Below are 72,089 nucleotides of genomic sequence, written 5' to 3' on the forward strand. Positions count from 1 at the left end.
ATTCACAAAGATTTAGTATTTATTTCAAGGACATTATCCACATGCCTGATGTTAAGTGGAAAACATACAGCAGGGACACAGAGATCAGCAACAGGAGGTGCAGGATGGATATTTATTTACATAAAGATGCTGATGGTTCTGTAATGAATTTTGTATTGTGTGCAGCACTTAATGTTCAGCCCTCATGCTGCCTGTATTAAATGTTACTTATTTTGTCAGAATAATGAACAAATAGATTTATTGTATCCTTAATCTAGTCATTTCTTTGTGATGGAGTTTAAAAAGAATTGTTTTGCTCTTCTGTGCAAAACTAAATTATGATTTTTTTTTTTTTTAAGATATATTACTCGGGTTTCATATCTTACTGTAAATCTAAAAATATGTGACACAAGGTAAAGAAATTTGAAAATCTGTGAATCTTTTCATCACAACCAGAACTTGGCCAAACTGCTGGATTCTGTTTTCTCCTCTGCTGAAAGTGGCACTACCTAACTTACACTTTCCCTCTCACCACCTTCCATAAAGCTGATACAGAAACTCTGAAAAACTGCCAAGTTCTCCCCAAAGTGGATTCCTGTCCTGTGGCCTTTATTGACTTATTTATTGTTCTTTTCAGCAAGAGCTGTTTCCAAATATTTTTCACAAAAATCATTTCCCAGCAAATCTACAATTGCTGCCAGAAATATCCACTCTACACTGAGCCTGCTCTTGTCCTTCCCTGCAGTTCCAGAGAATGTGTGAGGAAAAAGGGGGAAGCACAAGGAATAATCCCTCTTTGCACCTCTGTGCAGTGGTTATAGATTTAATTTAGTGTTGCATTAAATGTACCTGCATTACCTGGCAGGGATCTCCTTCCCCACACCTGCTCTGCTATCCAAGGAAACAGAAAGGTGTAAACACGAATTTGTGTTCAGAGCCAGCTGTGGCAGGAGCTCAGCAATGTAACCTAGAGAAAGAAATGGAATCTGCAGGTAGAAAACCAAAATTCAGTTTTTCAATAACAATTTTTAAGGCTGTATGTGTGAGTCCCAACAATTTCACAACAGACAAGGAAAATACAAAAGAACAGGCACTGCCCTAAGCACAAATCTGAGTCAATTGGTTCTTCTTTGGCTGGAGGACTGACTTTACTTTTGATTGCCCTTAATTTTTATGAAATAACACATTTTAGTGTTCAAAATCAGCATTGTACTAAAACTGAGCTAAAGGATGTTCAGTTCTATTTGCAGGGTAAGACAGAGGGTTAAGTGCCTTTCAAAAATAAACTCCCAGCAAAGCCTCTTCTATTTTTCTTTCCTACAGCATTGAGAAAGGCCATATTCTGGGCTGTGTAAGGCAGGCAGTACTTCACCCTTTTGTGTGTGAGATAGAAGAATTTCTATCCACTCTTTCCCTGAAACAGGCAAAGGCAGAGCAGAGAGTGCTGATGGATGGGATGTGGCTGGGCCAGCTCCCAGAGGTGAAACTGCAGCTCTCAGCAAAGCTCCAGCAGAGGGAAAAGGAGACAGAAACTCTGACAGCTCACTCTCCAAGGAGAGCTCCCCACAAACTTCACCAGACAGAGGGAAAAACCCACCAGGTGTGAGCTCAGCCACAGCAGCTGCAGGTTTTTCAGGCTGAGCTTTCCTGCACTTTTCCATCACGTGAAGCAGTGAGAGCAGCTCTGGTTCATTCCTGGCTTGGTGAGTGTCCCACTCTGCCAGAAATAACTGGGCTGGTTTCCCCCTCTTTGAAGGATCTCTGTGATGGAAATGTGGAATTCCTTTTCTCCCCTGAAGTTCACCTGAGGGAAACTCAGCCCCTACCTTTCCTGTAAGGAATGAAAATATACATTCTCTTTGGGGATGTTCTCAGTAAGCATTAATTCTGGATTTGGGTGATAATTTTGTCACTCCTGTAAGATTTGGAAATCTCTTTGAGGTTCTGAATGTTCAGCCTTTGGTCAATTACATAGAGTAAGACACATTCCCCAAACTCATCTCCATCTTATGAAAATAAATCTCACTCTCACGACAAATCCAGAAAAGCAGATGAAGATTTTCACTATCACTGACTTTTCAATTATGATTTCATTTTCCTATATACTTTTCTTCTAATTGATCAATTATCAGTGTCAGATTGGTGAGCTTTTATTCTATTTAAGTACTTGAATTACATTTCTACATAATAATACATCCTTCCAAATAGTGCTTCTACAAAGACAGGAAAGTAAATTACACAACTACTGCCCATCTATCATCTGGAAATATTAAATAAAAATGTTGTTTAAATTAATGTGTATCTCATGTGCTGTCTAAAGAAACTGAATCCATGAACCAGTATTCATTTAAATCTCTAGAAATTTTCCATTATAACATTTTGTGGGAGGGGAGTCAATAAAGTAAGATTTAGAAAAATGGTGCCAAAATAATATTTTTTAATTTAAAAAGAAAAAGTTTTATTTTTAAGAATCATTGCAGGATATGTGAATTTGCACTCACATAGAAAGATGAGCATTCTCTTGATTGATGAAATTTTTATTCATTTCATATATTCCAGCACACATCAGGGTGCTAATTACTGAGGATTTTCTAACCCCAAATAAGCAGGAGAGCCAAGTCACATGATCCTTGTTGTTACCAAAGAAGCAGATTTGGGTCAAACATCTACGACTTTCTAAAAATCCAGATTAACTGCACAGGCAATTTAGGACAGATAGATCTAAAAAAATCCTGCAGACAGGAGGCAGAAAGAAATCTCTGCTTCTGTGAGACAATTCAGTTCAGCTGACAAAAAGAGGCAGCAGAAACAACACAAGTGCAGCTCAAATGGGGGACCACAGAGGGAATTCCATAAACATATTCATAAACTCTATATCTTCCATTACATGAACTCTCTGCAAAGCTTGAATCACTAAAGAAACTTATTTAGATGGCCACTGGAAATGTGAAATACAGAGATTTCCTTCCTGAACAACGTGTGGGTGACATAAAACTCCACTCCTGCATTACCATCAGCCAACAAAATATTTTTCAGGGCTAGAAGAGAAGCTGGAAAAGTGTCACACATCAGGTTTGCTGGGAACAATGTTGATTCAATATTCCTCCAGCACAGCCTTTGTGTCTCACCAGGGATAGCAGAGCTCTGTCTAACACTTTTATTCCTGGCAGTTTTTCTTGCAGGTGCATATAGTCAATCTACTTCCATTTCCTCTATTGCTCTCCCCAAAGAATCCTCCTTTATTGGCTCTAAAAGCAAGTGGCAGATTTCCCCCTAGCTGAGCAGTCTCAGGCTCTTTCTTTATAAATAAGTTATTTTGGGAATGTTTCTGGATGTGATAAGCTGGGAAAGGCTGTCTAATCTGTGGCAAGGCAGGAACTCCAGTCCCCAGGAGTTTCCCTTGAGGAAGCATTTGGGAGTTTTATATTTTCCTATCAAGGGAAGAGCTGGGGGCGTGTTGGTACAAGCAGGAGCAAGATTCATGAAGGCTGGTGAAAGTTTCTGCAGAGGTGAGACATTCCCAGAAATAAACCAAAAAGAGTAAACACCAAAGGAAACAAAAAAGCCTTCCTGGTCACTGTTGAGAGCACTGATTTTCCAAACAATTCCACATATGATCTAATTTTATACAACTTAATACAACAGATACTGTATTCCCTGAATCTGGTTTCTGGAATATACTGGATGCAATAGATACTGACTCTAAAGCTCAAAATAATGCAAATTTTCTGCAGATAAAGGTATATTTCAAAAACTGAGTAAAACTTGACACAGGGAAAGTTATTCAGTTGCATCCTGAGTTTTTTGAGTGCAGAGACAGAATTACAGCACCAAAGCCTGAGCTGGGATAAATGGAGAACTAAACTGCACAGTCATAAAATGGTAAAATACAGTCAGCAAAAAAAAAAAAAATAAAGACATCCCCAGAACCAAAAGTTGTATTGTACCTGTTATAACTACTGGAACTAGGTAAAAAATATAGAGATTATCGGTCCATACTGGTAAAAAATCAAATTAACATTCCTCACTACTGCTCCTCCCCAGAACTAGCTCTGAGTTTCCTTGTAAATGCATTAGCAAAACAAGATTTCCTATAAATGTTTTACTGCTCAACAGAAAATCAGACTCTGAAACAAAGCTATCCACCTCAAAATCTTTTTAGAGAATAAATATTGTGCTAAAAAATAACAATTAAACTTCTCATTTCATTTTCCAAATGTATATGCAAAATGTGATCTAAAATGCTGTTACTGTTGGTAAGATTAAATCAAACAAGAAAAACATAACCTAGAATTCTTTGATCTGAAACATGCAGAACCATAAAATGTTTGGACATGATAAAAATTTGACATTGTGGATAAGCTTCACATCTTTTATTCTTTTTCATAAAGAAGTGTCAGACAACTATATAAAAATAATAGATCAAATAAACATAGACACTGTTGTACACAGAGCATAAAACCTTAAAAAACACTGAATAATTCAAGGGAACTCCAGCAACACTTGTAATTTACAGCCCTTGCAATTTTTCATAAAGCAATACTTTTTCTAATTCTCATCTCTTTTCTTGCTGGTGCCTCGGGAAAGGGAAAGGCAAAAATGGAAACCATAACTACAAATATTAAAGTGTTTGCTTTTAGTATCAGTGCAGTAAATATGCCATTACTCTTAGATGGTAATGCAATATGCAAACACTATTTGTCCCAGATCGCTACAGTAAACAAAATTTTCACAGACTATAATATTTTTCTCTCCTGCTATTTGCCAGATTACTTTGCAAAAAAAAAAAAAAAAAAAAAAGGTTCTAATTTTTGAATACCTTCCCTGTACAAGGTACTGGAAAAACAGCATCACACAGAGAATAAAAATTTTATCTCTCCTTGGGCAAGGTTTTCAGCAATGTCTTCAGCCTGGGTGTAGCTGGGTTAATTATTTCTGCATTAACTTGAGAATCTCCCTCTGCCATGACTTGTCCTTAGGAAATCAAAGATCTGGTGTCACTCTTACCCCTGATTCTATCCTGGCAGCTGCTCTGTCACTTTAAAATACACAATTTTTCTCTGTCTTGCCCCCTAATTAATATCCCTGTGCCCAAGAGTTTGTGCACAGGGGAAAGAGCTCACCAGGAAAACCAGAGAAACTCAGAGTGACCAAACTGAGAGTTAGATATCACAGCTTAGAGAATAAGCATCACATCCTCATCTCCTTTTACCTCCTGTACACATATTTTGTGTGATCACACTCTCACCACTCACCACTGTTTGCCTGTTTCTAAGATTATTTTGTTTTCCATTTTTCTATTTGTTAGAAGTTTTAATATGTAACAACCATAAAAGATTTCTTCAAGCTGACATTTAGCTTGAAACAGGAGCCTACATGTAGTAATCAATGTGCATTTATATAACAAATCTCATAATTTAAGATGTTTTAAATCAATTTAGAAAAAAATTCCAATGAAAAGGAAAAAAAAAAAACAAAAACCAAAAAACAAACCACTTGATTTTGGATTCAGTGCCAAAAATACCCTGCTTTTTGAAAGGATTTAAAAATTACCATGAGTTAACAAAGCAATTCTGCCATTATAAACCTGCTTAGTCACTCAACCTGAAATACAGAATACACACAATACTCATATTTTTGTTTAACTGCCCAAAATGCAGACAAGTCATGGAGCTGCAGATCTTCAAAAACCCCACACACCATTATGTCAAAAACCACCTAAAATAGTGGAAGATTCACCTGAAGTTGCTCTTCTCTTTTTTTAATCAATTTACCTCCTTTATCAAAGGAAGTATCAAATTATTTGACAGAATTTTAAGACTTTTGAAGCATTCCCAGCTGTTTTCACTCCTTCCTATGATTTGTGCAGATAAAATTAAACTCCACAAAAAAAAAAGATAGATTAATCTTTGCATGCCCAATAAATCATTTCCCTCAATAAATTCATTTCTCTCAATAAAGAAAAGTGTAATTCATGATACCAGTTTCTCCAGTATAGTTTTTCTGAAAGGGATGTGTTTTGTTTAAGATGAAATTTTAATGCTGATGAGAAATTCCTTGGAGAAATTAAAGCTGGGGAATATTTCAAAAGCTTCCACTGGAAGTGTTGCTGCTCCTGAAGTGAGCAGGGCAATCCAGTAAAACCTTTTCACCTGTCCCCATGCACACCTTGGTTTGTTTTCATAGTTGATGTGAACCCCTTCCCATCAAATTTCCAATTTTGGTGTCAGTGGATACACCTGAAGTGTGCAGGACAGCAGAGCTATCTCTGGGGTATGGATTACATATTAAAAATCCTGATTAAAAACTCTGCCTGTCCTCTCAGCCACAGCAGTTCTGACATTCATAACACATTTGGAGTCTCCACCTCCAGCCTGCAGCCCCTGGCTTTGCTGGGTTTGGTTTTCCTGCCACAGGACTGTCAGAGCTCCCCTGTCACAGACACCTGGCATCCTCTGAGGCTCTGCACAGTTTAATGGCAGAGGGGGAATTGTGTTTGTCTCCTGCTCCAGTGGGCCATGAACTGAGGAGTTCCTGAGCAAGCCTTGGCACAGAGCAGCAAAGCAGCTGCTGGGCCCTATTGTTGTGGAGAAATGTGCATTTTGACAACTACTAATCATGTATTTACTCTGAACAGTGAATAATCTTATACATTTATTACTCTCAGAATGTATTTACCCAACAAGCAATGGCAGCTCTAAATGAGTTTCTTATGTCCTGGAAAGAAAACACAAACAGCAATTAATTAGTTTATTGTTATTTAGCAGCAATTTATTTATTTAATTCCCCGAGCTATTCAGCAGATGAATCAGATGCTAGAGAATGGAAGGTAGCTTTTTGTGGCATTTATGGTTATCAGGTTTCTGGCAAAATTCCTTCTGAACTATTCTAGGGAACCTCAATTGTGTTTGAGATGAGATATCTAATTTTGTCCTGAATTGAGAACAATGAAAAAACCAAAAAATTCGATGGAGCAAGTAAAATGAACTGGTTCAAGTTGGTGGTTGTTATTCTGTGTTAAAAACAAAACCTACCAAAAAGGAAACAGATGAAACTGAGATGAGATGTATGCAAAGACAGAAAGCAAGGAGTCATTTAACTCTTTTAGACTCTTTGGGCTATAAGGACAATGACACAGGACAGGTCATCAGACAGACATTAAACAGCTCACCTGATTAACAATTATTCCTTTTGCTGCAGAAACCTCCTTTTACAGAAAGCACAAGGTTCAGTGATGGATTCTGTGAGTGACCACACAGAACCACGAAAAAATACAACTGCACTGATGACGATGGGTGATCATTAATGATTAAATTAATTAATTAGAAGCACATGGGCTGCAGCCTGGGTGCTCATTTAAATCCCAAAAGGAGCATGAGGACGTGCAGGTCATATTCCCACCTGCACAAACCCCACTGGCAGGCTCTGAGCAGGAAGGGGTATGGGGCTGCTGGAAGGGCACTGGGACGTTATTTTAACGAGCTGCTAATGGCAATTATTCCTTATTGCACCGTAGTTAAATGAGAGAAGCAATGAGGTACAAACCCTTCTGCCTTAGGGTGGCCTGAGATGGGACTAAAGGGAAGAGGGAAACCTTGAGAGCTAAGCACAGACAAAACCAAAAGGTGCGTTCAAAATGCTGCAGGCTCAGGCTGCCTTTGGAACAAAATGTTGAATTAAAACTGATGTTTATGAATGACTGCAAAAGCTACTATTCTGAAATGCTGTGATATAACATCCAAATAGTTCGTTTTGTTTGCTTATTTTTAGCCCCAAATCCTTTCAGCCACTCTGACCTCCCCTTCTGTCTGTAGCTGGAATATTGCCCTCCCCCACAATCTAAACAGAGATGCACTTAATCTTCTTTGGGACTAGCAGAAACATTCAGCTTCTGTTTTCTCGAAAAGACTATAATGATTTGTGTTTAAATAGTTGATTTAACTCATCTTCAAAACCTTTAGATTTGCAACTCAACCTAAATTTTATTTTCCATTTTGCTGCCCATAGTCTCAGGAGCAAACTGAGATAATATTGTAAGGGCAAGCTCTATGGATTCACAGTAGTTTTTTGTGGGTTTTTTTTTCTCTCTTAAAACTACCTATGATGCTTATTGTTATTTTTGCTCCTTTGCCTGCGTCTCCAACCTCCAATTAAAGGCTGGAACAATTTATTGAACTGTAAGTTCACTAATTGAATAGATATATAGACAGTTGAAAGCACCAGGATTCTCTACAGGGTTTGTTTATCAGTGTCTAAATCTTGGTTAACAGCTTGCTACCCTTCTAAATATACAACTATTTATTTAAGTATTTATGTACAGTGTTTGTTTACCATGGCAACTGCTATATCAACTTGACATACACAGGAGTAATTTTATTCAGATACATTTACCTCTTTGTTAGAATTCATCTATATTTTATGGTACTTAAAGAGAAATAACAACAAATTCTCAATATATGTTTCAACTTCTGTGTAAGAGGCACTTGGATGTGTTCTTGCATAATGAATATGACTAAAAGTGTCTGCCAACCACAGCAGTGGTCAAGCAGCCAATTAAATCAGCTGGGGGGAAAAATCATGGGAAATTTTGAATATTACTCGGCCTGTGGGGTTTCTGCTAACAGTTATTTATTTTATTTTTTGAATTTATGCCCTGATGTAGTTTTTAAAAGAACACAATTTTTAGCAATGCAAAGAAGAAAAACATCTATAGCCCTGCAAAAATACAAGGCCAGGCTGGACAGGGCTTGGATCAGCCAGGGACAGGGGTTTGGAACTAAAGGGATTTTTGAGGTCCTTTCCAACCCAAACCATCCTGTGGTCTGATGATTCTATATTCTGCACTGTGCACTCAGAGAATGGCACTGCTGGGCCGTGTCCTTGGTTACTGCAGGGACAGGAGCCACATCCCTAATCATCTCATCCATGGAAATGGCCAGAAGTGCCAATTCCCATGCTGAGTTTGCATAGATGGATCATAGAAAAATAAAAAGCAGAATTGTGCCCGTGGAGTTCACAGAAATATAAACCCCTGCTCAGAAACTCAAAAGAAATTTGGTGACCTCCTCCTGCTAGACCTGTGCCACTGAATGCCAGGACATCTGATTTACCAGGGAAATCAGGATACACAGCCCTGGAAGTGCCAAACTGAAGGCAGAGCCCAAGGGGAGTTTGCAGGGTTAAGGAGAATCATAACTACAGCACGAGTGGAAACTGGATACAGCAGGGTCTGTAATTAAAGAAAGCAAGAAATAATTCAGGACTGCAGCATCATGAGAGTGCAGAGCCAGGAGAGATTGGAGGCAGCAAGAAACAGCCTGGTCATGAAGTGTTGTACACCCTGCTGAGTTTCCAACAGGGAATAATTCACTTCTGTGGTTCAGCTCTTTCTCCCTCATCACAGCCAGAAACGCCCTGAGTTAAACAGAGGACAAAATTAAGAGATTCTGTGAATTCCTCAATATATTCTGTCCCAGCAGCCATACTCCAGTCCCTCCTGCAGTAAATGAGTAATAATGATGATAATAGTCATAATTAATATTAAACTTTTAGTGAAGGTTTATTATCTTCAAGTTCCATTAAGTAATTAATGAATTCATTAAGATTGCTAGTGTAAAAGCAAGCAAGTTACACAGAGACACACCCTGCAGGTCCAACATTTAATAATCTATTTTAACAGTAGCAAAAAATTAACATTTATTTCTTAATATAGTAATGATCCAGTACTACAGTTATGCAAAACCCAGCTGAAGAAAACTTATTTTTGGAGTTCTTATCTTTTGAGAACTTGCTGTTGGGTTGTAACATCTCAGCTGGGAAAGCCTGCACAGGAATATGGTTGTGCCTGCTTGAGATAAAAGCCTGCCCTGCAAATCCACAGTGGTAAACCCACAAATGTGGTGAGACAAAGCAGAGATGGACATGGGTCTATCTGTTAGACACAGCCCTAGTCAGCCCAACCCATTTTCTGGATTCAGCAGAGCAAATCCTGCAATTACACAGATATAAAAGCAGAGGATTCACAGCCAAGGAGGTCACAAGCAACAAGGAAAGTCACAAAAACCAACAGCACCATGTCCACATGTCCCATCTGCAGCTGCAACAGCCTCCAGGTCCTGACATTTCACATCAATATCCTCCTTCGTGTTATTAAATTCACTTTTATTTTGAAAGGGGTCCAGATGGGTCATCTTTACCCAGTAAAACAGCTGGATATATTATTGATGTTATTTGCACTCAGGCAGTTGGCCAGTAGAAAATAAAACCAAGTGGAATTTTATCTTTTCTGGGAAGACTGAAATGTGTGTGAAGTTCAGAGTTCTTGGAGTTTTTTTTTTTTGTTTGTTTGTTTGTTTGTTTGTTTTGCATAGTACTAAACTGATTATTCTAATGAACCATTCGATTTTCTGCCTGAACATTTCTCATTTTTTAATTGGCAAGAATGCATTCTTTAGATCAGATTTGTGAACTTCAACTTCCATTTTGTCACACTCAGGTTTCAAATGCAACTTTTGCTTTCGTTTTGTATCTTGACTTATGAAGCTAAATCAATGAAAAATGAGCTGTGTGTTCTCTTAGTTCACATTTAATATTTTTGAAAGGCTGCAGCTTTCACTTCTTCGTGCTAGTGAAATGCAAAACTCTCTTAATTGAGTTAAACTAGCACTGATGAAAAAGATGTGTTAACACACCTTCTTAAAAAATAAAAGAAAAAATAAAAGAAAAAATAAAAGAAAAAATAAAAGAAAAAATAAAAGAAAAAATAAAAGGTATTTTCTGAACATTGCACCTTATTTGCTCCTCTCACTCAGTCAGTTTCCCAAGCAAGACCCAGAAAGTTTTGCCTGCCCTGCAGGTTGGTCAGCTCTCCTCTGGAGAGGCAGGGGCTTGTAGCAGGCAGTGTTTTAAGGCTGTGCTCCTAATTAAGTGAGCAGGTGGCTCCAGCCAGCAGGAACTACTGAGCAAACAAACCCAGGGAGAGCTGGGACTTGCTGCACAGATGGTGTGGTCTTTGTACCTCTTTAATGAAGACTGTGCCTGAGCTCTCTGCTGGCTTTGACTCTCCTCACCGTTCACAGCAAATAAACCAGAGTGATGTCTGCATTAGACAGGAAATACTCTCTGTGCTGAGTTACACCCTGCATGCCAAAATCCAGGTGGAAGGTCAGTGCACACCTTGCACTATTATCTGTACCATCCCCACACTATAATCTGTTTAATGTTTGCATCATGCACCTTGAAAAACTTTGCACTGATATAAAAGAGCAGGTAGGCATTAATAGATTTTTAACATTCCCCTGCCAACCTCTGTTTCTAAATTAATCTGTCAATGATTTTGAATACATTTATTAAATTATAACCTTTCCTTTACAGATTTATGTGAGCATGCTCCAAATCAGAGTTCCTATTAGGAATGGGAAAATGTGTTCAAATGTTTTCAGAGGATCGTGATTCTATTTTGCATCATCCCATTTACTTAGGAGAGGGTGATCAGGAAGAAAAGCAGTTTTATAAGAAGAATTCCAATGGGAAAATGGCCATTCCAATCCATGAGTAGGGATTAAAGAGAAAAATATGGAGCAGAACAGGGGAAATTTCCAGTGAAAATTCAGTAATCAAAAGCAGAAATTCCAATAAATTACAATTTTTTACATTCCTGTGTTATCACAGGGAGCTCATTAATTTATAAAGTATTCATACACATGGTCTTACATTCAAAATTTCCTAAAATCTGTTTGTATTTAAGACAGTTCAAATATCTTCCAAGGGTGAACTGCAAACTGGTTTTCCTAAATCAGGACTAGCTTGGTCTGTGGCTGTTCCTGGGGAGCAGAGTCAGCCTTCCAGAGCACAGCTTTGGGAATATTGTTGGGAACTCACAGAGGAGCAGGGATGCAGGAAAAGCAACCCAGGGAGTGGAAAGGAAAGAAAACAACCCAAAAAGTGTGTGCACCATCAGGCTAAAGAAACACTATGAGCATTGTGGATGGAACCTGGTAATTTCCCAACTTGCTTTTTGTTTTTCTTTTCTTTTTCTCTCAGAAACATTTTTAAAACAAATTTGAATTTGATGCATAAATCCCCACATTGTCATAAAGAGAGAAAATGATGCAGTGATTTCAAAGTTATGTAACTGTCCTGTCATTTTTTATTTTCACAAATTTTGTTCTATCATTAGGATGATTAACATCCATAGTGCCAGTATATACAGTATATACAGTATATACAGCCTGGCTGAAGGCCAGGCCAGGTGCCATTCATCTCTAAATGCACAGAAAAATGACTTTGGTTTGATCAAATGGAATATGTATTTGGAAGAATGAGAGATTAGGACAGCAGCTGAGGGTGCCAGGTGTTTTTACTACATCTTTTTTCCTATTATTTTAATTTTTACATTTGCTCACATGCTGTGGTGGAGTTTTGTTAGATGACCAAGGTTTAAATAAAGACATGGACACAAGGAAACAGAAATGATGGATGGGCCAGAAAATAAAAATAGAAAAGTACTATTTTAACTCCTGCACTTTTACCATGACTGCTGCATGGCTGCCATGATATCACTTGGTAATTAATTGAAAACCACATTCTACCCTGTCTTAGTGCACAAATTCAATTGAAAAGGAAAAAAAAATAAGATACAGCATGGCCTGTTGTGTAGAGAAACACTCCAATGTGTAATAACTTGTCTGGAATACTGCAGGAATCGTGGTACACACAGCTCATTATTCTTACCGTTCATATCACTGAACTTGTCTTGCTAGCTCTATTTATTTTTCACTGGAGGAATTCTATGGGGAACTTCAAAGCAATTAGTTCAGGAGCACATGTTAAAGGGTGAAGGGTTTCAATGTTGCAGCAATGTAAGATAACTATAGATCACAAAATCTGTCATGGAATAATGCAATCAAGAACAAAGCAAATTGAGGCTTTGTTTTCAGAAGATAAGGATGCAATGGAATGCATCAGTAGCTCCCCTTGCTTCTTGTGCTGTCTACCTAAATGAGACTCCCTGCTTGCATATTTCAAAGTCATTGGTTAATTATCCTGGAGCAAAACTGCATTTTGGGTGCTCTGATTTGAACATAATGATGTGACTATAATTTGAACAAATTGGAAATATGCAAAGTTGAATACTTGATTTCAGATATAATCCAGTAATTAAAAACATAACAAATCATTTAGCAGGAATGCTGCCATTGTCACTGAGGAAAACTGCTAATTGCAGGGCCCATATCACCTCCATGCTTGCAGTGCTTAACTCCAACCACAAATCACAATCCAGTGGCAAAATTAATGAAATAAAAGACATTTTTTCCAGTCTTTTAAACCATGCAGACAAAGAAAGGAACAAGATGGACTAAACAGGCATCCCTCACAGTGTCAATGTATTTTTTACTGTGCAACTTTACTTTACAACACAAAATAATATGCCAATGTGTAAAGTTACACAGATTAAAAGTATAGTAAATATAAGGAGAATCATCAAACACAAAATGAATGTTCAGGAATATTTGTTTTTAAAATAGGCTGTTGGCATTACCCTGATAATTTGATAGTCTTTTTGCTGTCCATTCACCCAAAGAGGACATATTTCTGGAAATTTTGATAGTGTGAATGAATGAATGATATTTTCCCTTAGCAGAGGGCCATGATTCTTGATGCCACTCAGACAGCAGAATGTACAAACACTTGTAGGAGCTGTCCCTGAGGCAGCTGCTCCCAGGCACTCAAGGTTAATATCTCTGACTGTTCTCTCCCTGGCAGACCCAGCATCCCTGACAGAAAGACCTGCTCCAAGCTATAAAATAAATACATATTCAGCAGTTCTGCCCAGCCATGAGCACTGTTCAGCAGTGACCAAAAGGAGAGGATGAAGGATTGGAACGTTTTGCAGGTCAATCTGTGATCTGAGAGCTCAAATGAAAGCCACCTTTCCTAATTCCTGGTTCCCTCAGCAGTGTGTTTGATCTCAGAGGGAACCTGTGCTTCCCCAAGTGGCACTTTGCCTCCAGAACTTGCTCCTGTGCTGTTTTCCACCCCTCCTGCTACAGGGAGAGTACAAAATCCATATTTCTTTGAGATGCAACATGGTGCTTATAGAAGAAAAATATTATTTCCTATTGACAGGGATGCTCACATCTGTGAGTGTTTTTTGCCTCCTAGCAGTTCAAAATCTGCTGCTCTGGTGAGACCAGGCTTAACATTCTAATAACAAGCACTGACATCTGCTGAGGTTTTAAGCACAGACTGAAGTTACTTTAGAAGGATGAGTTGTTTGCACAGATAATGATCCACAGACTTCGAGAGAATCCACTGACCCATCCCCATTTATCCTTCTTAAAAATCTCAGTGTTTATTTCCTCAATGTGCAGACCAAACCTCTCCTTAAAGTCCCCACAAGTTGCTGTAATTGGTGACATAAAAAACACTCAATAATATTGCATTCTGCTTGTCAATGTTTGATGAGACAAATTCATCAGCCTCTGCCTTTCTTTATTTTTGTCATTGTGACACAATTTTTGCAAACTGGTGAAATGCCCATGACAATACCTTTCCTCAGGATAGTTAAACGTGCCAATTGGTAATTAGCTATTAACATCTGTGTTTTGTTTAAACATTTGTCTCCTGTAAATATTCTTTAAAAGCTGAACCTTTGTTAGGGAAGAGAGCAGAAGGGATTGTGGATGTTCCATTTGGCTGGGAATTGGACTCTGTACACCAGTTTCCCTTTCTTCAAATAAAAAAGGGAGTGTTGTAACACAATAGTTCAAGGCTGCAGCATTTCTGAAACAGCACTACTTGGAAGTGACACAAAGAGTGCCATCTAGGAAAGAAAAAAAAAAAAAAATCAGAAGAAACCAGGTAAATCATCAACAGAAGACTTGGGGGAGGGAGTGTAAACAGAGGATTGATTGCCAGGACAGCAATGGATTTACCTCTGTTATTCCAGATAATTCACATTATGTGGATCTTCTGAATGATAGACTGAGGTGCTTAAAAAAAGTCTAAATGCATCAGGAAATGAAGAAAGAAAAATGAAAGAAAAATGCACAGGAATCTCTCAATTATTTAGCACTCTCAGGCATTAATCATTTCATTAATTTCAGATTAAATACTGCTCATTTGACTCCCCTACTGTCCACAGAAGAAAGTGAATTTCAGTACACTGGTAAAGAATTCTTAAAAGGTAAATAACATGCTAAGATACAGGAGAACAGGTAGTGAGCACAAATAAATGGAAAAACTACCCAAGTAAGAGATTGATAATAATTACAGCACAAAAAGTCAGTCACAAGAACACCAATCAAAAAGCAAATCTGGCATTAAAGTATCATATGCAGTGCACATAAAATAAAGACATTTGTGGCTCAAAAATAGGAAGGCTGACTGTTCAAAAAAAAATGGAATGTCTCAACCTCTCTTATTTTCTTTCTCCACCCAAGCATTACTATTTGTTATTTATTTTTGTTATTTAGGCAGTTGTACTGAACTTCTAAACTCATGTGCACTGGACTCCTAAAAGTTCAGAGTCCTGCCATTCTTAACACACCATGACAAGTGGTAGTTCCTTTTTCTTTTCCTTTCTTTGAATTGCATTTCAACATGATGCCACTCTGGAGATTATTGAAATTATTGTTCATGCCCTGAATATCTGGTTAAACAGAAATCTGTGATTCAAATTATTAGCTAAAATGAAAGGAGAAAAGATGACAACATAAAGGGTCTTATTTTTAATTCTCTTTGCAAATCACAGCAGTTAAAAGCCAGATGAATAGAAGCCAGTTGAGGTTCATTGCTGCTGCAAGCCAGAGAAGGGGAAGGAGAGAAGCTCTGGTGCATTAACTTTTACACTTGTGACCTGGTAAATAATGTTCTAGTTAGAGCTAGGACTTCTCTCAACCCCCAGCTCACATCATTTCTATAATAATGGATTAATTGTTGACACTGCTAAGTGCTGCTCAAGGCAAATCTGAGGGATATCAAAGAGAACAGAGAGGCCAGGCTGGGATGAGGGAGGGACTTTGACACTGGGTTTGTCCCCACAAAACCATTTCTGTCGTGTCCTCATTCTCTTCCACTCACAGGAAAGAATGAAGAAATTAATTCAAATGCAGTAAATGATACCATTAAATTACAGCTGTTTTATTTTATTTATTGAATTAGATTTTAATGATAAAAAATTCCTTCCCTGTGGTAGTTGGGTTAAAAAGGATTCTCTTTTGAGGGATGTGCAGGTTGGTTTGTGAGAAACTGTCCAAATTACAGGTGACCTTTTACTCTTATTTAACCAGTAACATGTAAGCTGCACTGTGGGTAAGCCAATAACTGGAATATGATTTTAAAAGGCAATTAGATGTTAAAAATCACTGCCCATCTCATCTGCCAAAGGTAGGTGTCAGATGTAAGCAAAAATTAATTTCCATTGATAACAAGGTCTTGCAAACATCTCAGTTGCAGGACTTAAAATATAAATATAGATAAATAAAAAATAAATAAAAGAAAATAAAAGAAAATAAAATAATTAAAAAAAAAAAAGAGATAAAAGTCTAAACCAGAATGATGGGGTTTTCTCCAGTTCAAGATCAAGAAGTTCAAATTCTCTCACATAAAAAATAAAACATCAGGATAAACAATAGATATTGATGATGTATTCTAGTTTCTTCTTCTTCCCCTCATTTTAATATTTTAACAATGAAAGTTACAATGCTCCCCTTCCCACCTCCTGTGGAATTTCTCTCTAAGTGCACTGTGAATCTCTCCAGCCTGATCTGGTAGCTCCTCATCCTTGTTTTATTCTCTTTCTCCATGTAAAAAAAGTTGGCTTCACTGACACTGCAACTTTCTGACACAATTTTGAGCAGCCTGGTGCCCTCTGAGTCTCATCCTTGCCAGACCACACAAGCCCCACACTCCACATTTAATGTCTCCACTTTCCAATATCCTTAGTGATCTCAGGGTGCCAAACTCAAATGTAATATTCCAGATATTCCAGATATCACCTGCAGTACATTACTCAGCTGGGAATGATTCTCAGCCCCATCTGGTTTGATGCAGGGTATCAGATAAGTGACATTGTAAATTCCTTGCCTACACACCCTCTTCAGACCCAAAGTAAGCAACCTGCACACAGATTTAGTGTTTTCATAGCAAAAACATGAGTTTTCTGAGTTCCTGAGGGGCTTTCTGTGCCTCTCTCTCAATCTCTGAGACCAAAGCTGAGAAACCTCTTCCCCATTACAAAGGTCCAAAACAGAAACATGTCAGAACAAAGACAGAGTGCACCTAATCCTATTAATGCTGTGCAAAATCAATCTCCTGAAGCTTTGCAGGGCTTGTGAACAAGCAGTCAAGATGCCTCTGGTGATGGACAGAAATTGCAGGGTTTCCTCCTGATTTCCTAGCCATTTCTTATTTTCATTCTCTTTGCCCTTGCTGAAAACTGATTGACTGTAAAAGATCTGCTCCAATGTCAGTCTCCTGTTCACAGCTGGGAAGTCACTTTGCCTCACTTGCAGCCACGAGGAAACACGAGATAATCACCCTGTGACAGCCAGACCCAGCAGACAGGAAGAGAAGCAAATTCCTTTTGTTTTTCTGCCCTGCCCCTTTCAGCCCTTGCCCAATTTCCCAACAGTGAAAGGAAGAACATTCCCTTTCAATTCCCTCAGTGGCTGGGTAGCCAGTGAGGAAAGCTCATTTTCAGCTCATAAAGCATATTTTTTTTCAGCATAAAGATTGAGTTTTTCCCTTCTCTGCTACTAAAAGTGCAATCTGCAGTTTCCATTGATCTCTCCCATTTTAGGGGAAATAGTCTCTTCACTTTCTTAGCGAGTATCTCAAAGTACAGTTGAGCCAGACAAGAGTACTCCAGGCTGAGGAATTCAACAGGAAAAAAAAACAGTACAAAGAGGCAATGACACAAGAATCTGGCAGAGAACAGCTAATGCAGTGTAATTTAGTTGCTAGTCCTATAAACACTCGAATGTAAATCAGAATTTCTACTGGAAATGGATTTTGTAGCTAGAAACACAGGGAAGGAAGCATAAAGGAGACAATCTCCTTTCCCTTCATTGCCTCTGAACTGTTCCTTCTTTCCATAGGTTCTGCTTCTCATTTAACAGAGACATTAGCATAGAAATAATCTGCATCAAGTCTGGCTCAAAGCTCTGCTCAGTCCCAGGAGTTTTGGCTGCCTAACCGTATTAGGATCACAAGTAATTTGAGTCATTATATTTTAGATTTAGATTAGCTATAGAAAATACAAGTTAATTTATATTAGCAGAAAAACATTACAAAAATATTATTCCACTCATATTCACACAATATTGAGAGCTTTCCACTGCAGTTCATTAAAAGAACTAGGAAAAAAGATATGGAAAAGTCACTAACACCAGCAGTTTTTCTTTTTTTAGTAAAACTATCATGTCCAAATCAGACCAACAAGCTACAATTTCACATTCTACATGGTGTGTTACCTGTAAAGAAACAGCTAAATATAGTTATTCTCAAGTATGCCAATAAATGACAGGTAATTACTGACAACTCTATTAACCATACCAAACCAAACCAAAATGTTCTGCACTGGAAGCACTGCTTTGCAACTCCCACCATCTCAAAATCTATTATGAGATCATCATTTTATCTGCTAAAAAAACCAAAACTAGTTTGGCAAAGATCATCATGAAACCAGCAATAAATCTGACATTTTATATAAAGAAAGGGCAGGCTAAGGATACTTTGCCATCCAGTGTAGTTATTTGTTGAAGCTTTCAATGTTTATGAATTTCTGCAAGCCTAAAAGTAATGTCAGTCAGCCAGACAGTGTTCCAGAGCCATGAGCCAGTCAGTAGGGAAAAAAAATAACCAGTAATGAGCATGATGGATTGGTGAGAGCAGATACTCCTAGATCCTTTTTTTTAGCTCTGCCAGCAATTAATTTGTGACCTTGAACAAACCAGCTACAAAATTATTTAAGGCACCATTTTCATACTGGACATAGGTACAAATGTAGTCTAAATCTCACAGATTTTCAAATGCAAATAGGTAATTCAGGTTCTCTTGCATTTTTGTCTTTTTAAAAGATTTTTTTGCAGGAAAATAAGAAATACAGCTTCCACATCGAGCTGCCACACACCTACTTCCATGGAATTTTGTTTCTAGCTCATTTGCAAAGGTGTCAAATAATCTTTTAATGCTGCAATATTTATTTCTGTTGTGAGCCTCCCAAAGTGTATCAGCTACAGGAGAAAAGGGGAGGAAATTTGGGGTATGGGGTTTGACTCTGAGGGCTCTGTAAGAGAATCTTTACATTTAGGGCAGCAATATTTGCCTTAATTTCAGTGAGTCTTCTTGCTCATTAAATTCCCAAAGGGATAAGGGGTCAACTTAAAAAAAACCCAAAAAATTAAGCAGGCTATTTAAGAATCATAAGGAGTTTTTCTACAAGCAATTGATTTACCCTTTAAAATTTGTTTTTCTCATGAGTGTTTATGCAGTTGTATGAATGATTTGTACATTAAAAAACTACTCTTGTTTCCATGTACAACAATTTTTCAGCTTTGCCCACACTCATCCATCCGTGGATAGATGCAATGGTGTGTGGCTTATTTGATCAAGCATACCAAATTGAAAGTATTAAATAAAATCAGTTTTGTTATATTCACTCATGCCTTTCCTATAACAGCCATTTTAAAACAAGATAAATGGTGAGAAAAATGGGATTTTTTTTTTTTTAACCTGTTAAGTTATGCTGCAAACTTCACTGAGCTCTCCCCAAAACCCTTCAGATTGACACCACTGCAGAATGGCCTCAGCTAAACAAACATGCAGGATTTCAGGTTCAAAATAAAATATTCCAGTTTGATAACACAATATGGGGTAAAATGAGTGCCATAAATAAAACTAAGAGGGTGATCAAATAATTTTTTTTTTTTTTTTTTACAGAAGCATTATAGAAATACTAATTTCAAGTAATTTACCCAGCAAAGGACTGCAGGTTGAACTTCCAAGCACTTAGGAAGTTTTTAAAGGCTCATGTGATGAGTTCTAGTGATGCTAAAGCACATCCCTATAATTAGTTGTGTCACTTCCATGGTAATCATAAGCATGAGCATAACAATGAATAAAGGTTTGGGATGAGAGCTCAAAAGAAATCCACATCTCTCAGCCAAGCTCTTGACTTTGATACACTCACTGGATCAACAGCACACAGCTCATTTTCCTTATTAAAATGTTATTTTTCAGGATTTCTGCACCACATACTTCATCACAGCTAATTCAAATAGTCAAGCTATCTAAACCCCCTAAAATAACTCATTGTTTTCTCATCTTCATGTAAAATGGATGGTTTTGATAGCCCAACTTTGAGAAGAAAGTGTTTATAACAATCTGACCTAAGCCCCAATTCAAATAATCAGGTTGGCAAGGAATATCACTGGTGCTTCCTTATTTTCCAATTATATTTTCTCATCCTGAAGTTAATAAAACTTTATGCAAGCTATTCAGTAGGGTCTTTTCAAAGCTGCAGTTTGACATTGCCTCTCAGATCAAAAAAAGAACAATTCAATCCAGTTCAAATGCATTTCAGAAATGGGATGTCAGCAGTGCAGGGTAGGAGCCTGGCTGTAATGAGCTGGAGGATAATCACAGCTGACTCCCATTCACTCCTTCACACTGGAAACATTTATCAGGAAACTTTCTCTTAAATGAAACTTTGCAGTCCAACAGCAATATCTGTCAGCTGAAAGGAGGAATGACAGAATTGTTCAATTCTGTCTTGTTCATTAGAACCTGGATTTTTTTTTTTTTCCCCTCCTTTTCAAGAAAGGATGTCTTATGATTAAAATATCATTATAAATGAGATGGTAGCCTGTCATGTGGAAAATTGAGATTCTCTGGTTCTGGTGAGCTGCCTCCCAGCCTGAGGGGTTTTAACTTGCTTAAGTGACAGGCCCTCCTGTCTCACTAGTTTACACATTTAATTTTGCATTAACTGTTTTCATGTAGACTTTTTATTGTTTAATGTGCTGCAAGACACAAAATGTGCTTGTTGTCTGCTTGCATTTATTACCATGCAGTCATATGTATCTATGATCCTATACAGAGTTCTATATACAATAACATTTTTTTGAATGAAGACATTTAAATCCATAGACATTATCCCCACTGCAAAAAAACAAAAAAAAAAAATAAATTCTTGAATGTAAAGGAGCTGCACAAACATTAGTTTTTATTTTTGGGATCTGTCTTGTTATTGAATGCCAAGTTTCACCCACCACACTGAACAGTTTCATTAGTGCAGCATTTTTTTTTCAATTCTTTCACGATTTTAACATAGATTAGATTGACAGTAACCACATTTTTCCTTCAGGGCAAAAATACATGTTTTCCTATTAGATTTTGAATGGATAACATCAATGGTTGACCTCAATTTTGGCAGACTATTCTACTAACAGCATTCCTATTATATTTGCCAATCAGTTAAAGCACTTCTGTCAGACCCAAGTACTTTCCCTCTATCAGCTGTGATCAGAGGGGGTCAGATCCTCCAATTTTAGAGGTTTTTTTTTTATTTCTTTCTCTCCCAGGAAGATATCAGAAGACCCCATTTTAGTGACTGATAGTCACAGGATAAATTCCTACTCCATGCAACCCAAAGGAACATCCCAGTGCAGAAAGGGGAGAGAGCAGCAACACTCACTTCTGGGATATCCACTCAGAATAGAAGATAAAGAAATTTCCTGAGCATTTGTACCTTTCTCTAATGATAATTTTCTAATGGCACAATGAGTCATGGAGCCCAAGCTGCAAGTCAGGCAAAAGCAGATCTCCCTGCAGCCAGAGAATGTTACCTGCTAATGTCAGGGGAAATCAGGTCCTTGATGTCTCCTCCTTAGCCAGGCTTTACTCAGATTGCTAATTAAGCTCATGTATGAGTGTACCTAACTCTGTTTCAGAGAAATATATTAGGGTGAAGAAGGTATTTCTCCATTTAGAGAGAAGAGGGAACTGGGAAATAGAAGGAGAGAGTGGGAATTAGACCCCTTATGGTTTTGAATATAGCAAATATTAAATTCTTTCTTCATGCAAGGGCATTACTGGAAAGCTTCATTTCAGCCAGGTCAAACCTGCCTGTATTTAGCAAAATGTTTAATTAATGAATAGGAAGGTATTAAAGGCAATGAGGTAAATGGTGCTGTCACAGAATTCATCTGGAGAAACTGAAACAGTCATCCCAGCCCAGAAGGAATCCACATTTCCCAGAGATGCTTGCAAATGATCCATAATTTAAAATGGGGAAGAAACAAGTCTTGAGCCTTGTTTGTATATTACTTAAGAGGATAAATTAATGGGATAAATTATTCATTCTGAAATACTCACTGTGCCTTACTAATTGTGACAGCAAACATAATGCAGGAATTTCATATATTTCAGTGTCACACAGAGATGTGAGGACACACTTGGAGATGCTCTGCAGGCCAAAGTGAATGGTAAGAGAGATAATTAAAGAGGCTTTAATAGTTTTTCAAAGTTGCTAAGATACTGCCAGGTAGCACAGCACATCTTGGACAGCCACAATATCCAAGACTATGTTTTAAATATTCATTTCCTGTAGCTTTGCTTTCATTTTGCCTTCTCTTTCTTTTGCCTTTCCTTTCCTTTTCCTTTTATTTTTATTTTTTTTTTTTTTTTTAACTTCCCTGGTAATTGCAAACCCCTTCAGATAAAACAACCCCATCTGACAGGAAGAAATATTTATGCTCACTTGGCAATGAAGGAGTTTTTACAGCTTTTCTGACTAATAAAAAGGAACACAAATATAAAGACAAAATTATCTGCAAAAACCATGACTTGTAGCAAAGCAGGCAGCTGAGATGATGCATGTTTGCCACTTCCGATGCAGTAGGGAAAGTACCAGGAGATGGAGCCTTCTGTGACTCTCATACCTGGATTTTTATAGCAGCAGAATCCCTCAGTTCTGCAGCTGTGTAATTGGAAAAAAAAAAAAAAAATAATAAAAAAAACCCCACAAAACATTGAGGGTGTTTGCATTAGACACAAATGAGAAGATGGAATAATGTGAACTAAAACAGCTTTGCAGATGTGACATAAAAATAATAATCCCAAATAAACAGTTCTGAGCTCCCTACCTGCCTGAAGCTTCTGCAACAGAGCAGGTTGAGTAAGAGGGAATCAGCTAATATAACACTAATATAATAATGCAGCATGATAATATATCTATAATAGTGGATATTGAATAATTTAGGTGTTGCTTTAATCCTCACAACAGTTGTGTTAGACACCGAACACAAAGGCTTCACCACTTTTAACTAATAACACCTCATCAGTCAGTAAAGATCTCAAACATTTCTCCAATTAAAATTAAAAGCTGAAATACCTATAAATATTGTAAAATCACTTCAGCTGATTGCCTTGGCACAAAGCTGGATGGAGAAATTCTCTGCTGAATTGCTTTGGGTGCCCATTTTTTGCCACAGAGATTCATTTCAATCCCACACTCAGCAATGGCTGGTTCTTTGGAAAGAGAATGACAAATGCCTGCTGAACTTTTCTCTTAAAACTTAACACCCAAGATCAAAGACTAATTCAATTAATTCTAATCTCTAAAGTTATTAGATCTGGGGGCTTTATTATTAACATTTTTTAGGCTTTTAATCCTTTATACAATGACTGATGCAGGCACGTAATATCCCAAATGATAATCACCATGTTGCAAATTCTAATAAATTTTTATCTGGCACAAATCATACATAAAGCTGTCAGTTTAGCTCCTTCTCTGTAGAAAAGAAAGAGAAAATCCTGCACATGATGGGAACAAGGGGTGATAAAGACTACAGATATCAGGGCACTATTTGCAACTAATCATTTATTCAGAGATCAGAAATTGTTTCCAAGCAGACACGGGGGCAGTTCTTGGCACTGAACATGATCCCCTTTCAAGCAACTGGGTGTAAAAAGGGACAGAAAGCATCCCAAGGACTGTGAAATGCAAAACCAGCTCTCAGCTGCCTTTTCTCTCTACATATCTGGAGTCATGAGAGGCAAGCCCTGACCCCACAGAAGTCAACAGAATTCCTGTCATTGCTGGGAGCAGGACCAAGCTTTCTCACTGCTTTTATTAATAATTCATGCTTTAGAATGTCTCTATGTGCATTTTGACAGTGGCTTTGATTTTTCCAGTGAAGTGAAAAGATGATAAAGATTTGGAGAATGTTACCAGCTCTGATGTGAGGATAAAACTGATTGAGAATCAGACCATGCTCATGTTAGCTCAACTCCACTTGAACTTTTAATTAAAACAGTGTTAGGAAAAGGGAAAGACATAATGAAAACTTTTGTTTTGTGAAGAAAAAGGAAGCATTTGCAAAAGTGTCAGAGACTGACCCAGAAGGATCATGATTAAGGTTTATAATTAAAGCTCATGGTATCAAAACCCTTCCTACCTGAGATGCTCTAAGACAGCACTCTGACAGTAGCCAATTAAAAGAAAAGGAAACTCATGACATTTACATGAAACACAATTGAATGTTATATAAAAATATGATACTAATATGACACTGATAATAGTAGATAATCATCTACTCATTGCTCAAGTTCTTTGTAGACATTTTTCACTTTTTTAGCCAAAATTCTCCTGTGTCCTCTGAACTGTTTCTCAGCTGAGAGTATTTGTGCCCTTCCTCAGCCAAGTCAAGGTAGATCATAATGCTGGGCACATCTGAGCTAATTTTAATGCAGCCTGCACTGATTAATTTTTTCAGCCATGATTTTGTAGCATGAAGTTTGTGAGGCCTGGCACAGGTGCCCAGATTTGCTGTGGCTGCCCCTGGATCCCTGGCAGTGCCCAAGGCCAGGCTGGACCCCTGGGACAGTGGGAGGTGTCCCTGCCATGGCACTGGATGGGCTTTGAGGTCACTCCCAACCCAAACCCATCTGTGATTCTGTGATTTGGTGAAATGCAGCCCAGCAGAGCTGAGCCACACTGAGATCTCTGCACTCACACAACCAGTGCTGCCAGTCCTGGTAGTTGTTACACCCCCACAGGGAACAAAACGTGGGACAATTCATATTTTGTGTCTGTCTGCCTCAGCCCTGAGCTCTCAACAGAGTGATTCCCTCTGTGACATTATTCTGTCAGTTACAGAACACAGCATTATTCCATTATTGAATGAAATGGATTGACCTGGATAAGAAGAAAACCCTTTTCAGTTGACAATGTCTCAATGCAATGAAAAATCTGTCAGGGGTTATTCCTAGTGAAACTGAAAACCAATCAGCCTCTAATCTTTCAGAGTACAAGATCAATTCATGCAACAGGTGCACTCCTGGACATGCAAAGAAAAGAGCCCAAGGCTGGAAGATGCATCTTGAGGTGGGAGTTGGGAGCTCATGGTCCTGGTGGGTCCCTTCCAACCCAGAATATTCTGTGATTCTGATTCTGACTCAATAAATTTCACAAAAATCTTCATTATTTCTATGCATCAGAATTCTTATTTGTACAGCATCACGAAGATCTTTCAAATTTTGGAATGCAAAATTACTATTAGAACATGTGATGATTAATACAATAATTATTACCATATCAGACTACCAATGATTATATTTTAGACAATTTGAATATGTTAAAGAAAATCTGACCCTGGTGTATTGATTTTGACATTTTGTCACTCATGTATCAGTCCACCAGACAGATGCTGTTAGGTTGTATTTGGAATATTGCACACCCTGTTCATGGGTGTATGGATGGAGGTTTAGGAATTGTGTTCTTTCACTCTGACTTCACAGCTCCTGCTTTAGATGGATTCTGGAAAGAATTTCTCAGAAATGGGGAAAAAATGATGACAAGTTCTAGACATTGCCACAAAGTCTGCACTTGATGTGATGACACTCTAATATTCTCATTCTCCTGGAGAGAACACACACTTCAGAATTTTAATAGTCACTTGCTTCAACAACCTGGTGCTGTTGAGGAAAAAAACAAAAAACAACCAAACCAACCCAGATGGAAACAGTTCATGGCTTTAGGAACTGGGGGAAGGATGCAGGGAGCAGTTTGCTGTGGTCTGGTCTGTACTGAATGACTTATAAATGCTGGTAAAGTTTAACAACTCTTTTCCTATTATAAAGGAATTTCTTAAGGAAAATTTCAGTGGCTCACTTCAGATGTGAATTCACTTAAATGTGAATTATTTTGGAGGCAACAGAGATGTCACCAAGCTCCTCTCAGTCTGCACTCAATCACCTCCACACAGCAGTTCCTCTGAGGTGTCTTTGCACAAACTGTGGGGCAGAACAAAGAATTCCCCCCTCAATTCACCTCCAAGCTGGGCTGTGATATTGAGATATTATTGCTGCTTCCAGGCTCCCTGAAAGCTGGGTCTTAATGTCCACAGCTTCAGTTGCTTAAACATCCCAGTCTATAAAGTAATTTTGGACAGATTGCTAATTCTCTTTTAATTATGGAAGTAATATAGCAAAGACAAAATCAGACCCATTTTATTTGGAATGTTAAATATCGATAATGCTGGTGAACAGAGCAAAGAATTATTGATTAACTGTCAAGGGTAGTTGGTAAATGGCCTGTGTGCTTAATCAATGAGTTAGTACCCTGAAGAGAGTGATCCTGAAAGCACTTAGCCAAGCCTGGAGATTGATAGCCTTCTGCTTTATTTTCAACTTGCTAAGTATGTGCTGTGAGTAGTGCAAAGCATCTTTGTCATTGGCCTGAAAATAAAACTTGGGTTTTTTTTGTGGATATGTTATGTACTTATAGCTGGCAACAACCATTTCACACTTACAAATTAAACCAATCCCTGTCAAGTGACTGAGATTTCAGTGAACCCAGAGAGATCTGGTAAACTGTCAAGATGAGTTTGGTTAAATGTGAACAGGGTTCAAAAGGAGAATAGAAAACATCAGTTCTAGTGAATTCCAGAAAGTCATCTCTGTCAGCTTTACTTGAAAGAGAGAAACAGCATTAAAACCTCAGAGAGCCCTGCCCAAACCTTCAGCACAGTTTTTGGCCATTGTACCTGAACTGAAATAAGTGTATGGAAAGCTCCCCTAGACCCCAATGGTTCATAATATTTAATAAAATAGGAAAATCCTTCTACTCCATTGGGCTAAGCATGGATTGACAAAAGAGAACCACAAAGCACCAACCTCACTCTCTTTTCCCATTTAACCAGAATCTCTTCATTAAGCTCAGCACTGTCCAGCATGGCTTTGCCTATTTTCAAAGTATCTTACAAAAATCTCAGTTTTCTTCTATTTTCAGCACCAATTTCATGTCTGGCCACACCACTGTGATCTGCACCTTTCACACAGCAGGAAATTTCTGGCCACTGCAAGCATTTTCTCATCCATTTGGTACATCCAGTGCCAAGCAGAAACAATCACCAAAAGCCCAGGGAGAGGTCTCATGCCTGCTGTACTCTCAGTTTCCACATTAGCTCATGCAAATCACTTTCAGGGCTTTTTTAGCCAATCTGCATAATGTGCACCCTGCCTTCCCTTTCCTCTTAACGTGTGTTATTTTTATATTCTGTTTGCACAGAGCTTCAGTGATACACAGATAACAGGGAGCTGCAATGCCTCCAGCATGCATTTGTGTAGCTCACAAGTACAGAAAATTCCTGGTTCCCCTGGTTACTCTCACTAGAGCTGCTTTATAACACAAGAAGGAAGAATGACAACTTCCTGCCTGTCACCAGTGAACCCAGCTATTAAGCAAAGATTTTGCAAATAGATGTTATTTAACTTTTTAATTTTTCCTTTGAAAACAAGTAGGTGAGAAGGGAACAGCTGTCAGTAAACAAGCAGTCTGAAAGAATTAGAGTCTCTGGAAGAGGCATTAAGAATCTGGGATGTTACATGGCTGACAAAGGCAACTGGGGAAAGATAATGTTTGTAAAATCATTTGCTTAAGTACACTTTGAGAAATGAGTGGAACACAGCAAACTGAGGTGTTAAACCCAGGCCTTGATTGTTTTCAAGATCCTGGCAGAGCCAAGCTCAGTGTAAGACATCTGCTGATGAGCATTGACCTGATCCTGCCTGGCAGTCAGAGCCTGGGATGTGAAATTCCTGTTTTCACCCAGCAAAAACATTTACATGTAAATGTGAAGTGTGATAGAGCTTGTCCTGAATTTCAAGAAAGGGCTGAGCCATCAGCAGAACTCCAAAGTTTGGAGTTGTCCTTGCAGCAAGCACATTCACCTGATCTGGGAAGCAGCTGCCATGCCATAGGAATGTGAATATTACAGATCTGAGCCAAATGAAGCCCTCACTGGTTCCTGCACAGCACCTCCCCTGTGATATTTCTGCTACATTTGCCTCACCTGCCCTTCTACTGCCAGGTTCCAGATCAGAAATGGGGACATAAAGCTGCAGAACATCCAGGATCATAAACCCTGTTTCTGGCACACTGTGTGGAGCATTATTCTACATCACTTGCTGTACCTCAGATCACATTACATCATGTCAAACATCCTGAAATTGAAATAATAGTACATGACACAAGACATTTGTTACATAATGTGATGTGACTGTTAAAATTCCACCCAAAATATTCTCCTGGTCCATAGACTAGTAGCAAATCAGACTGGAGTTAATAAATCCAAATTGAATTTGGCACAGAGAGCATGAAAGTAAAACGAGAACAATTTTGTGCATGCATTATATACATAATACTGTACTTAATATAATCGTGTTGAGTTGGAGATGAGGATTTTCTTGTTTGAAACTGGCAGGCTTGTGCAGCTAAAAAAAATGTGGTTGTTTTATTTATTTGCATATAGATGTAGTAATAGAAATCTACAGTGGAAGAAAAATGTTTTGGTGCACAATACTGAAAAGAACTTTGTCATCTTCTTAATCATCAGGTGTCCTGAAAGGAAAACATTTGTGGATCAGGCTAGTTTAGTAAGAAGACTCTAGAAATAATTTTTAGAAAATCAGTGCAGTGCAACCTGCTTCTCAACTATTTCCTAGTGGATTTCTTTCTATCCTGTCCTGGTACAACCCAATCTATTACATCTTAATGAGTGATGCAAATTTCTAAACAGCAAAACCCAGACAACTGACATCCCTGGCATGGCACAGAACTCAGTTCAGATAAATAATGAGAGAGCTTTTTTTTTTTTTTTTTTTTTTTTTTTTTGTGAGAATGCACAAATGTCCACAAAAAGCTCCACAAACAGTAGAGAAAATTATGTCAAATAATTGTATCTATTTATGTCATCATAATCAGAGGTAAGCCCAAATGACAGTGAACATTTTGAAGCAGTGAATTTAGGGTTCTGTCCTCCAAAAATACCCTCAGTTCTGTTAACTCTACTGCCTGAAAACATTTTACTTTCAGCCCCAAGTGTTTTCTGGGTTGAAATACCAAATATGTGGTGACTGAGTAATCAGGGTAAAAATCAAGTTGAGTTCAGACAAATTGATCCAGACAGCAACACCTTTGAGACAGTGCCAGTGTCACAAGAGTGAAAGACACCAAGAACTGTGAATTCATTGAGTGAAAGTCCCAGTGCATCACCCGAGCACACAAATGGAAAAAACGTGTTCTAAAGTAAAAAAAAAATCTCTCAACCTGTCATGATTTCTCCTTAAGAGTAATTAATCCTAAATTAACAAAAATTATATGCAACTTCTATCTTAAAATACTGTCAGAATGAAGTCTCTGTTCTAATAAAATTGTCAAAAGATTACCAAAAGTAAGAGATAGTGGAAAGAAGTAGTGACAATTTAGAGGCAAAAGTTAAATAATAAACAATTGCTACCCTTGAACTGACCTCAGAGTTACAAAAAAAACAATCATCCACTTCAAGGCATTATCCTTTGTAAATTAAATGACTCCAGTAGTGATCATAAAGTTTTATTTTTAATTAATTAGCTGTTTATTCTGGTGAACTCAACACATTAAATGTGAGAGGTTGTGCTCCTTAGTTTAGCAGGACATTTGTAGTATTGTAGTTCAGCATCTTCACCAAATATATCTCACTTGTGATTAAACCAAAGGGGAAAGCACACAAATAAAGTGCTGTCATTTGTAGCCACAGCCAGCAACAAGGAAGCAAAAGAAAAATCTATTTCCAGAAGAAAAGAATAGAAATTGAAATCTATTTCTAAAAGAAAAAGCGTTTCTACCATGGAGAACAACTGCTGGAAATCAAACAGGATTAACCTGTCCCTCTTCTGTCTCTGTCCCTGTAGTGGACAGGAGAGAGATCCCTTGACTGTTGTCCTAAAGAAACTGATTCAAAAGCAAAATCCCACCAATTTATGACTAGAATCAGCTTTCATCACACAGCAGAAAGGTGGACCTGGAGAACTGAATTAATTTATCTTCAGAAGCCAATGCAGGACCTAATCTGCTTAAATTACCCTGAAAACACTTTTCTAGTCTGCTCCTAAGTAGTGCAGTGACAGACACTCCACTATTTCCCCCAGCAATATATTCTATGTGTAATGGTTTTTACAACTGGAATTTTTTTCCTGATGTCTGGTCTAAATCTGCCTTGCTGCTGTTTTAATTCCATGATCCTTTATCATGTCCCCAGGAGCAATGGAAAACAAATCATTCCCTTTCTGTTTGAAGCAATTTGGAGACACTTGGAGCTCCATCAGCTCCCCTCCTCCTCATTAAATGGAACAATTAAAGCCCAGTCAGGCTCATGGCTGAACCCCCACCACCCCAGCATTGGTGGAATTTAGGATTACAGGTGAAACATAAGTTGCTTATTTAAATGTTTATGTATTTCCACCCCCTAATATTGAGATTACTGCCCTAAAGCTGGTGTTACCTGCCAACAAATTAAATTCACTAAATATTTCCCAAGTCAAAGGCAGTTTTACCCGTGGCACTACCCACACAGAGTCCTTTTGACTCACCTCTCTGAGCTGTACCTTATTCTTTCCAAATGACTTCTGCAAATTCTGAAGCTCATTTTGCTCTTTTATCCTATCCATTCTAGGCTTGGGAACAAACCCCAAAATTATTTGTTCATTTTCCAAATGAGTTGAAAGAAACAATTGCAATGGAAAACAAGAACTAAAGAGAGAACCTTTTAAATTAACTTTGGTTCTTCATAGTGTCCAAAATATTGCACATGCTTGCACACACAGGAGTGCTGCACATGGAGTTAAGGATCATATTGATGCTCTAAGCTCTCTGTAAGTGTTTTTCTGAAATATTCTAAGTGAGCTGCTGTTGAAGGTTATTTTCCCACTTGGTTTGTCTCACCATAGTTGCTTCCATTCTTAGAAAAAAGAGTGGCACAGTCACAAAGGCACAAAATTAATTATAATTAGACTTTTTTTCTGGTTTTCAAGGTTTCTTATAAACAGCACTGAGCATCACCTATATTTTTTTTTTTTTTTCTCATGTAAAAGAACAGAGAAGAATAACCAAGGGAGAAAGAGAAATGCTTGTCACATCATTCCCCAGCACTCTGCAGCTCCATGCTGAACATGTACTTCAATGATTCAGGAGCTGTGAAAATCCAGGCTGTGATCATCCAGGCTGGAAGGGGAGCTGGGGCTGATTTGAGGAGGGAGGTGTTGCTTTTGCTGCATATTTTATTTTAACATAATACACAGCTGCCAATATGAAAAAAAAAAAACATAAAAAACCAAAATAAAACAAAGCAAACCAACAACTTCATATGCTTCTCCTTCTGCATCAGAATATGCCATGAAATACCAGCAAGCCTTGTTATATAAACTAATAAGTGATGCACCACCCACATCTCTTTTTGTTGTTGTTGTTAACTTTTGTTTATGATTTAAACCAATAATCTCACTGAACTATAGTGGAAATAAATAAATTAAGCCTTTTCAGTCTGATTAAATTGGCTGAATGCTTGAAGCACGTGACAGCAGCAGCTCTAATCATCCCAGGATAGGCAGGGAGTTAATCATGCAAATGTTTTCAGATATCTCACTTTGCAAAGCTGTGCTTTGGAGCCTGAACTCTTCCAAAGCATCTGCAGTGAGAACTGCAACTCTTCCTTGTCCAAGCCCTGCAAAAACTTCACCACCAGCAGAACAAGGAGCACAATTCCAAGGTTTCAAAAGGGGAATGGAAGTGCAGCACCATGGGAGTGAGCTCTGGCTCCAGGCAGGAGGAGGAAGGAGCACAGAACAGTTCCAAACCTCAGTGTCACTGCTCCTGCAAACCTCCAGGTGTATTACACGGATTTCCTGGGATTATCCTTTCTTTGTGCCCACTGCACAAGAGGAGACTGATGGTGTTCATGGGTGATCCTTGCTCCCTGGTTTGGATTTCCACTGCATTTCCACTAATGGCCAGAATCATTTACTACTCATAGTAATCTTTTCTTATTTTTTTTTTCTCATTCCTCTCTGTGTGAAGGAAAATTTTAGGATGAGTGAGGGGAGTCATGGATTCCATCATTCAGTGAAAACCCTATTTTATTTTGACCAGAATCTGAACCTTTCCTACCATATCTTCTTTCCTATCTCTGGGATGATTGAAAAAGATTGCATCGAGATCCCACATCTTGATATTACAGCTGGCCTTCTTTAAAGCCCTCATTTAATAGAGCAGTTGGAAAAAGGCAGAATATGGTCTGAGAAACACCACAGTTTCATAAAATTAATTAACCAATTAAATTTTTTATAATTTATCTCTTCTCTACAGAAGCAGATATTTTCATTTCCATTAAAATATGTTACTCCTATTAATAAGATTTAATATATATGTCTGACTTTATGTACCACCTACTGGCTGGGTTTATTCCTTGATTAACCCACCCAGACACTGCAAAAACAATTAAGGGTAATGAAAGCACAGTAACTCAGTGCAGAAAGTAAACCTTTGCAGTAATGTCAAGAAACCTTCAGAAAATATTCCCTGAATTTTAAATTCTGCCCTGTAATCATATTGGAAAACCCAGTTTTATTTCAGCTTTATAGGATGCAGCCAACCAATCAGACCTAAACCCAGTAAATTAGTGGAGGAGATTAAAATCCCTCTTAGGGGTGAGACAAGGAAGGATCAAAAATAGAAGTTTGTCAACTCCTGTTTGCCACCAAAAGTTGTCAGTGCTATCTTGTCATTTTATAAATGGATAACCCTGATTTTGCTTGCCTAAGAAGAGTGGGAGTTCTGATTCTGCAGCACAACAAAGCATAACTGGCTTATCAGGCTTTGAAGGGCTGGAAACAAATTCCCCAAACAATAAGCAATAGAATTGATTGGATTTATAGCTGACACTACACAATATTTATTTGTAACATTTAAATGAGTTAGCTGGGAAGAAACACAAGACAAATCTAGGTCTTATAAATGAGTCCCAGAACCAGTTTGTTTCTTCCTCTGCTTTCTTCCCACACTCAGGAAGAGCCTTCCTCAATGACATTAAGGTTATGATGGAAAAAATGATTCCTCCAGAAGTCTACAGAGATTTTGTTAATATGCCTTTATGATGTGATATTGTGACGGCAATCCAATTTCATTGCAGGCCTAATGAGACCCTGTTCCAATGTCAAAATGAAAGGAAACTGTATTAATCAAGTTACAGTACCCCGAGAGAAAGAAAAACCTAAAGAAATTAACCCCATTAAAAACCATTTTAAAACAACATTAAGATTTAGTGAATTCAGAATTGCTTTGCTTTTGTTGGTTTAGTGCTTCAGGTAGAAGCTAAATTTGGCACTGATTTACAACTCATTAAATATATTGACATCAGGGGAATCAGTGAAAAGTTTTAAGGAAATACAAACAGAACAAAATTCAGACCAACTGCTGTGGTTGTGCAAAGTCTGGTTTGTCCTACAGCTAAAATATCTTTTCCCTTCAGTGAAACCAGAATTTCTACTTTTGTCACATAAAAAAGGAGTCAATTTGGCCACTGTCTCAGAATTAAAGTTCTTGTATCTCAGCTCTTTGATAGAATACTGGAATTTGTACTAAACACTGTAGAATTAAATGCCAAAAATTACAAAAGAGAAACAAATTGGAGTGGAAAATTCTTACTGATCTTATTAGAAACAAATCTGCAATTGGCAACAATAAAGAGGCAGTGCATACCCTGAAGACAAGAGGAATCTTGGTTAGGTCCCAAGCTGTCAAAATTGAGGCTGAAGAGAGAAGCCACAACTGATAAACAACTTTTGCAGCAGCACCTTTGAGATCCCCTGTAAGGGAGGTTAAGTCAGAATTATAAAAACAGTTTAATTCAAAAAATGCCTATATTAAAAATGTTAAAAGAAACAAAACTCTAGATATATTGATTTTTTTTAAAAAATTTTTTTTTTGTCAACACAGACCTTTTTATGTGCACTCTGTGAATTTTGCATCGAGGATTTTTGTTCTTTCCAAGCTGCTCTTTTTTATCAGGTGCAAAACTTTGAGCTGGAATATTAATGAGAATTTCCTAAAGGCTAGCACAACTATTCCATCTAAAATGTGCCACTGTCATTTTCCAAACCATTTGTTAGTGGCAACATAAAGTTTTGCTCTCTTTAAAATCTGCCACCCACCTGAACAGGTCAGAGAATTCCCAGTGCAACAGGCAGGGTGAGACTAAAATATGGAATATTTTATAGAGCAGGTACATTCTGATTTTCAGCAAGGAATTTATAAAAATTAACTCATCAAGACCTTAGCAGCAGCAGACATTTTGGACGTGAACAAAAATATTGTAACAAGTCAAATGCTGCTGCTCATTTCAGCAAACACTGATATTTACATGGCAGCTCAAATAAAGATTTGCAAACACACCAGATTTCCATTGATTTTTGGTCCTGTTACTGTCAGACAAGCAGAGATGGCACTTTGTCATCAGAGTATTGGGGAAAACTGAGGGAAGGAAAGTATAAATTCCTCCTGAACTCAAAATCCAGGTTCTGTTTTCTTCTCTTTTCTGGACATACACAAACACACATGCCACACACACACAGAGAAAAGCTTTTTGAAAATAGTTGGCACAGAATAAATATTTTTATTTTCAGCTGTCTACAGTAAATCTTGAATAAAAATCTGTTTTGAACATCATTATTTAGTACATACAATTCAGTATTGGCATCAGATGTTCTATTTCTTCAAAATTTGCATTCCAGTTTAACAATATTTACATTTTTCTTTTGGCAAAGTGCTTAAGAAAGCATACCTCAAAAGGCTGGATTTTCCTTTTTCTAGGTTTGGGTTTTCAGCAAGGGAATTCAAAGGCAAAGCTCAGGTCATATACCCAAAGTCAGACCTTGTGGTTTCATTCCCTACCACAGAAATGCAATATCTTTTATATCAATCATTCTTATCTCTTGATCTAGAAGAAGAGACAAACTGAAAATTTCAACAATACTGTTCTGCTAAACCTGCAGCCAAGTGGAATCAAAGAATTGATAAGAAGCTTCTCCCATATCCAAGAAACCTGAATATTCCTGATGTGCTGTTGGCTGTTTCTTGTCCATCTGCTTTCACCCGAAGATATAAAGTTGTTTCATCTAAAGAACTAAAGATTTTAATCTAAAATGATAGCCCTAGACCAAAAGTCATCTGGGCTAATATTTGTTTTGACTTGTTTTCAGGTGAGAGAGTGCTCCTTCTAAGTTTCAATAATTTTCTTTAGAAAAGAAAAGCAAATGTTTCCTGAGGCCACCAAATATTCAGGGTCACTGGAATCCTGCAGAATGAGCTCTCACATAAAAGAGTTTCATATTTTTTAAATTTTGTAGGGGAAAGAGAAATCATTTGCAGAAACAGGAATAGCATTTTTCTATAGTGGATTCAAGTGTTTAGATTCATGTTCATCCAGAAAACCTTAGTACACTCCATATTCCAATTTTTCTTTTTTTTTTTCCTCCTAAAAGTACATTCACTCTATTTTATTACATATTTCATGCTTTGACTGAGCAACAAACAGCTGTAGGCAAAGAAACACAACACAGCATGAGTTGGCAAGGTCTTGATAAACACCATCTCAACAGTTCTGCCACCACAGTTAATAACAACCAGTCAATAAAAATCCTACACCACCAACTCTCAGAGCTAAGGCACCATCTCTGCTTATCTCCAGCCCTTTAGCTCCTAGAAAATAAAATTTTCTGCAGCATTTTACTTATTCTGTAGCAAGATTCTGTAGTAAATGTTCTTGTTTTAGTGTCTCAGTTAATATCATATTATTTAGACTGAGGCTCTACAATCATTTCTGAGATCTGAGCTCCTGCCTTGTACAAATTTTATTGACACCATCAAGTCACAGGGCTGATGGCACCCTCAGACACCAGTTGTTAACAGCTATGAATTCCTTGACAACAAGTGAATAGGAAAATAAAGCTACACTTGGATAATCAGAAGAGATTGTAGAATGCTTGGAACATGCAGCATTTATTACTGTGTCTAGTGGCTTTGTAATGTTGGGTCGTAAAACAGCAAAAACATTTAAAACAGATTTAAAGTTTTATTTGCTGCTGAATCTACTCCTCTGTTTAAACAGAAAAAAAGTGTTTCATAAAAAAAACAGATTATTTTTTCCTTGAGTTTATCACTGATGCAATGAATGTTTAATTTTGAGAGTGGAAGAAAGAAAAGGCAGCATTGCTTATAATATTCAAAATATGAATTAATTGTTAGCTTGCTGTAGAACAATACAGAAATGCTGGTGCTGCTTTCACCTTTTCCTAACCAGAGGCCAAGTCCACAGAAAGGGGTTTGTTTATAAACTCCCAGCAAATCTTTATTGTGCATGTAATTGTCACATCAGAACTGTGACCCTTGTCAGTTAAAGCATGTGGCAGACAAAAACAAAATTAATTTGGGTTAACTGCTCAGATAGCTTTTCAAGATGGGTCTGCTCCTTTGGGGTTAGGTGGATTTTCAATGGCTGTCTGGTTGAAATATAAATTTTCACATTTCACTTGGAAGAACTGGAATTCTTGCTCTCATCAGTTCTGGGGTTTTCCTTTCCATCCCACCCACCCTGTGATCCTGGCTCTGTAAAATCTGTAAAATCTCTCTTCTTGCTCTATTTTCTCACAGACTCTAATTCCTGTTCTCCCTTTTTCTCCCACCAGTATTCCTTACTGAAAAGAACATTTCTCTGATCCACAATACTGCACCCAGAATAATGCAAACAGGAAAATTTTCTCTTTGCTGCAGAGATGTATTGACTTTTTTTTTTTTTTAAGTCCAGGTGTCTCTTAAGGCATAGGCACCTATCAACCACTAATAAGCAACAAAGTGACATTCAAAAGCTTATTTTCCTCAAAATATTATTAAATCCCTTTCCTATCAAGGCAAAAAAGTCTCCAAGTGGCAATCTTGGAAGAAGTCAGAGTTTTCTCTTGAGGTAGGAGCCAGCAGAGACTCCATCAGAGTCTCTTGTGAGGGTTTTTTCATTTCACAAGAAGGAAGAAAGAGAAATCCATGAAGCCCTTCTGCAGTGAAGGGGAATAAACTCTCAAATGTGCACCACATTTGAAATTCTTTCTTTTAAAACTAGTGGCAGCGTGCCAAGAACCAGAGTTAAATACTTTCCCAGCTCACTCTTTCGTCACCTACCTCCATATAAATCAATTTATTACCAAGTCTACACGAGGTTAAGTAAGTACATGCAGCTTGGGCTCAGGTGTGAGTGCAGATGGGTTTTAATCCATTTCACAAAACCAGCCACAGCTATATTGGTTTCATAGCCTGAAATACGACTCAGGAGAGGAGCTGCTGAAAGACTACACTCACTGATTATCTCCAGTTCCTTTAGCTCAGTCCACATCATCTCCCTCACATCTTCAGCTTCCACCAAACTGATCAAGATGCAGCAGAAATAAAAATAAGCATTTGAGACCTGCCTCTAAAACCTGCAGGCCCAGTGGAGACACAGAAGTGTCGACACTCACTAAGCAAAGCATTATTCACAGCATCTGCCTTTCCAGAGCAATGTGAGCTCCTGTCACTCAGCACTGACAGGGCCAGGGCTGAGACCCCAGCACAACGTGATCATCTTTCAGAATATGCTAATTCCTTTTCTATCCCTGATACACAGGATCCTCTGACACTCACAGCATGTTCTGGTGTGATGTATTAATTCAAGTTTAAAAAAGAGAAAGGAGTATGCAAAGGCAACATATATCTGGTGAAAACTGATTAAAAGAAAGAAATCTTCTCTCAGTGAAATTATTTTCCCCATATATACCCATCAGCCTCAGTGGTGCCAAGACTCTACCTGATATCCAGATTTTGGGTTATTAATTAATAGCAAAGCACATTATTAGCTGTGTTACTCTGTGGCAAGTAAAATTTTAAAGGCTTTCACTTTCCTGTTGATTTCTATAGAACACATTGACTAATTAGCAAAATAACTTCAATTCAATTATCATTTAGTGTGTATTAGCAGATCACACTACATAGACATTTCTGCCAGCATTTTCAAGCAGTGAGTGAATATAATCACATGTACTTGATACACAAAATTACAACACATTATTTTACAGCTAAGAACGAGCAGGTGGGACCTTCTCAGCTCCTTCTTGTTATATTTTCTACAACAGATTCCTTCATTTTCATATTTGACTCCTCTGCCCTTCACCAACATCCTCAATGATTTCTTCCACCAAGTGCTTCCCTACCTCACCTCCCCTAATTAATTCTCAACTACAAATTCTCCACTGACCCCCCAAGTAACTCTCTGTAGATACAAAAGCTTTGAAACCAAAATCCTCAGTGAGCAAATGTTGGCCAGAGAGATTTTCCTCAAGCTTCTGCAGCTTTCAATCTGATCTCACAAAATGCAGCCCCAAATCCTGCACTGAGCATCACGTTGCACTGTTGTACCTCAGTGGTATTTTCCCATTGTTTGACTCCAGAAAAGTCACAAAATCAGGCTCAGAGTGTGGAGATGAAGCTGCAGGTTCACTCTCAGCAGCAAGACTTTGCAAAGAGAGAGACTCCTGCAAATCCAGTTTTTTTTTTCCTTTGCTTGCCAAAAGAATCCTCCTCCTCTAGCATATGTGTAAGCAGAGAATACAGAATGAAAAGTGCTGGATTCCAAAACTTTGGTGAACAGATTTCTAGTTTTACTTAGCTATCTTTAAGAAAAGAATTTAAAAAAAATAAAAAATCCCTCTGGTTAAGGGAAAGTTGAGAACAGCTGAGATAGACACAGTAAGATAAAAATTACAGTGTGGACAAGAAAAAGGCATTGTCCTCTCTAATCCTGCTTGATTTACAGTCTCTGTCATTCCTGAATTTAACCTGTTGTACAAAAACAAGCAGCTGAAATTGGAGAGAGCTTTTGAATGGCATTTTAATGACTTTGGAATCAATCAAGAAAGCAAACCAAACCCAACCCAAACAAAATCAACCAGCTATTAAGCCTAGATAACCTATATCCAAAGTTAGAGTTCAACTGACACCTCAGGGAAAGACAGAGATATTTTGCTCCCAATTTGGTCTCTGGCACTGTCATATCTCGTACAATAACTGACTCTTTCAGAAATGACATTTTCATGTCATAAAATCTAATTGATAGGCACTTTCAAGGGCTATTTTTAGAGATAACCTCCAAGACTCACTAATGCCATACACTAAGAAGTTTATACAAAGTTAAATCAAGCTCTCCTGTCTCTGTTCAACTCCTGCTTTTCTCGACAATAATGCACAATAACAGCAACATTGCTCAGATTGGGAGTTTGTGACCCTCATCTTGCCTGAACTGTGCTTTCCCTTGAAACAATATTTACCATTGCCTCAAAGCCAGAGCTGTGCTGTGCCAGGTAATGTGTGCTCTGTTTGGTTATCCTGCACCCCTGATCTCTGGTTATGTATCATGGTGCAGTCTATACAAGATCACATCAGTCACATTTTCTGTGACTTCAGAGTCAATCTTTTCACTTTTTTTTTTTTTTTTTTTTTTTGGAGGAGCACACCAGGCTGAATAAAGAAAAATGCTATTCTGGGCTCATTTCAGTCTTTCACCTCTCACAGGTTTCTCCTCGTATTTTATGTCAGATTTCACCTTTTCTCACATTCCAACAGGAAAGTTTGATACAAAATTTTTACTTTTTATCCTCAAATGACTTCCAAAAACCTGACTACATGTAGTCTTTCACTACAAGTCTTTTCTCTGCAATACAAACCAAGAAGTGAAGTAAATTTGCTTCATTTACTCCACAAGACTCAGGCAGGTTTGTGGCATCCTTTCCTCATGAAATCTAAGGTCAAGGTTCTCTCATGTCTTTTTTTTTTTTTAATTTATCTTTCTGGCTGCATTGTTGGTGGGTTTGTATACCTGCCTGTAAAGATTCCTTACACAGAGTGCAAAACATTTAGCTAACAATGCCAAGCTCTAGATGTGTCAGATTTTAAGGAAAAGTATTTTTGATATTTTGAAAAATTAAATGAATAGCAAACAATACATTTTCCATGAAGTGTTTTCTACTCAAGCATGGTTTCACAAGCCATCCCTCTGAAATTACCTTGAACTTGAATAGAAGAATTACAAGTACAAAAAGATAAACTTTCCAGCAAACTTAATTTCACCAAATTAGCACATTCACTTTGTTTAGCAAAGAATCAGTCAACATAATTTTACTAAGGAGTCAGGAAATAATGAATAAACTGATCCTTGTGGAATTTTTCTTGCCCTTAATATTTTTAAGACATTTCAAGTGCATTAATATTCATAAGAGCATTGAAAGTGAGCCTTGCAGTCTGATCATTTTGGGAAGGTAAACAAAATTCACTTTTTTTTGTTGTTGTTGTTGTTCCAATATTGGGAATCTCCTCATCCACTTTGATCACACAAAATAGACATAAAATGATAAACATGAAAATAATCCTGACAACTTCTATTAACTGATTCAGCAGGAAAAACTCCAGATATTCATCTGCTCAACAGGCATGGCACTTTTCAGGGTGCCTCATCCTTTTGGAGGTGCAAGATTCCCAACTTCTCCCAGTTCCTTCATTATCAAGTGTCTTCAAGCATTTTGTATCTGCATCATCTCTTCTCCATCCCAGCTGCCCAAAATAAATTGTTAGAATGGAAACCAGGCTTTCACCTCACTTAAAATGCACACAGAACTAGAAGGGGCATCCTGATGGCTCAGCTGGAGTTCTGGAAGCAATTTCCATATGGAAATACAAAATACTGATGCTAGTGAAGCTCAAAATCCATGTATTCCTCAGCTACTTAATAATTTCTCCCAGACTTTATTAGAAATAGGATTCAGAAAAAAAAGGTCTGTTGAAATGTGAGACACAAAACTGGTTTTAGAAATCCTAACCACACATCCATAGCAGGACAGGTGACAAATGATTCAGCAGGTTGTCAGGAAAAAGGACATCACAGTTAACTTCCTATTGACCTAGAATACAGTATTTTCCACCAGAAAATTGTATGAGCAGTAATTTTAAGTCAAGTTGACACATCTAAGTCCAAATCATCACAAACTTCAAACCCACGTATTTAAGGGTTATATTAAATAGCCTCAAGAGAGCTCTCAAACACCTTCATCCCTTTTCCACTCAACAAATAGACTTATGGGAAATGCTCATACAAAAACAACAATTAAAAAAAAAAAAAAAAAAAAAAAAAGCTTAAATTTGCACATCATACTGGCAAAATAAAATAAAAAAAATAAAATAAAGGAAAACAAAGTCATGAGGATAAAAGTGTCAGAAGTAGCCTGAGGTCTGCCAGCTGACAATAGTAACCTGTAGGGAAGTCAGCTGGGAAGTTCTCCAGAATCATTCTGGCACAGAGCACTCCCTTTAAAATGGCAATTCACCCTAACTTCAGCCTCCCAGCCAGTAGCTGGAAACATTTATCACACAACAAGAAATAAACAAAATTTAACTTAACATAAATCACTGAGAACAGTGAAGCTACAGTTCATGCCATGACCAGATATATAATTTTTTGGATGAAATGGGGACTATCTCTTAATGCCTTGTCAGGAGCTCTGCAGCTCTGGCTTGTCTGAAATCCCACCTTGGGACTGGCTGTGCAAACAAGGACTGGACTGTACCAAGGTCTTCACTGTGCTCCAGCTCTTCCTTGGAAAGGTCAGTGCCCTTGCATGTTACTCATGTTTTTAATTTTCTAGCACTGCTATTCAAAAACCAGCCAACTTCTTTCACACAGCTGCAGCAATAATGAGAAATAAAACAACAAACACATGGCAGAGCACAGTCTGAAGGGGTTGGTGCAGCTATTGCACATGTAGCTACATCTCCATTTCACATAGCTGGCTTCAGATGTCCCAAAAAGTTAAAAAGGGTTAGTTTGAGTTTAAAAGATATTCTGTCTGCAGACACCAAACTCAAGATCCACTCAAAATCCAAACTCTTCAAGGGTTAAAGAATTAAGGATGTTAGTGGGGGTGAGAGGAATCATCAGAGCTCGTGAGTTTCAGATTGCAAAGCTTGCCCTTGATGGTGTTAGAGAAAATTCCATTTCAGCTGGATTTCTTTATGCTAACACAAAGCCCCCAAGACAAACAGAATTAAATATACACAATTCAAGAAAGAATACGATGCTATTATCCTAATTTGAAAATGAAGCTGTCAATAAAAGAGAAGAAACAATTGGGGAGGAAATCAGAGTAAGAAACAACAAATGAACTCTGCATTTTTATTTTAATCTGCTCTTCTCTATGGTAAAAAGGGTGAGAATTTCTTTTATTGCAGCTAGAACAGTTTGATGAAAGTCTTTTCACTTTCTCTCCTTCTTCTGAAAGGAAAATATCCATTCCACTGTTGTAAATAACTCAGGTTTCTCAGGTGTCCCCCTGTTACAAATTATTCTTCCCTGCAAGTTCCTACAGCTACAGATATAAATGGACACAAAGAATTTGGATATCACTGAGCAAATCTTCACTGTTCTAAGTCAACATAGTCCTGGCAGCCTCTGCTTGTGCATCACTTTACATAAAGTGAATCTACAAAAAGGAGAACAGAGATAAGAGACATAAACTGAAAATGCAGCGTTGGAGGATGTGAATTACAGATCTTTATTCTCCTAAGAGCCTCCTTATTGGCCACTGTTTTGCATTCAACAGCTTGCCCATTAACCCCCTGAAAACACTGTGTAATAAGGAATTAGCTTTGTGTGTGCCACCAATTACTGCAAGCTGGGAGCAGAAGCCTGTCAGCAAAATCTGTGGTTTTTCTGAAAGGACAAAGCAAATTGCAATGGTCTTCTGCCTTCCTGAAGTCAGCTGAATCACTTCAGCTCTTTGAAACCTTTTACCAAGGCTACCTTGAGGAAAATGAATAGAACAACCAAAAAAACCAGAAAGATCAGCTCATGCTGGGTGTACAGAAGTTGTCTGTGCCACTGAAGTCAAATTTAGCCTGGATTGTTGCAGGAGGTGTTTAGAATCCTTTCTGACAAGCTGCACCATGTGCATGCATCTACTGGGCAAGCTTGCCACAAGCAGACAATTAAAACACAGCAAACTTGCAGGATCAGCCTTCTGTCCTCTCCACATTTGAGAGAGATCTGGGTTTGTGCCTGGTCAGCACTTTGCTAATTAACTGTTTTCTGACTATTCTGCAGAAATGATATTTTAGCTCGTAACTTATCAGATTAATATTATGGTCAAATAATCTTACATTGCAGAATGGTAAAGTCACTGTCAGCCTGCTGCACCTTTCCCTGAGAGAGCTCAGAAGGAGCCCAAATGTTGATAATATTCCATATTATTCCCTTTCTCAATATGAAGCACTTGTACATGTACCAGAGTTTAGTATTTCAGTGTTTGAACACAGTATGAAACCTCAAACCAAGGAAATTAAAATACAGGTGTCTAATGAGATAAATTTAATTAATATCTCAGGACTAAGATATGTTTAACCCAACCTTCTCCAGGTTGCTCTAAAAAGCTTCTAGCCAGTTTACTTAAAAAGGAAGATTGTGCTTGCAGTTCCATGTAATTCACAATCAGAAAAGTAATATTCATTGGACCAGTGCTTGAAGAAGGACCTTCAGGACAGTTCTTCCTAAAACTTCATGAGTTTTGCATCTTCTATTTTATTGGTTCAGAACAGAGCCAGTACATGAAGTAAGGCTGTTTTTCTCCTTTATCAGATCCAGTCTCTTAAAATATTTTAGTATGATTGTAAAATAACTCTACTGGCTTCGTCTGTTAGGATTCTCTGCTAAAAGTCCAGAATATAAAAGGTGAAAAGAGAATTTCCCACATTTTGAAGCAGCCCAAACAATCTTTGCAGCAAGCTCGTGCATTTACTGCAAGCAGAAACAAAACCCTGACACAACACAGGGGCTGGAAGCTGAAGGATAAATTATTCTTGCTATGTTTTCCTGAATTGAATCCTGCCTGCTTGATCAGCAGCATTCAGACTCTCAGCAGGGAAGTCTCCAAAAGAGAGAGAAAACTAGGCAGGAGGCTTTAAAGAAAGCACAGAGGAATGCACTGAAGGAGAATTCTGGTTGAGAAGTGAAATTGGTTAAATTGCCTACAGCAAGTCTGTGCAGAAGAAGGGTCTACACTGATTTCCCTGCTTTGAGGGGTGGAGAGGAAAGCTTTGCAGAGCATGAAAAGCAAAACCCTGTATGGAAAACTTGTTCATTATGGACAATTTCTTTACAGATATATGTTTTGGAATGAGAAAGAATGAGGGAGACACTGAAGAAACCACTGAGACAGAGTGAAGGGATGCATTGGGAGGAATCAGTCAGCAAAAAAAGCCACCAAAAGCTGTGAGTACAAGAAGTGGGAACAGAAGATTCACCCTTGTCTGGGCCTGAAAGCAAAAATTGGGAATGGCAGAGCTGGAAGATTCTCCCATAACTGAGTTTACCCAAAAGACAGGAGTCATTTCTGCTTCATCATTACTAGCCAGCAGGAGCTTGAAAATATTCAAGATTGGAATAATTATGGGTTTTTAAGAGTCAGATCATGGCTGAGAGGTGGGAGGAATAAGCTCAAAAGCAGCTACAGCAGGAAAATGAACAGCAGCCCTTTGCAATTACTCAGAATGGAAATCAGGAGCTGCATTCTGCAGCAGCTGCTTGTCTGTCAATTAAACTCAGCATTCACCCAAAAACTATCTCAAAAACTGATCCAGGCTTTAATGCACATCCCCATCCATTTGTTTCTATTGAATAGATGGAACCAAGGAGCCCAAATCTCCTGAGAGGACTCAGCCTAACTCCTCTGTCCGGGTGATCTGTCCCTCCCTTTGTCACACAGCCAGGGACTGCTCTCCCCAGATATCAGGACAATTTTTCAAATAGCAGAATTTTAAAACTCTGTCTTCCAGGCACCATAAAAATGTCAATCTTGGTGTAAGGCATGAACTGACCCATTTATCTCCAGGCAATTCAAGTGTCCAGAAAGGGAAGAAAAAATGCCTGGGCCAGAGCACAGGAGAGAAAATGTGGTTAAGGACAGATCACTGAACTTCTCAGATTTGCTTTGTCTTCTGCACAATTTCCCCACAGATCTTGTGCTGAGGATAATGCTCAAAAGTGTTGGAAATCATCCATTATTTAATGTGTGGCACTCAGAGTGGAGACAAACCATGGAGGCAACCAAAGCTTCAGGCTGGAGCTGCAGCTGAGCTGGAACCAGGAGTGCTCAGTTCAGACTCCAAGAGACCCAGAGCAGTGCACAGACATAACTTCCTTATTAGCCTGGCTTCTAACTTTGCTCTCAACACTGAGAATTGACTTAAATTCCACCGTGTTGTGAACAACTCTTAACATGAAGGAAAATCCTATTTTTTCCACGATTGGACACTAATTCCATCAAACAATAAATCTGGCCTTTAAAGGATTACATTTTTTCAATATAACCTCAATACTGAGTTACTTCTAACCTGCTTTTGTGCCTGTTTTGATGAAGAAAAGCAAGAACAAAACCTGAAGAATGAATCACAACTGGGTTTGAATGTAAAGATGTCACCTTCTACAGAAAACATGCTTACTTTTAAAATCAGCTCCTTTGAGACAAGATAATAGGTTTCTAATGACCTAATAAATTTTACACTAAATGCATTTTGCAAATGTACAAAGTTAGACAGCAAATTCCTGTCTGTGCTTTGGTAAGAAATGGCTGTCTGCAAACAAATCTCTAAACCCAATGTACAGTAATTCATGCAGACAGTTTATTCTAATTACAGCTGAATATAATGGTTCAGCTGAGATGCCAAATTTCACTGCAAATAGCACTTTGCTAGACAGTAAATAAAAGAAAATGAAAACAAATTATGAATCCAAGTTGTTTTAGCTGAAACCTTGTTTTTTGGTTTTTTTTTTCTAAACACATAAAGCTATGGAAAGATAAAATGTAACTGATGGGATTATTTAATTCAGAAAATTAGAAGAATTTTTTTTTTCTCAGTAAAACTAACAGACATATGTTTATTCACATTAACACAGATCTCATAATATTGACTCTCTTTTTCCTGGGTTCACTAAAATTGTGATGGGGAATATTATGATCAGCTGAGAAAAAGTGAGGTGTTTGCTCTTCCCTCTCTCTGGACACACAGATTCTGATCTGGCAAAATGGATTTCAGGTGTTGGTTAACTCCTGGTTCAGAACCAGGGTAAACTGTCTTTATTCATTGCTGCATATCAAAAATTCCTACCTGTGTTTTAAGAAGTTGCCAGGACACCCCAGCAACACAGAGAAATCAAAGTAGAACAACTAAGAAATGCAGCACCTCAGACAAGAGGGTTTTTCACAAGCAGATTATATGAAAATTATAGCTCTAGGGCAAACAGCAGAGCTGAATGTTAAACAGGTTTGCTAAATTTTTTTTAGTGTCTTAGGAAACTTCTGTCCAACTAGAAAAAAATGTTTTGGAAAACACATAACAATAAGTATAAATTATGTATATAGAATAATGATGTGATGCACATTAAGAAAGGCAAAAAGGAGATTTTACATGTTAATAGCTTTTATGGAAATAAACAAATATTCTGCAGGAACATGTTCATCTATAAGGAGAAGAAAAGACTGAGCTGTTTTTTCTTTGTTACTTTTAGGGAAATTGAGCATTCCACATCTGTATTTTGGATTTTTAAAGCTTTAGAGGATTCAAAACATAGAGACCTTGAAATCAACATTTAAATTAATAAAGCCATGGAAATAAGAAAAATAAAAGCCAATACAATAAAAATAAAGGTAAAAATGTAATCCAACAAAACCAAAAGTATACAAAAAGTGCAGGTGTAAGAACTGGTATCCAAACCAGCACAGGCTGGAAGATGGGAAGAGCACCACCACATGTAATTTAAGCTTTTTTTTTTTAAAGACTCCATTCATTCAACAGAGGACAAAAGCCCAAATTCTCTACACTAGAAGAGTCCCTCCTTTTTCATGTTGGCACCCTGCAAAAAGAATATTCATTATAAAAAAGCAGAAGAATTCTGTAGGATAATATGAATGAGGCATGTAGTTAATCTACTAAGATTCCATTAAGAATTGAGCTGATGTTCAGCCAGCTAATTACCCATTCATTAAAACAAAACCATAAATGACATTTCCAACATATTACAAAATCTCTGTAGTAATATTTTCCCATCTACATCTATTCTGACATTTATATTCTATGTCTCTTTCATAATTATTTCAAATAATTCCTCTGACATATTGAGGGGAAAATAGCTTAAAAAGAGATTACTTACCACCTACCAATGGCTCACAAAGGAAGGAGCAGGACAAAATAATTATATTGGGGTATTAATTTAGAATTGATATGCTTGTAGTCCCTAATAATCACTACTGTGCTTTAATTTTCCTCATGGTGAAAATTTTAAGGTGCTTGAAATTATTTGCACACACCTATAACTCAAGATTCGCCCTTCCAAAAAACGAGCAGATGTGAAACTCCCTCATTTAATTCACAAAAAGTGATGGAGCACTGATAAATTGGCATTGGAAATAAATAACTAAATCCAGAGCTGGTGTTTTCATGCCTCAGTTCTGCTGTTTGTGCTGGCCAGAAAAGGGGAGAGAGGGAGGCACAGACATCTCCAGACAAAACCAAACCAAAGCAGAACTGGATCCTCAGTACAAATTGTTATTTGTTGTGTGCTCACCCAGGCACTCCCTGCACCTCCTTGGCTGGTCATCAGCAAAGCCACAAGAGCTGACAGTGTGCTGGAAATGACACAAGCTCTGGGATATTCAGGCCAACAGAAATCTGCTGTCCTCTGAAGGGCTTAGAAGTGGTTTATTTCAGCACATTTTCATGTCAAGATTTTTGTATAAAGATTATTTCTTTGCTATAAAGCTACCACGTTTCAAATTTCTTATTATAATAAATAAATAAATAACATTTCTCCTTCACCCATTGGTTCCTTCCAAACTGCTGTTTGTCTGAGCAGTCTTTTCTACCTTTACATCTTTTATTTTACATTTTCTGTCCTTATCCCTCTTCCACTACACATTTTTCTGCCCTAACTCCTAATTCATATTAAATTATTAAATTAATAATTAAATAAATAAAAATATTGATATATAAATATATAAATTCTATATATTATATAGAAATATATGTTATAAATATAATATATATTATATATATACACATAAATAATTAAATTAACAATTCATATTTAAAATCCATCAAACTTTGTGCTGATCCCAGATTTAGTTCCAATCAAGAAAACAACTCCAAGAAAATCAAGTCAAAACCATTTCTGCATCACAGCAGATATCTGATGAGACAACGACATCCTAAAGATAAAATAGATTAAATGGCCCCAGTGCAGGTTTGCAGCCCTGCAAACGTTCTCAGTGCCATAAAAAGAAAAGAAGGTGGGATGCCACGGTTTTATCATGTGCTGTTTGGGGATAAAAGAAGCTCCATCTGATACTGAAGCTGCACCTACAAAGAACTGACCTACATAAGCAAGAGGATGGCTCACCTCTCCCAAAGAGCTCTTTCCTTTCATTTAACGCCATTACCAAACTCACACAAATCAGAAAACAGGTTGGCCAAGCCACTGTCACAGCTGGCACGTCCCTGGATGCAGTGACCTTGCTGCCAGCACTTCAGCTGCTCTGGCCAGACCCAGAGGATTTCTGGAGGCTCACAGGGCTGGGAGTGGAGCAAAGCCTGGGTGAGGTCAGGTTTAGTCTCAGCTGGACTGAGTCAGCTCCTGTCAGAACAACAACGAGCTGCAATCACAGGACAGGTGCTAGGGGACAAAAAGCTCAGCAAGGAATGGGAAAGCAAGGGGGGAAAAGTCTCTAGAGGCAAAGGCTGCTAAAGGTTTCACTTCCCAGAAAAGAAGGTGGGATTTCACAGAACACCTGCACACGATGCACCCACTGTGAGAGGAGCACAGCCCTGGATGGCATCACACTGCACTTATTGAGCCTCCCAAAATAGACACAAACCTCCAGATTCTTCACTGACCTACTGTCCATGCTCAACATTGCTTTTTAAGGAAACTTTCTAAGGTGTACAAGTGTTAAGAAATCCACACTCAGAAGTGCAGCATGGACACAGATATGAAAAACACAGAGAGCTTTGTCCTGAATTAAAGGAATTGAGCTTGTCAAAATAAAGCAAACAAACCAAAATAACAAGAAAAAAACAAAAACAAAAACAAAAACCAAACCAAAAAGAAAAAAAAAAAAAAACAAGGGACAAAGGTAGGCACAAAGGCCTTAAGGTATAATAAATTTGTTTGCCCTGTTTGTATACTACATTAAATTTGATGTTAAATTAGTTCTGGCCAAGGGCAACAAGGGCAATATATTGGTGGCAAGAGAGAGCTCGTGATGTTCCTTTGTTTCCTAGTTCTCTGTAAAACAAGAGAAATGTGGAACCAGCCAAAGGCTGTTCCATTTCCCTCATCCAGCCCAGTGGATGGAGATTCAAGACTGGAAAGAACATTCTGGATTAATCTGAACAAATCAAAGAAAGAGGATACAGTTCAGCACAGCCCCTGAAAATTCTGCTTCCCATCCAGAAACATCCAAAATATTGACTCTAGGCAGATACAGATAATTTAACACATCCAAAGAGAAAAACACAAAGTTCCCACAAAAAAAAAAAACAAAAAACAAAACTTTATGAAGAAATCTGAGAGATTTAAGCAATGCCTCACAATCATTAGTAATAGGATTATTGTCACACAGATTTTTTTCTTGCCCCTGAAAAACATTTTTACATTGCCTTTAATATATATTTATAGGTCCCTACATAGACATAATTCTTTGTAACTTGCTAGGGAAGTTTTTCCTGTGAAAATGGGCTGATCAAATGTTTATATAATGGATCATGATCATCCACTGGTGTACTTTCATTTCCTTGGTGGGGAGCTCCCACCAAGTAAGGATTTCAAAAAGAAACCATTCTGTGACAAAGTCACTAAAATGAAAAATAGCCACAGTGTCCTCTTTAAAGCACATGGCATTTAGTTTACATTTTAATTACAGAAAATTCTACCACAGTAATTTACAGGAAAAATATTTTTCACGTTGTGCTCAAGTTTTTTTTCCCAAACTGCACATTTTGACACAGCCTCACCGAGAACTTAAGAATTAAATTGCTACTAAACAAAATGTGTTTACTCTCTGTATATGAAAGTGTATTGTGAAAAACAGAATGTGAGCAACTTGGAACAAAGTTTAGAGCAGATGCAGGGGTAGTGCTGTTAAACAGCAAAGCTTTAAAGGCTCTTCAAAGCACCAGTCTGCAGGCAGGGGGAATGCAGCACCAAGATAAAATACCCATCAGTGGCACTACAGTTTGCAGCAAAAATAATTGCTGAGGAGTTGGGCAGAGTGGATTATGAATTGCAGGGTGCAGGCAGTCATTTCTGCTCTGGTCAATGAAGATATTTGATATAAAGACAGTTGTTGGTACAATAGAGGGCAGAATAACCCACTAACTAGGAGGATTATATTTTATTGATTGGTAAGAGATAAAACACCTATATTGTCCCAAATTAGTTTTTACTGCCTTAAGAAGAAAAAAAAATCTCTTTCTGCAAACCCTGCATCAAATATTAATCTAGCAATAATTAAATAGGATAAAGAAAACTGTCCTGATATCTCACTTGCAATCATTTTCTTGGTGTGTAAAATAAGCCAAGCATGATGGAATAAAACTGCAGTACTTTAATACTGGATTTTTAAATTTTAATGTTCTGTTTTATTCCTAAACCCTTATTAGAAATACCACTTTGAACTGGTATCTTCTGGCAGTCTATGGAATGAGAGTGTTGCTCTTCCACAATGCAGATTGGAGAACAGGGCCAATACAGGAAAATAAAGCTTTAGATCCTCTTTGGTGCTACCTGAACCATTTCACTTTCTCTGCAGCTTTTACAATTGTGTTTCTATGCCAGAATATCGAGGTCAGGGAGAGCATTTCCCTCCCCCCTCAGCCAGCAGTTACACACGTGCACTTTTTAAAGGCAAGAACTTCTAACCAGGTGCTGGAAGGACTCCTGGCCTACACTAGGGGAGCACAACTGAGCAGTCAGGATGCAATTATGAACTCAGGTTCTGCAGCTTCTGTGCTGGACTCTGCCAGTGACTATTTCATTGCCTGTTAATAAATCATTGCAGGTGCAGTGGTTGTTGGATTAATTGTGGTTAATGGGAAGTTCATGTCTGACATCACAATGAAGAGGGATCTTTGACATATAACAGATAAGGTAATAAATATCAGAAAAAAAGTCTTTAAGAGATGCTGTCTTAATTATTCTAATTTCTGTGATTTGCACATTGGAGCCCAACTAACTCATCTTAATGTTCATGGATGTCTTGCCAATGGTACACACCCATAGACTGACTCTTGCAGAATATGTTATCAGAAGAAAAGCAAAGTATTCATAATTTCAATTACAAATTCTTTTGAAAGAGTCCAAGACAGAGAAGCTGTAGCCTGTTACAAGCAGGCTGAGTGAGAGTGGAGCTCTCAGCCTGGTAAAGAAGTCATGGTCAGCTTTACATGTGTTCCAAGCATCTGACTGGAGAACTAATTACATGAACTACTTATGCACTTAATCCTCTGCAGAATCAGGATCTTAATATGACAAATATTGCAAAAATAATTTTCAGAATTATAGGTGCTGAAGGAAAAAATGTGCCATAAATGTGCTTGTTCAACAACCAGTTCAGAATTTGTGTTGTTTTCAGAGATCTTGATCATTGGCCAGCACAACATGTCCTGGCAAATCTGCACTTCAAAGACAAAATGACTTTAGTTTAGTTTGAACCTCTCTCTACCTGTCACTGTGCTAAATTTAAATAATACATAAAACTTACAGCTCTGAGAAAAGGCAGGAATGAGGCAGCAGTCAAGCCACAGGATCCCTGCTCATGGACTGGGGGACTCTGCTGGCTCAGAGGTCCAAGGTGGCTCCATGCAAAGCTCCAGCCCTGGCCCATGAACAGCCAAACTGGCAGCCTGACAGGATCCTGCATTTCCCAGCTCTGCACTCCTCCAGCAGCCAGGGTGGAACCTTCTTGCCCAGGGAATTTCTACAATTTGCCTTCCATCAAACCACTTCTACTGGGAAACATCAAAATCCTGTGAAACACAGAAACTGCTTTCCTACAGACTGGCACAGATCTGAATTTCTCCATGCATTACACCTTGTTCCCACCTCTGAGACCAAAGAATATTGTGTTTGGGAGAGGATCTTCCCAAAATTCTGTTAAGGCTGCAAACAGATGATGCCCATGGAGCTGACAAAGCTGCACCTGCTGCAGGGACACACCTGCACTGCAGAGGGATGTGGCTGGGGATCCACCCAGGCCAGGACAATTCTATTATTTCCCCCTCTGGTCAGCTGAAGGCAGGCTGCCCAAAAAGTAGAAAAATTCTCTTTAAAAGAGCAGGAAAAGAAGCAGATGGCCCTGAATGAGAATATCATACCTCAAGAAAATGAAAACTGTAGAGTTAAATCTGAAGAAATAAAGCACTTTAACTTTGCATGGATGTAATTTTAAGGCTCCATAAAAGACTTGAAACAAACGTGGAGCAGATAGAAAAATAAGCTCTAACCTAGTGACCAGAAACCTCTATCTACTTTCAGAGCACTTAGTTTGTAGCACATAAAATATTGAGCTAAAAGAGAACTATTGATGTAGATGTAATGGATGTGTAAGCAAACTTGCTTTTTGTGTACATCTTAAAAGTAATTTAGAGCCTCATATGTCGGGAATTGCTGAGTCTAATTTTTAGCCTGGAGCAAATTTTTATAGCTGAATATCAAACTCTAATGATAAGGGTTTCTAATGGTCAGACTTAACTACTTTTCTGCTGCCAGGTATTCTAAATATCCCAGCCTACCTTTCCCAGAGCTGATTCCACAAAAACAGGCCATTCACCTTCTTCACATAAACTCTAAATTTCTACAACTTGAAATTAGGCATTATTTGGAGACATTTAAATCTCATCTGTTTAATGGAGAGCATGTGTTCATTTTCTTTCAAACTACCTTTGAAAGGATCACGAGCAAGTACTTAAAACTATTAGTTGACATTTCAATTCTCAACAGCTCTATCCAGACTAAAATTGTTCTCTTTAGAAATGGTAAAGATATTCAAAACAAATAATTGCAAGTTACCGAGAAAATCGAAACTCTGAGTGCTCTTCATTTCATTCACATAAAACTAACTTCTCCTGACCTCTCAGTTTAAAAACAACAAAGTGGTTTTTTGTGGGTTTTTTTTGCAGTTGATGTAAAATGAAATGCAGAAGTGCCTGTGCTTTCAACCAAATGGAGGCAGGAGTGCAAACATAATTTCCTGTGCCTAACACAAACCAGTGTTCACATTTCTGGTGACCAGTTTAGAAGAAAAATGCTGCTGTTCTCTAGTGTCACTCCTTCAGAGAAGGGAGTTCTGGAATGTCACTATCAAAATGTTTTTAAAAACTTGTTGCCCATTCCACAAGGATCTGTATTCTTTCAATGCTGGACAGGCCAAAGGAATTGGCAATAACTCAGGGACAGCCCAGGAGCAGAGTTCTGCTTTCTGCAGGCACAAAAGGACAAAATAACCCAACCAGGTCACACACACATGGCAGGATGTGAGATTTCCATGGGCAGCAAATCCCTCATCTATAACTTGGTGTCTCAGGGCAGGGGCAGAACAGGAAATAAATGCAAGATTTCCTCACTGTCTGTTCTGTCACACATTCCAAGTGCTCCCAGCTGGGTGACAAACTCTCTGAAAACCTTCCCTAAACACCCATCAGTTGATGAAAAGCACCAGTCCAAAGAATCAGCTGGCATAAATTGGAATAAAATTCTTGGACTTGCCTTCTTAATGCCTTTTGATTTAATCCAATATATTGAGCATACAGAAAATATTACTGCCTCAATATTTCAATTAACTGCTGTGGACTAATTGCACTGCTGTGGTTTATAATCAGCAGAAAGTACAGTTTTAACAACAGTATGCCAGGGTACAGCATTACACCTCCTTAACTCCTGAAAAGGAAAGAAAAATAACTATATCTAATAAATTATAAAAGGACTGAATTACATATTTTTCACTTAAATGGTTAAGATGATAAATCACTGAAATCCAATATTAACTAATAAAAAGATTTTTTTTTTCAGTGATTTAAGTCTGTTGATTGCAGAATTAATTGTATTTGCATAGAAATGTTTAAGTACTAGAAACTGCAAAAGAAAAAAATCCTTAATATCAATTATGTTAATTATGATTGCAGACTATTGGGAGAAAGGAAAAGATCAGTCTTTTTCCCCTTTATTTTCTTTAGTATGTGCTTTTCTGTGCACAGTGGTAAGATGAGAGCTCCAGTTGCTATAACAACTTAACTCTCTATTATAATCAACAATCATCTAACTTTAATTGCCATCCTGCCCTTCTAAACCAACATGTTCAACAGCAGTTGTATGAATTCCATAAATTTTGCTACTAAATCCTATCAAACATCTCAAAACAAGCTCTATTCTCACCAGAGTTAACCTCAAGTTGTCCTTCCCTTCTTTATTGTGGCAATGCTCCATTCCATACTCTGTCCATGAGAATATGTCCTTGGACACTGATTAAATCCAAAACTGAATATGAAACAGAACTGAAAGGCCATGAAACAAAATAAATTAAAATAGGAATTTTTTTTTTTTTTCTGAGAGTATAAATGTCCCTACTAAAGAAATACTAATTAGTTTACAACAAGATTTGAGTCAGACATAAAAAGGGAAGAGAGGATGGAGCATCTAATGAACTTTAAAATCTAGTGCTGCAGAAAGACTTTGACGATTATTTCAAACTTTATAATGAAATATGAAAATTTCTATTGTTGGTCTCACTAATGTTTTCTTTAAGTAATCAAAAAGATCATATTTGAAAAATGGAAATTTGTTATCATGCTTCAAATATTCTGTAATTCAGGCCCTGTGGGCCCAGAATAAAATTAAGCCTTATCATTTACCCATTAATTATGATGCTGAGCTGTATTTACAGACCTTGTAAGTGACAGCAGAAACAGAAAATCAGAGCAGAAGGAAAAAAGGGAATCAGCATCAAATAAGCCATGGTTAAATAGAAGCTAAAAGAGGTTTTTTACATAAGGTAGGAAAGATAAACAAGTGATGCAGCATTAACTGAGATAATTGATTCTTTCTGAACAAAAACAAGCCAGGCTCAAATTGTAGTTAAACTCAGGGACTTTTGCAATCCCTGCTGCCTGCCTCGTGCCCTACATCTCCTTTACAGTCCAGAAAGTTGCAAATAATGCAGCAGCAGCCCAGAGCAACACTAAAATCATCATGTGCACGACCTCACCTTCATTTCCAGCAAAGCAGAGATCCCAGAAAACGACTTCAATGCAATAGTGGAAGCTAAACCAAAGCACAAATGATTCAGCCCCAGCCTAAACTTCTGGCAAAGTGTGAATTTGTTAACTGTGTGTGTCTTACAGGGAAAGTGCAGCAGATGCATGAGAAAAATCAGAAAGGTGGAATTTGCCTGCAAGCAAGGGTGTGGGTGCAGACATGAGAAAAAGGATCTCCCACTGTGCAATCCTATCAGGCTATAGAACAACCAAAAAAGTGCTGGCATTTAATGACTATTCAAGCCTTTTTATCTATTTATTTGTCTATTTTATTAAATTATAATTAATATTTACACTTAAGGAATATTATTTATATATATAAATGCGCAAGGACTTCATCAGGAAGTCACAGCCCTGTAAAAACAAACCATGCTGAATTTTTGGACAGCGACTGAAAGGCCTTTTATCAGAAATCAACAATTCTAAAACAGAATAATGAAATAAGAACAACTGATAGTTTTTGCTGAGCCCCACTTGGCAGAATTGCAGTTCTGAAGAAACAGAATGAGCTTTGACTTCTGTTCCAAAAGCAGCATTTCATAACACAGCTCTGTTCTGATGTTAGTTTATTAGATCCAGATCAGGGACTAGAATGAACTATTTATCTTTAAAAAGTAATATCTTTTTGATTACATGTCACAGCAGAAACCTTATCCCAGTCTGGGAAGTTCAAGACTAATGACAACAACATCAGGAGCCTCGTGAGCCTTGACAGTGGCTCAGCCAATTAGGGGGTGAAGGATGGAGATGGAAACTTCCTCACTGCTCCTGGCCACCATAATTCTGCAAATCCAAATGGACTCATTGCTTCTCAGCCCCCTGGGCAGAGCCATGACTCCTCACATCTCCATTCCAACCCTGTTTGCTAATAGCTGCACTCATTTCTCAATCTCCCTGATGATTGCCACACAGGACAGCTTGTCTCTGGCACATTTCTCTTCCCAAAGGACAAAAATCATCACCCAGCCTTTCAGCCCCCACGTTTGGGTCATCAGAGCTTGTCAAATTAAACAAACTAATATTGCAGTTGGAAATGAAAAATGGAAAGGGAGAAAGGAGGATCTGTGCTTGCTGGAGCTTCCACTCTTGGTAAAGTCAAATGTGTTTGGGAACTGCTCACCTCTGAACCACAGAGAGTTTATTAGACTGAGATACTTGGAATTCCCAATACCTGGAATTCACCGTGTGGTGTGAAATTTTTCATGTTTAGAACTGAAAATTGTAACAAACTAATGAATACCACTGCACACAGTAATACTGGAATGCAGAAAAGTGTATTTTGAATTGGCACAGGCAGTTTTGAGGCAAGTTTTTCAGGCAAAACAGAAGCCAAAAAAGTCTTAGTTTAAAAAAAAAAAAAATTCCAAAAAATGGCACAAGCTTTTAATATTCCCAAAAAGGCTACAAGGAAAAAAAAAAAATAGCAGCGCAGAAATAAATACATTTTCCAGTCAAGTCAGGTAAAACTATTCTTGGTTGAACCAATGATCTCTCACTACAATATGGGAATTTTTTAGCTCAGAGTAGAAACAAGAAATTACCACAAACTTTATTTTAAAACAAAGCAAGTGAGAAACTTGCCTTAATTTGCACGTATGTGAAATAATTCTGTCATCTCATTTCACTTAATTATTCTGCATTAACAGACATGAACCATTCACACACATTGGTTTAAAAACTGCATCTCTTTGCAGAACTAAAAAAAAAATCTATTAGAAACCTAAAGCTCTAGAACAACTTTAATTCAGAGACTGAGAAACCAACATTAAGTGGGAAGGATCTGGGTGCAATTTTTCTGCTACTCAGTCAATACACACATTTTCTAGCAATTTTATTTTCTAATTCCACCAAATGTGAGAGTTATTAAAGCTTAATTAACATACTTTTTGCTGCAGTGGTTTCTTCTTAAATTCCCATTTCTGTGTGTCCAAGGTGCCCATTTCAACCAACTCCTGAGGAAACAGAACATTATTCACCTATTCTGCTACCTGCTCCTACCATGGCAAATTCAATTGCCTCATAGTTCAAAGACTGAGAAGAAAAGAAATCTTCAGATTCATTGTTCATTTGTAAAGAGCAAATGGAAGCAGGAACTGAAGAGAGGACTTGGGTTTTGATCGAGTTGACTTTCTTTGAAGGAGAGAAAATATCAGAGAGTGCAAATATTGCAGTGAGGGAAAACAGGGTCGGCATCACAAGGAATGTTTGTTGTCTGATAGAAAACGTGCCTTTGAAACCTCAGCAAACAATATCAACAGCTGAGAGTTTGTCTGCAGTGCAGCACAGGCTGCTACAGTCCAAACCAGCCAGTTCTTTCAAACACTAAACTCCAATCACTTGGAATCAGATGCATTCTGCAGTATCCACAGCCTGAGTGACAGCTGTAACTCAGAGTGTGGCTATAAAATAATGGAATTCCAAATCCAGCTCTTCTCCAACAGCCATGAATTCTCAGACAGAGCCAAGGAACCAGGCAGTGCTGGGAGAACATTTCCTTAAACAACTTTTTTCAAACATTGCCTTGATTTTAAAGTCATCTTATGTTTTAATGTGGATTTCTTATTTAGCCAAATGCTGACTGCAAAAAATCAAAAACATCAATTCATTCCTTCTCAGAGGAATACATTTTTTTTTCCCCAGAATGGTTAAAAAAATAAATAATAATTAAAAAAAAAAAATAAAAATGAGTCTAAAAAACCAGAATATTTCCTGGAACTTGTGGAATAAATCTACCTGAAGGTACCTTTTCCTTTCATGTGCTGTTTGATGATTCTGTGTGTGACCTGTGTGTGTTTTGGACAGATGGACAAGAGGCAGGAGGGTGCCAGGCAGGCCAGGGGGACAGTCCCTGCCATGGCATGTCACACCCAGCAGCCACCAGGCCTTTCCAAAGTCACCCCTGCTCAAGGACAGGCTGGGCACTGGTGTCCCTGGGGGAGCAGCAGTCACCTGTGTCTTCATTTGGTTTTTAATTCCTCTTTATTAAACGGGAGTTTCCTGCTCTTGCATTCTCTCTGTGCCACCCTGGGAACAGGGGTGACAGAGTGGCTGTGCCATCCTGGGCTGCTGGCAGGGCTCAAGCACAGCCCCTGCAGCTCCTGCTCGTGTTCCTTGGGTGGAAACCTCTAAAAACTGCTCCAGGCAGGAGAACAGCCTCAGCCAACTTCATCCTGATCTGAAATTCCACCCTCATGTTACAAAATTCCTCCTGGTAAAGCAGGACCCAGGATAAAGCAGTGACAGTCAGTATATGCAGAACCATAAGAGCCAGATTTGCTTTTATGTTCAACACATAGTTTTAGAGGAAAATGCACTGATTAAATCTGGAGCTCTGAAATAACACCTTTCTTGTTTTTATTTGTTTGTTTTTTCTGTGCTATATGCATTTCAGTGCTTTTGTGTAGCTGCTTCACAACTTGACAGCTACCTTCATGATATTTTTAATTAAAAGACATGAAACACTTCAAAGGACAGCTAGCCACACTGCCACTTTGCAGCTTCCTTTGTTCTGCTCCAGTAATGCCAGAAGCTGCACACCACTGCACCTTCCTGGGATGCAAACCAGTGATTATCTGAGAGCCTCCACCAGCCACAGAGCTCTCCTCACATTACTAAATTTAAGCTTTTGGTGATTTTTGGCTCTTCTGTTAGCTCATGTTGGCACCAAAGGGGACAATCTTCAGAAAGAATTAATTGTTGTGTCAAGAAACACAACTGCATCAGCACCAGCATTTCACATTGAAACTCTCATTTTAGTCTTCAAAGAAAAGAGTTGATTCTCTCTACACAAAATTATAACTCTTCAGTTATAAACCATTTGATTCACTCTCAAAATGAAGAACCATTTCATACATTTCTATTAAAGCTATCTTAATTTTTAAATCTTTTTGGCAATTTAGCCAGTCACCGGGAATTTAAGTTCGACACAGCAAATTCTGCAAATGGCAAATTGATTTTAGACTCAAATCCCAAACTACCCAGATATAAAAAAAAGCATTTATAGAATTTTAACAATGACCATGGGGATAATAAGAATAATACCCCAATATCACCCTTTGCCCAAAGGTGAAGGAGGCAGTTAATGTGCACCCAGGTGAGCTGCTCTGAGTCCTGCACTTGGAATTTTGTGCCATTTTTAGCAAGAAAAGTGAAGTCTGCATTTCAAACACTGCACTTCTTTTCATGTTATGTATATTTTTACCAGTAATAGTTTATTGAAATATAGGAGTTAATTTCTGCCTTCCCATTCTGGCTGCAAAAAAAATCTCATAATTCCTAAACTACATTGTTCCTGCCCACTGCATGCTAAAACCAGGTTAAGTGAGATTAGTACTGAAAACAGGTTAAAAATAGATTCCTACACCAGAGAGAGATGGATTTAAATGTTATATATTCTGAAGGAGGAGCAGGGGGAAAGGGGACTAAGAGGTCTCACAAGGGGGATTAGACTTTGCTACTTAATAAAATATTAAGTGACAATCAATCAAAGCAGAATATGAGGGAAGCACAGTTTTGCAGAACTGCTCTTTTAGGATTTGTTTTCTTCAAAATTTGCATTCCTTTCTGCATGCTTGGGAGACATACCTAGGTTGGCTTTTTAATGATTAGAAATGGCTTTGATCTTGACTACTTGAAGGAACATGGAGATATAAATAGTGTGAGTGGATTAATCCCAGTAATGACAAACAGAACAAAAACCCAAGATAAGCTTCTCTGAAATTTCCAGCTACACCTTAGGATGTTCAGTCTCAAGCTTGTGCCATTCCTACAGGAATGATTTATGGAAAAGTTCAGGAGCACACCACGTTCAGGGCCCCAAAACTCCTCCAGTGCCAGTTTATCAAAGGTAAGAAAGGAAATCAGAAAAATCATCTTTCTGCATGATTGGCTGCAACTTTCCTTTGGGATGGACTAGGGAGCAAAGAAACATCCTTCCTGCTGCACCATCCCTGCCAAAATACCCAAATAACATGGGATGGGCAGGTATGATAATGGAAATAACCCACTGATAAAAGCAAGGATGTAACAAGTGCCCAATGCCAGGGTTTGATGGGTATGGGTGAGGTGGGAGTGTGGAACTCTTATCAGAGAAATTTTTATGTAAACAGCTTCAAAAAGTGACCCTAAATTGTCACTAAGATGATGAAATTTTCTGCATCTGTGAGAGAGGACACTAAAATGTGAGGAGCAGCTGTTACAATTAAAAGAGGAAATTTTTAAAGGCAAAAAATGCAAAAAATCCCATGAAAACTCTACAAGACAACACCTTTACTGGATCTAGAGATCTGATCTCCTCCAGAACTTTCTCCAGAGCTCCAGAAAATGCCTGGTCCAAAGTGGTGACTTTCCAAGTCCTGTTATCCTGGGACAGCATTGCTGAAACCTGAGCTCATTCTCAAACTACTTCTTTTCAACAGCAGCTTTAATCATGAAGTTGATTACTTCCAGTGAGACTGTAGAAAATTAAATGACAAAACAGAATTAAAGGAAAAAGAATGGACCAATGCTTCAACAATTAAAGTAAAGTGTTAGAGAATTCTGCTGCATTTTCAGTATTCAGTTGACTGAAGGACAAATTCTCCTTCCTTCCCTTATGAGCTACCCTTTCCTTTTTTGTGGATTCTTTGTATTCAGGGGCTATTCAACTGAAAGAAAATTGACTTGCAGACTAAGTATAGTATGGCAACAAAAGAGAATTAACTTATCAGTGAAAAAATTAAAAGCTCTTATTTCAATCAAAAATGCCAAGTCATGAAATAAAGACAATATAATGCCATAGTGAATTTTTTTAGTAGTTTCAGAGCAAAATACAAGAAGACAAAATATTAATTAGTTACTTTACCTTACCCTCTTTCTACTTGATTTTTTTAATGTATTCCCACACCAATGTCTTGAATTTTAAAGAGAAATATAAAACCACAAAGCCTACCCTCCACTCCTCATAAGCTGATGAAGGTGTAGACTAAAACAATTTCATTTCCTAAAATAAAATAAATAATTATTTGGACCATCCTTATGCAAGCTATTTGTTAGAAAAGTGCTTTCACTAATTGCAGTTTGAAAGGAATATTACAGAAAACAGCTGTACTGGGTCTTGTCTCCCAGGGAATTCTGGTTTTCAGTGATATCTTTCAATACTGTCCATGTTTGTACTCATGCAGGAGCAAAACCACTTCATTAAGTTGTTTGTGCAATCTTGAGATATCTCCAACAAATTATAAAGCTTTGATCTTATGAAAAAGCACAACAGACAGGCATATAAAATGCTAATATTATGGGATTGTTATTTTTAAACCATTTGAGAGAACTTCCACCCACCCAAGTGCAGACACATTAGAGAATGCTGTATCTATAAAATTACAGAGTTCAGGATCCCATTGAGAAAATGCTGGGATATAAATTCCTCTGGTTCACTCCTAAATTCCTCCAAAGACCAAGTAATACTTTAGAATTTTGCTGTTACAGCTTCTTTTACTTGGGCTAATGGGAGGAAGGTTTGTCCTCAGGATGATGCATCACTAACTCTCTCCTTGTAATTGGAATTGTCTTCCCAAGTACCTCCCTGGCTGCCTTTGGAACAGAAGAGCCATTTGGCAATAAAACTCTGAGAAACACAAACAAAATCAAAGTCCCAAACCAAACAAGCATGCAGAACAGAAAACTGAAGGGCCAGCAGAACAAACAGAAACCAAACAATTCCAGCAGCTTTGTTTGGGCAGCTCTTTACCTGGATCAACCCCTGGAAACATCTGGAAGCTCCAAGACAGTGCCCAGCCCTGTGAGGAACCTCCCTGATCCACATCCCAGCATCTCCCCCAGCCCACCACTCCTCCTGGCTTTCAGAAAACATTCCTCATCCATCTGGGGCTGTCTCTACAAAGCCCAAGGGAAGTTTTGCAACGTTATAAAGGGTAATTAAAAATGTCCTCCCAAACAGGGATCCCTCCAGGGAGCAGGAGGAGGGAGAAGCTTTGCTGTGTGATGTGTTCATGGGCAGAATTATCACTGAGACCCAGCCAGCACAGGCACTGCCCAAGCCTGACAGCAATAATAAAAAACCTTTTAATAAATGGACATCATTTACCAGAGGAACACACGAGTTTGCTGGCCCACAGATGGACCTGATGAATTCTCCAAACCTGAGTGAGTAGACAGGGGTGTAGCTGGGTGGTTTTGGAGCATCCTATGGCAGTGGGATAAAACCAGACAGAAAAAGAAAACCCAAGTCCTGTGTTTAAGTGAGATGATGACATATATGTTCGATTTTTCTGCTGGAAATTTTGAGTAAATTTGAAAAGAATACTGAAATAAGTGTATTTATAAAGCAAGTCTAAGAAAGGAAAAACAAAGCTACCAGCACTCCCCAAAAAATAAACCCCTCAAAACAACAGATGATATAATTTTTTTATACATCAATAATTTTTTTTTCTCAGAGGAAATGTGCTCTAGCCCTGTTCAGGGCACAGCAGAGTGATTTTAGGCTGGCAGCTGACAATTTTTGGTACTTACCTGGCCTGCAGATACGTGCCTGGCCTGAGACTTAAAATTCCCCCACTGCATTTTACAGCTTCAAAGGTACAAAAATATCATCTCTGACAATTAGAGATTAACTGCAGCTCGTGGAAGGAGAGGTCATGGCATGAAGGGTACAAACAAGGCACACATTATGCACATGGTGGCTCTCTAACATTAAAAGAAAGCTTCAAAACTATGTTTTTATATTTCTCCTTGTTTGTACTCCTTGGGCTCAGGATTTCAACTATCTTTTGCAATTAAATCTATCAAACTTCAAGCTCCCAATTAAAAATTTTCAAATGCATTATGCTCCAGGGTGTCTGAAATTAAAAACCACTTTACATGTTTGTCAAGTTCTCTTGTAATTTTTCCAGTGTTGCTCTTTCTACTGTGATAACTGCTGCCAACCCCTTTCCATTTATGTACCACGACAGAGGAGAAAATAAACAAAACTCCTTCAAGACAGCTCATTCTGAATGATGAGGTTTTGTTTCAGGCTGCTCTTACCCTTCCCAGACATCAATTCTCAGGAGAGAGACAAGGAGGAATCAGAGGATGTTTCCATGTGGCCATTGCTGCCCCAGCTCCAGGAGAAAAAAAGATGGAAACAGGAGCGAAATAATTTCAATTTTCTGTTATTCTATATTCTTTGGTGGAGAATTGCTTTAAAATGCTGCTGGCTGTAAAGAGTGCTCATTACAGGGTCTTGCTCCCTGTGTTTTCTTTCAGCATGAGGATACAGCCAGTTCTGAATTTTTCCTAAGCACATGTGGAAGAAAAAGTCCCACAACTAATTCTAAAACTGAGAAGTCACTAAACCTTTAGTTTGTCTCCCAACAACTCTTCTGGACCTCCAGAATTCCTCCTACAGGATGGTCCAAGTGAATATATCAATAGATAAACAAGTTTATTTCTGCTATGTCACTAGAGTATTCCTGAAATAAATTATTTTCTGGGGGTTTTGTGGCACTTGTCTTGCCATGGAAATGGAAACAAGCTCTGGGTCCTGTGCTCCCCATCTCCCACAATTGATCTGCAGATGAGGGAACCTGAAAATAATGTGGTTTCTGAAAGAAGGCTGTGGAAGGAGACATCCATTCAAAGACACGATTCTCAATTCATACAAGTATAAATTCACAAAAAAAAAGAGAAGTGACCAATATTGTTTAGCCACCAGTGGACAATGAGTGAAAAAGCTTCAGTGGGAGATGCTGAACAGCTGGACTGGAACTGCAGGAGCTGCAATTCCCTTTCTGTCTCCAAAGAAAGATGAAAAGATTTCAAATCCAAAACCACTGAGGATGAGAGTGACAGAAAATGATCCAGCTTAAGTCTTCCTTTGCCATGGAGAACTCTGTAGGTAACACTTTTAATTAACTGATTCCATTTCTGTCACCTTCAATGCCTATTTTATCTTCTACAGGAAAAGACTACACAGGACCCCAAACTGGCATTTCCCTGTAAATGGCATTTCCTACAAAAATATTGTGCATTTAGGAGACAAATAGCTAAAAGAGAAATATGAATGCAGTTCACATGAAACTAGTGCAGTACAAGTAGAAGTCACAGAGTGGGCATAAAAGGGATATGTAGAGCCTTAATTATGAATTACACATATAATGCTAGAGGCAGATTAGAATTCTCTATTTTTGTCTTTCCATCAATCATATAAGGGACATTTTTCCCCCCAACACAAGTTACATTTTGCCAGCAATGTTTGTGATGTGTCTGTAGTGTTTTGCTTACTTGGTTTTGCAAAACACCCTGTTTTGTTATTACATTCCTACCACATGCCCTTGGAAATTAAAACCTGCTCAGAGAGAATGCTAAATACATTGTCAGATATCTGGGCATGACTTTTCCTAGGGCTGACAGGAGGAAATGACCTGTCAGTTGCCAGAAAAGAACTTTAAACCAAGTCATGCACTTGCTGTGTTTATTATGACAGGTCAGTTGTTCCTTTGGGTTTGAGGGACGTGGGTTGTGGGGTTTTTTTTCCCACCACTAAGATACACATCTTTTATTTTAATATTATTAGACTGCATAACACAGTGCCCTCTCACTAGTAAGGGAATTCATTTCCTGAATGCAAACTAGATTGCAGAAGAGGTTAATCAGCAGAATAGAGAATTAGTCATTTCATGTAGGCTATGAATTTAACAACATGCACTTGTTTTTCTTTTTGGCTCTTATCCAGTTACTCTTCTTTGTACATAAAGCTTTGGTCCCCAGCACCAGTGAATTATTGGAAAAAGCACAAAATGTTCTGAAACCTCATAAAAAGAGAGAATAGCAGCAACAATTAGAACACACTTACTGAATGATCTCCTGTAGGCTTGTTCCTCATGGAAACCAGTTTGTTTTCACTTCTAGCATGGCTCAAACACACAATAACTGATCATTGCATTAAAGGTTGTCCAAAACACATATTTTGGCCAGCTAACCCAAGACAGCCCACTCTACATTTTTATCAATATTCTGTTGCATGATGAGCAGTCAGCCTCACTCTGTTTCCTCACTGAAATGAGGTTAATCTGTGTCATTTTGATGAGGACAGCTCTGATGTTCAGGATTAAATCCTGTAAAACCAAGCAGCAGCCTGCACTGGGGCACATCCTGAGAGAGCTGAACTGGACTCCAGGAGGAGAAAAACTCCTCCAGCACCTCTCTGCTTCCCCAGGACAGGCAGAGAAACAGCACAGGAACATATCTGGAAGCTTCCACATGCTGTGCATCCAGAAACACAAAGGAACTAACACTTCCCTCTCCCTTTAAAAAGATCCAAACAATTTATTTTTATTCCAGGCAGCTGAGGAGTGTTAGAACTAAACCCACAGCTTTTTAAAACTCTAAATGCACTAGAGAACACTGGGGAACTGAAAAGCATCATACCCTTGAAGAAGGGAAAATACAATATAAATCCAAATCTTAGGAGCAAGGGAACATCATCAGGATGATGCTTCTATTTTAACCTAGGTACAAGCAACTTCTCTCATTTATAACACAGAAACACTGAAATACAGCTTTTGAAATGCTGATTTAATTCCAACTATCCACAGTTTTTAAATCTCATCTCTTCAGCTGCTGATTTGGGATTTCAGCACTGCAGAGCAGCCAAGTTCAGGCAAACAAGAGAACAAATGCTTTCAAGACTTCCTGTTCTGCTTGACTTGCTCACTTGGAGAAAATTCAAACCAATAAAAGAGAACAAAGGGGTACTTTTTTTCCCAGGCCATAGTTTCTCTGTTTGACTTATTCCTGACCATCCTATTAAGAAATCTTGCAAGCTTACCAGCAACTCCAATAAACACTACTACTTCAGCAATTTGTTCTACAAACTTTTGGCCTTAAAAGTTTATCAGTAATCTCTGGGTTGGTGCAAAGCTTTCAGATTTCTTTCATTCCACATTCTTTGCTGGAGAATTGCTTAAAAGTGGTGCTGGCCTGCAGTGATTGCTCATTACAGTTTCATCTGCTTGTATTTGTGGTTTCATTGAACATCAAGCTCATCCCTCACCAGGATTCTGTCAATCCCCCCTCTGAAATATTCTGCTGGGAGTTTTCACCTCTTCTCCAGGCTCCTGGAATTTGGGAACACCTACCAGTGGCTCACCTGTGAGCAGAGGCATTTCCCATGATATTCCCAGAGTTTTGCAGATTTTTTGTCAGGAATGAGATATTAATTAACTCCTCAATGGGAATTGCAAGCAAATATGTTAATTGATCTCATTTAAACAAAACAATACTAAGCACAGGTGAAACTCCTCTCTATAGTTAAACCACAGAAGGGGATTTCTGGTGCTACCCCCTGAAGGAGAGCAGCCAGAGAGAAGCCTGGAGCTAACAGGTGCAATTCCTACAAAATTCCAAAGGTGCTGGAAGAGACAGAAGCACCTCAGAGAGCTGGGGGCAGCTCTGCACCTCCAACAGCAGCCCAGAAAGGAGAAAGAGCAAACATCCCATTCCTTTAGGAAGAAATGAAGTGCAGTAAGAAAATCCCCCAGCTTGCTGTCACTACTGCTCAGCCCAGCCAGCAGCAGCTCACAGGAGCAGACAGGAATATCCCTGTGTGAGATGCTCTGAGCCCCAGGGACCTGCCAGGACCCAGCAACTTGTGACTTTCAGCAGGTTTTCTCACTGAGGGGAGCAAATCTCCTTGCTGCAGCTCCTCATCCTAAAGAGCTTGCAGGAGTTCTAGTTTCCAGGCTAAAGGAAAAGTGACATTTGACAAGTTATTCCTCAGTGAAGCATAGCTGGCAGGGTTAGTGGGTCACTGTGAGCTTGTTCCCTAATTGCACAGGGGACAAGGCTTGTGCTTCTTGAATGACAAACTCGCCAGCCTGTCCAGCATGATCCTGTTCTAAGGATTCAGCTCTGCCCTAAAGAGAGCACCAGGAAAACACAGAACCTGATACACAGAAATCTGGAGGCTCTGGGTAGGCTGAACTGACCTATTTGGTTTGTTTTTCAAACCCTACATCATCCTTTATCAGTGAAACGTGTGAAAGATAAATCCTTGCATGGAAAATTATTCCACTCACTTTTTGGACAGAAATAAGGTCTTTCAGCATAAAAGAATTGTGCTAAATAGAGGGTGTTTCCTCTTGTACAGAAAACATAATATTTTGTAATATTTTGTAATATTTTGTTTTATTTTGTAATATTTTGTAATATTTTGTAATATTTTGTAATATTTTGTAATATTTTGTAATATTTATTTTGTTATATTTTTAGTGGAATCCCACCATGGCTGCAGACTACACTGCCACCTCTGATGAATGACACAGCTGGCTGAGCAAATCAGAATATTGCAACATCAAATGAGAATGAAGAGGAAGGGAGACATATCAGAGGCAGTGATACCCTGTGGTAATAGATTAAACCAGGAGGTGAAATTAGTAGCAATGTAGAATTTATTTGTACTGTTTTATCTCTTCCTAATCATCATTAACCTGAAAACTATGACATTTTTCACTGAGTGAAAGCCATTATTAAATATCTGCTTCCTCCTTTCAGACTGACAATGCCATATCAAACAAAGAGGTTTTCCAAGTTTTAAGAGCAAATGCAACATTTAGATTTTGCAAGGACATAAAATGCATCCAGTTCTTGTTATTTGAATTAAAATGGCCATTCTGGGTGCCAGGTCAGCAGTGTCTGCCTGTGAAGGTGATGAGGCAGGAAGGTGGGACAGGGATGTGTGGTCTGGGCTCTGGGACTCCTTCAGCTGATAACTCACATTTCTGCAGCTCTTTATGAGCCTGATGAACATTTTTAACCAAGTGACAAAGTGACATGATGCAGAGGAGGAAAACAGAAATTATCTACAAAGCTGGAGCCACTGCCATGAGAAAGCATCAAGCATGAGTGAGGTTCCAGAGGGTCACAAGCTGTTCTGAGAGAGGAAATCTGCAGATTTCTGTCCAGGCTCAGAAAGGAAGGGACACAAAATAAAAAATGCCTTCGTGGTTTTCAGAAAAGTTTATTCTGAATGTAGCAAGGCCACCTAAATGTCACAGCTGTGGCAAACTGCTCAGGGTTTAAAATGCTCCTATATTTCCCAGGTAAGCTGGATTACAAGAGCACTAACCCCTTTTTTAACTTTGTGCTTCATGTAATAGGAGTATTATCTTCAATCTAGTTTTGACTGGATTCCAAGTTTTCTGTTATATGAGCCTTACATAGCTGAGTCGTGTATTATCAGCATTCTCCTGACCCTTATCACCCTTTTATTCTCAATAATATTCACTAGAAATTCACAAATAATTTGGTGACATTTAGCAAGCCATCTCAGCATCAGAGTGAAAGTTTTTTCAAGAAGGCAGTTGAAAGAAAATGATAGTGGGAGGTTATCAAAAGTGAAAGAAAAGTGCTTGCAATATCCAAGAGTACACAAAACAATTCAGTCCAAACACCCTATAATGTTGAGATGCAAGAGATCAGTTTTCATGCCAAAGGAAATTGGACAAAAATATTTGGATGAAATGAAGATATTTAATAAATAAGGAATTTCTGGGGAAAGTGGTGAAAGGAAGAAGACAGCAAACTATTTCTGCTAAGAAATGAGCTACTGAATCCCTGTTCCATTAGCATCCCTTTAAATAATGCTGTCCCCTGCTCTCTGGTTCAGCACAGGGCTAAAAATTTACTCAAAGTATCTGAGATAAAGAGAATGGTTCCTGCCTTTTCTCCCATGTTGGTCTTGTGGTAGTTCTTTATTCATTTATTCCCCTTTTTCTCAGTCAATCTAAAATAAAAGCTGTTCAAAGAGAAACAGTGTTTGCTCAGAGTAAACCTTGTATCAGGAACTTGGAATGTTCAAGGGCTGAGAAGAAACAAAGGCCCATAGGAAGTGAAAACAGTAATAATTAATTTAATGTGTGCTCCAGATCCTCTGCACAGAGCATTAATATGAGCCTTTAAAAATTCAAGCAATAATTTTGTATGTCTTTTCCTTTCTAGTCTGTGTGAATCATCACCCTCTTTGGACTAAGAAAAAAAGGCAATATTATCCACACTTCAGAGGTGAAATGCAGAAGATTAAGAGTCGTGCCACAAATCAAACAAAAGTCTTCAGAAGAGCTCCTGAACCACAGTCTGGTACTTTAACCACATGATAATTTCCTGTGCCAGGCATTTAATTTTTATCCCAGGAGTTCAGGAGTTCCCATTAGCACAGAATTCATCCCAGCCCTGTCACCAGTGAAGAGCCCAGAGCTGACAAAGGGGATCCCTCATCTCCTCATCTGTGTTCCCTTCCTGGGGTGGGACAGGGAGCAGGGAGGGTGAGAGCAAAGGAAAGAGCAATATTGCAGAGGCCACAGAGATTTCCAGCACACAGCAGAGACACATTTTGCAGTTTTTGCCTGACACAGAGCTGAGTCTGGACCGTGCAGATAATGAGTGTGAAAGACTTGAGGGTGAAGACATCACAGAACGGGTTTCTGGAGAATTGCCACTTCATCTTGGCATGCATTCATTAGATTTTAAACCAAGGTGGCAGAGAGTATTAATCTGTGTTCCTAATGTTTTTATAAATAATTTTCCATTGCTGTTCTCAGGCACTGAGTTCTGAGCTGGCTTTGCTTGCCATGCTTGCACTATTCCAGCTCTTTTAAAAGTGAGACACCTGCCCTGTCCTGAACCCTTCAGGTGACTTGGGCTGATCTCACCCAGGTGAAAACCCCAGCAAGCAGCAGCACAAAATGTAATGTTTGACAGGGATGCTGATAAAGCCACCAGGGGAAGCCCAGGTCCCAGAGAACACTGCTGGCCCTTGTTCTCTGTGCAGGTGTAAAAATGCCACTCCAGAGAGCATTTCAGAGCCTGTTGGCAGAGCTGCCTTGGCACAAGGGCAAAGGGGTGGGACACCATCCTAAGAAACTCTCTCTTCAGGTATTCCAGGGGATGTGTGCCTTGGAATGGAAACAAAACCAAGTTAAGAGATTTTCCTGCAATATTATGTTGTTGTTAGCATGATGTTGTTCTCTGCTACTGAAATAACCCTTCCAGTGCTGCAGGGGGATGGAGGAGGAATGCTCCTGCATTTTCCAGAGCACTGCTCCTGCATGGCTGTGCACTGATTATTTACACACCTTTCTACCTTGCCTTCCTCCAAGTCCTGCTCCCAGTTTTAACCTGTGGATACTGATCATATCTGCCCAGCAAATGCGATTAAAAATCAAAATAGCTTCTTGGGTCCACACAGGTAAGGTTGATCCCATACAAACAGAAGCTTCTGTTTCTGCCAGAAAGAAATTTTCCCTCCATTAAGTCTAGTCTTCACAAACCAGTTTTAATTTTTGAAAATGCATTTAATGATTCTCTAAAAGGATAGAAAAGTAATGTCCTGATTAGGTATTAGGTGGTCACCTCAATGATTACCTTGGTCATTTCATCCTTCCCATGCACAGTAACCAATTTACTATTTGAAAATGCATTTAATAATTCTCTCTTCATTTAAAAGGATAGAAAATTCAGGGTGTCTACAGAGCAGGGTTCAGGACAGAGGAGCATCTGGAGTTAATACCTGAGTACACTCATGAATGGGAGAAGGGACCTGGCAAAGGGACACAAAGGAAATAAGAATTTGGTTGTGTATAACAAGGACAACCAAACTAACAGTATTAAAAGTGCAGGTCACAGATGGGACCAAAGCAGGAGGATTATTCTCCCTCTAGCAGGAGAACACATTTCAGATTTATTCATACCTAGGAAGGGTTCCATGCCCAAAGTGTTTGGGGCTTAGCTGGCAATCACCAGCTTGCTGTACCAAATATTAACAGAGATTCTCCCCCCTCTGAAGGCATGAAGATTTTTATGGACAGGATGGTACAAGAGAAGAACAAACATTATATATTATCTAAACAACCACAGCTGGAGCTGTTACAAATTCAGAGTAAAAATAATTGCTGTTAGTTATAAATAACCAAGACACCTCCATCCACACTGCTGAGTGGATACACACAAATATAACATGCAGAGCACACTCATCAGTGGAAAAAAGAAAAGTACTCTCAGTTCCAGGAATATTAGAAGATGAAATCAGAAAAGCACTGCAAGAAATATATTGCTCTAAACACCCAAAGGCAATTGTTCCAGTATATCACTTTAACACAGAAAATGTCAGCAACATCTGAAGTTTTCCAGATCACCTCAGAAAGTTCCTTAAAAGATGCCCTGATATATCATAATGAAGAATGACAATATCTCCATTGCTGGCAGAGGTGGTGCTGAATATTTGCTGTGCAGTTGTGAGTGGAAATATTGGGATCCCATTTTTCACCTGATC

The sequence above is a fragment of the Oenanthe melanoleuca genome, chromosome 4A (assembly GCF_029582105.1).
Source record: "Oenanthe melanoleuca isolate GR-GAL-2019-014 chromosome 4A, OMel1.0, whole genome shotgun sequence".
NCBI lineage: Eukaryota > Metazoa > Chordata > Aves > Passeriformes > Muscicapidae > Oenanthe > Oenanthe melanoleuca.